Source organism: Lontra canadensis, unplaced genomic scaffold (genome assembly GCF_010015895.1).
Source record: "Lontra canadensis isolate GAN:19392208 unplaced genomic scaffold, GSC_riverotter_1.0 scaffold141, whole genome shotgun sequence".
Lineage (NCBI taxonomy): Eukaryota > Metazoa > Chordata > Mammalia > Carnivora > Mustelidae > Lontra > Lontra canadensis.
The window spans coordinates 2435664-2507752 of NW_022631135.1; the positions used below are offsets into that span (position 1 = coordinate 2435664).

A 72089-nucleotide genomic window follows, 5' to 3' on the forward strand; every position below is an offset into this window, starting at 1 on the left:
ATTTCTACCATGTTTTAGGAAGCATTTCTGTATCATAGACTATTAAAAGCCATACGATAAGAGCTATGACCCAAATTCTGAGAAAGATGTAAAATAGTTATTGGGATGTACAAAGCTGTGTACAATTTCTGAAAGTTTTCCCTGTTCTTGACCTTAGTACCTTCCTTCATCCTTCTAAACCTGGCCCTAAATTTATATTCTCAGTGAATTCTATTTATTCATCTTACTTATATTATTTGTTGATATCATTTCTCACTTTACACTTTTTAATTGTGTTAATTTTAGCTTTAGGCACTGTGAATTATTATGTTGTTTTATGTCTGTCTCTCATATTAACATGGAAACTCCCCCTAAGGGAGGAAGATATTTTGTGTTTATTCTTGTATGTTGAAGACCTTGCACAAATAGGTGCTTAATAAACAAACAAATATAAATAATGCATACATGAATGATTGGACTGCAGGCGGATCTATAGGCATCTTATGGCCCCTGAATCTTTTACTAAAGCGTCTATGGCTTTTTACTTATTTTGAAGAGAATACTCTCAAATATCATTATTGATCTACATATACTATGTAATAGGCCCTTTTTGTCTAGACCTCTCTAGGTACAAGAGATCTTATTTTTTTAGTTGACTAAGAATTTTTCTTTTTAGTAATGAATAAATTTTGAAATTTATCAAATGCCTTTCTTCATTTCATCAGATGATTGTAAATTTTTAATCTTTTATGAAGGTGAGTTACAATAATTGATTTTCTAACTTTAAAACAAACTTTCATTCTTGGTATAGACTCTAATCATGGTATATCATCCTTTTATATTTGGGTTTAGTTTGTAAAAGTTTGTTTAGGGTTTTTGCATCTTTGTTTATGAATGAGGGTATTTTTACCTTTCTCCTTTTTGAAATCATCTATGTGGGTTTTGGTATAGAAGCTACATCAAAATACAAATCTCAAGTGGAGATAATTAAATATGTTTCTTGTCCTGTTCATACTGTACACTACAGAGATTCCATTTTAGATGATTTGGGGTATGGCATTTGCTGTGCTTCCTAGGGATTTTATCATTAGTCCTCAGACGGTCTAGGGGAGGTGTAATAAAAGGTAACTGATAAAGAACAAATCACACACATCTCACTCACTTCGACAAAGAGGAATAACCCTGTATCAAGACCAGGTGATGAAAGATTATTGATAATTTGTAAGGCAAGGAGACATCTTTGGCACTAGCGAATTTTCAAAAGATTTACTTGAAATTAAATGACTGGATTTAGAAAATTGTTTCCAGTGTATTCTAAAGTATAAGAAAAATAATGGTAATAATTAATTAGAGCTAAGATTTGTTTAGCATTTAAATGGAATATATTACCCCCTATGTTCAGAGATTAAAATTAATATATGTGACAGGCCATGGAGATATAACTATAACAAAGGTAGGCAGTTGTAAATGACCTTTCCTCTGCCTTCAGGAAATAGGAAACTGCTCTATTTGTGTGATAGAGCGAGGGCACAACTTCTCTATGTTTACCTGCTGTTTGGGGCAGCACCGTGAGCACCAACTCGTGCCTCCCGCCCAGCTGAACAGCTCTGCTACCAGAACGTGACCCCATCCTGCCTGAAAGTTCTCTGCTCGCCTGGATCCTGGCTGGTGCTCTACACACTGTTTGGCTCTGGGCTGTGCTGGTTGTGTTTGGAAACCTCCTGGTGCTGATTTCCATCCTGCATTTCAAACCAAGGTTCTCCTCACCCTCTGGCTGGTGCTGAATTCCAGATGGGGGTGACCATCACGCCCTTAAGCACGGTCATGTCCGTGCAGAGCTGCTGGTACTTCGGGCCAAGTTTCTGTCCCTTCCACACATACTGTGATGTGGCATTTGGTTACTCTGTGAGGAAACTAACAAGAAGATCCAAGTGCAGGTGAAGTTCTTTCTCCTTTCCCTGGATAGAACTCAGTGGGCATGAAGACCACAGGGCAGAAATGGCAGCATAGGTTTTCTGAGCCCATAGCCTGAGACAGCCTCACAGAGCATATTTGGTTATTCTTCTCTCTTCCACTTGTGCTTCCCTCTCCATCGACAGGTGCATTGCTATTACTGACCCTCTGGTCTATCCTAGCAAGTTCACGGTGTCTGGGTCAGAGATGTGCGTCAGCATCTTCTGGACCCTGCCCCTTGTCTACAGCAGGGCCGTGTTCTACACAGGTGTCTATGATGATGGGCTAGAGGGACTCTCTAGTGCCCTCAACTGTGTAGGGAGTTGTTGGCCTGTTATAAATCAATTTTGGATTCTGATAAATTTGCTATTGTTTTTCACACTTACGTTTGTTATGATGATTCTGTATAGTAATATTTTTCTTGTGGCTAGAAACAGCTTATAAAGATTGAAAACATTAGTAGCCAAGCGGAAGCCTCAGGGACATACAAAACCAGGGTGAGTAAGAGAGAAAAGTTGCTAAAACCCTGGTTATCACAGCATTTTTGATCTTGTAGTTACCGTGTATCATTGACTCATTCATTCGTTCCTTTGGGGGTTTTGTAACACCTTCATCCATGTTGAGCAGATGAGATATTTTGCTGGTTTGGTTATTATAACTTTGCTGTAAATACTTTGATTTATGCTTTATTTTACTCTTGGTCTAGGAGAGCAATAAAACTCATTATGAGTGGTAAGTGTTAAAAGCTAGTTAATCAACTATACATTTATTTTCTAAAAAAACCTAAATTTCAAGTTGAAGAATTTGGAGATATAGTGGGAATTTCTCAATGCGTGTGACATGAATCACAGTACATGGTAATGATCCATAAAACTGAGGAGGAACAATGGTTCCTCAATTTCAGAGGCATGATTTTTATGCTCTTATTTTCTTAGTGTGGTAAACATCTTTAAGCATTTGATAGAAATGTACTTACTACACAATGGTTGACACAAAGTTTATATTTTCTAGTTTCCCCAAATCTGCACACTTTCCTGCTGTGTCAGTTAATTATTTCTTGTCTCCAAGTCTCCCTTTCAAGCTTATCTTTGTGTCACCTTCAAAGGCTTCCTGGTTCTGTATTCCCTGGGAAGTCTCATAGTCCCTGTCCTCTTGGGATGGGTGTACTTGGCTTCCATTTTAAGCAGCTGTTTCTTGGGGTCTGGTCTTTCTGGAGCTCCTAAGAGGTCTCTGAACCATACGCAACAGCCACTTCAGGCTCAGAACCAGACCCCTATTTTATGTCTTTGGAGATATTTCTGGAGTAATTATGAGGCAATGGTGTAATTTCCACACTAGTGCTTGTATTTTTATGCAATGATTTTGTCCTCCTATGAGGTGTGTTGTGTTACTTTCCAGCCTTTGTGGAAGGAGATCTTCTGTCATTTTTATTTTCTTTATTAACACTATCCAAAGTAGTGTATTGTTGGTGACTTAAAAAAGTGCATTATGGGTTTGTTTAAAGGATGGATTATTCAAGAAATAGTGATAGGTTATATAGCTCTTTGGAAGATGTTGTTAAACATCTTGTCTCATCTCATTCACAGAATCAAAACTTATTTCTTTCAGATGTTAGAAAACTCGAAGAAAATATTTTACAATTTTTCAGTGAAGAAATCCTGAAGGAAAACCCCTATAGATTTGTGCACATAATTTAAATTTTAAAATTTCAAAAGAAAACAAAATCAAATGTAGGGAGGCGGGAAAGCCAATTTGGGAAAACTATTGGCAGCACACATGGTGAAGGAAAGGTTAAGGATTTAAAAAATCAAGGCCTTTTACAGAAGGTAAGGCATAGCATAACTCTTCTTTACACAAATAAACAGGCAATTTTATGGGGGAAAAAAAGTGTGACTAACAAATTCACTAAAATGCCAAATGTACAAAAAAACTCAAAAATGCTAATAAAAGTATGGCAGTGTTTCATATAGCAAGTGGGCAAATATTAGAAGGATAAAAAATACCTAATAACAATTAGAGTATGAGAATGTTTTGAAGCCCTTAAAAAGCACTATCGAGTTCTGTTTAAATAGATATATGTCTTCATACATGGATATACTTCTATATGCTTTCACAAAATGTAACTTTATATATAATGGACAGCGTGTATGTGGTGTGGGGTGTGAGGAATTTGCTTTGTAATTTATTTTTATTGTTTTAATGTTTGAAAGGAAATAAATATGTTAAAGTAGATATTATAAAAATAAATAAAAACGTTTGGAAGTCAAGCCAACTGAAGCAATTCCGGCGAGGGTGTATAGGTAGGGCACTGGCAGCTTATGTTACCCAAGGCAAGGGGACTAAGTAATCTAATGGACCATATTGAGATTCTGTCAACAAAAGGGGATGCAGAGCATGACAGTGCAGGGCACCAGAAGACAGAAAGGCAGAATTTCATAATGGCCCCCGGGGATGAGCAGTATTGGAATTAGGGGCCTTGCAAATTCCTATCCTGTGGATCCATTAGGCTTCACTAGGTTTTCTACAAGCTAGCCTTCTAGAACCAATCTTTTCCCTTGTCTGGTTCTATTTTTAACAAGCAAGCTTCTTGTTAGCTTGCTTACCAGTTATTTTTTTTGTGGTCAGGAATATTTGAGGAAATATAAAACAGAATCTGTTGTGTTTGTCTATTTTCTCCTGTGGAAGGAGATGGGAGGGAAGGGCAAAGGGACATCTCTGTCTCACTATTAGTCCTCAGACACTGAGGCTGGAAAAAGAAGACAGTGACTCTCGGCTCAGAGTGAAGAGTGATGTGTGGAAGAGATACGATCTGAACAGAACCATGACCTGATCTGTGTAGGACAGAGCTAAAAGAAAAGTTTGAAAGTGCTAGGCCCAATGCAGTAAACACACATTAAGGACTAGATTTAAATGGAAGGGATTAAGAGTAGGAAACCTTTTCAGTTTTAGGATCTCTGAAGAAACAGTATATTAGGGCTATGGTATCTGGAAAACTTCCATATTTTAAGCCTTATTAAATGGAAATTATGGACAATGATCTGAAGACTTCAAAAAAACTATAGGTAAATGATACCACAATAAAATTAGGAATTAGGATGCTTCCTGGATTTTTTATTTCTTTAGTCAACTGATAGGATTGTTCTCAAATACAATATGATGACTTTGGCACCTAGAAGTTATCTTTACCTGGCCAATATTCATCAATGTTAGCTCTGAATTTAACATTTATTAGGAAATTGCATGCTTTTGGAAAAATGACAAGGAAGCGCACATCTTTTTTTTTTTTTTTTAAGATTTTATTTATTTATTTGACACAGACAGAGATCACAAGTAGGCGGAGAGGCAGGCAGAGAGAGAGGGGGAAACAGACACCCTGCTGAGCAGAGACCCGATACGGGGCTTGATCCCAGGATCCTGAAATCAAGACCTAAGCTAAAGGCAGAGGCTTAACCCACTGAGCCATCCAGGAGCCCCAGAAGCGCACATCTTAACATGACTGGAAACACGATGATCTACCCTTTTAAATTTGAAGAGTAATTTGTTTTCTCCTCATGAAAAGTCCTAGTTGATTTTTAAAATTCATTTCATTTGGAAATTGTAAAGATTTCTTTAACTTCTTCAGTCCAACTGCTTACATTTGTTTGGACAACACAGTTATGGTGGCTGAACTGTCCTTGAAAACCCAACCACTCACAATAACTTTGGTGGCTTTCCTGAACCTGGGTAAAATAAAGCATAAATCAAAGTGTTCGTGGCTGAATGATAATAAGCACACCAACAGCAAATCTCATAAATACAGGCAGGGGTTATGAAGCCCATATAGGCATCAATTAATGAGTCAGTACTATATGGTACCCATGAAATCATAAATGCTATCACCATGATACCCAGGGTTTTAGTGACTTACTCTCTCTTATCCACTTGGGATTTGTAACCGTCTGTGGATGATTGTGTCTTGCCTCCAGTATGTTCAATCTTTTTAAGCCTGTCGTCTAGCCACAAGAAAAAGATAGCTAGAGAGAATTACCATAATAAGGGTAGGTATAAAGAAGGCTAGAAAGTCTATCAACACACAGTTTTGGCTTACAACTCTCTGACACCATCCTACACAGTTGAGGGTACTAGAGAGTTCCTCCAGCCCATCATCACAGACACCCGCGTAGAACACGGCCCCGCTGTAGACAAGGGGCAGGGTCCAGGAGATGGGGACGCACATCCCTGACCCAGACACCATGAATGTGCTAGGATAGACCAGAGGGTCAGTAACAACAATGCATCTGTCCATGGAGAGGAAGCACAAGTGGAAGATAGAAGAGTAACCAAATATCACATTGCAACACGTGTGGAAGGGACAGAAACTTGGCCCAAAGCACCAGCAGCTCTGCACGGACCTGACGGTACTGAAGGGTGTGATGGTCACCCCCACCAGGAAGTCAGCACAGGCCAGAGAGGCGAGGAGAACCTTGGTTTGAAATGCAGGAAGGAAATCAGCACCAGGAGGATTCCAAACACAGCCAGGACAGACCAGAGCCTAACTGTGTGTAGAGCACCAGCCGGGATCCATGCGAGCAGGGAGCTTTCAGGCAGGATGGGGTCATGTTCTGGTTGCAGAGCTGCTGGACTGCAGGGTGAGATGAGTCGGCGTTCACGGTGCATGTAGAGATTTCTGTCCTTCTTGATTTTCACAAGAGATGTAGGATTCTACTTTTTAATACTCCTGAGGAGAAAAACATAAACACACTAGGATGCCTAAAGAAATGATCAAATATATTACTAATGTTTTTCAGTTTTCCATTTATTATTACAAATCTCAAATGTGTTCTATAACAAAATAAACTTGAACAAAAATTATATCGTATAAGATTACTGGGGGTTAATTTCAAATAACCAATGCGTGGTTCCTTTAAAATTTGACAAAATTCTGTTTTAGTCATAAATAAATGTTTTTATTTTTACCTCTTGTGTTCCTCTTCACAACAGCCTCAGATATGGGATATAACTGTGGGGTTTAGGGATCACCTCTTCTTTATCTCTATGTTGTCTGACCTGTATTACTGACTAAGACATAAATAAATGCCATTAATGGGAGAATCCCTGCACGGAATCCTGTAGTGCAAGGTGTGAACTTGGAATATTATTTTCAACAGTGATTATTAGGAAAAAGTCTTTTACAAAACAACCCTTTACATTAAATTCGCTTAGCCATTATGTTTCTTGGGTCAAAGATTTCTTTTTTCTTAGACTTGAGTGTTTCCCCTGTTCTCAGTCCTGGTGAAAGCACCTCACTGGATTTTTGTACAGAAGTTCAATAGGGTGTAAACAGTGAAAGTTAATACTTGGCTTTTCCCTCTCTTATTAGGCGTCATTTTTGCATCTGCACTGGCTACCAGCAAACAGAAATGGGAACATGCATTAAGGATGGTTTGAGATTGGTGAAATACATTGAGATTGGTGAAATACACAGGCACTAAAAGACAACATGCTATTTTGGACACTAGTATTTCTGAAGTAGTATGACTGTCAGTGCTGGTAGGAAGGAGATCAGCTCTCCTCTCAGCCATTATCTCTGGAAGGAGATCAGGGATGCTTCTCTGTCCACATAAGAAATGGGCTATGAACCCCCTGATTACACACGCTTGTGGGTCTAGCTGATAGAATTTCTGTTTGCAGTGCTAAAAGAATTCAGATAAGGAATAATGAACAGAAAGCTGGAAAATGGGAACACGATTCCTGAGTCATTTCCCAGCCCTGGAATGTTGAATGTTGCAGAGAAAGGAACAGCAAGGTTCAAACTTCTTGAAGGTTCAAGACTCTTGCCACTGCAGGGCTGTGACCTTGGAGGTATGGGTGAATTTGTGCTTCAAGTTTTAAAGTGCCATAGGTATCATCATTAATCCATCCTGCCATCTGATTTCTCATTAAAAAAATGGATTCTTTTTAATATTATTTCTAATATTTTCTGAGAATCTGGTTTTGTTAAATAATAATAATTTCTTACATAGATAAAAGTCTAGGCCAGACATTCTCAGCTTCAGCACTGCTGACATTTGAGATCAGATAACCCCGATGTGGGGATCTGTTGTCTGCCTTGAAGGGTGTTTAACAGCTTCCCTGCTACTAGATGCTGGTAGACGTCAGTAAAGTTTCCCCAACTGTGTAAACCAAAAATGTCTCCAGACATTGACAAATGTTTTCTGGAGGAGAAATGTTCAATGACCTACCCATTGAGAACCAATTTTCTAGAGGGGGGAAAAAGTATCACATGATACTCGCCACCTAGGATAAAGAAATAACTTTATATCTCCCTCTATTACTCTGAGGTTAATTAATTAATTAATTAATCCATTCAATATGTATTTATTGAGTGCCAGGAGCTGGGTACAAAGAAATGAACAAAAAACCTGGGTACACAAGATCCCTATCATCAGGAAATTTGCAGTCTTGAGAGGGAAACAAACCTTAAGCAAGTAAACAAATAGGTACATGAATACAAATGAAAAGTATTAAAAAAACAAAAGACAGTAACTTATGATTCAGAGAGCACATAGGCAGGCAGGTGTAGACAAAGGGGTTCCTTCAAACAGGGTGAGACAAAAACGCTTCAAATATTTGTAGAATTTTAATATGATATATACGAGGAAAAAGAAAGTGAGAATAGGGTGGAACAATAGCTGGGGTTTTTAGACTTAAATAGTCTGAGGGCGAATTAATGAGAGAGAAATATTATGCCCAAAAAACAAAGGCAGAGAGGAGAAAGAGAGAGAGAGAGAAAGAGCGATGAAAGCCTGCTGTGGTCTGGAAACAGGAATGGGTGGGAGACCTGGAGTTTTTTCTACGAAGAACTTGGACACAATCCACTTCTCTATAAATTAGCTTTTAAAACAAAGATCTAGACATCTTCCATTTTTCTACCAGTTCTAATTTCCAATTATTCTATCTTAGCTAATTCTTAGGATATTCAGTTAGGATTTATATTCTTCCCCCTTTTCATGTGTCCCCTACAACTTTCAGGGCCCAATATATAAAGAGAAATTTAGAAAATGCTTCCAAAACCCACAAGATCAAAACAAATTGAGAGTGATACGTTTTTTGAGCCAAGGCATAACAGAGGAAGATCTTAAACTAGGTGCCCAACCCCACCCCTCCAGTTCTATTAGGTGGACCCAACAATCTCTAAAATATACTCAAGGGACCAAAGAACATCCCAAATTGATTCAAGTAATTAGAATTTATCTTTGGGAAAAAATAAGCCTTCTAAACAATTGCATTACAAACTATCAAACTGAGGATTTCATATATTAATTGCAAAGAGTTTAATTAATGAGAGGTAGAGAAAAGAGGACAACAAAGCAGAATTTGTTTGCATAGCTAGGGATTCCACTGCTCAGACTCAACCAAAAAATGAACACAATGTAGCAAAATATTCCATAGAAAAGAGGCAGGTAGAAAGGAATAGAAAGGAAATTGAAAATAGTACCTTGTTTCCAATGGAGGAATGAGAAGGAACAATGAATATCATGGTCTAAGAATCCTAAATCTTGGATATGACACCCAGGATCTGTGACCTTGGGCAAGTTGTTTATATTCTCTGGATTTACTGTCAATGAGTAATATACAAATATGCCTAGAGTAGATTATCAGCAAATAGTCAACTATAGTTGACGCTTGAACAACATAAGTTTGAACTATACAGGTCTATTTATATGCAAATTTTTACAGTACAGTAATATAATTTTCCTTTTTCTTAGTGTTTTCTTAATAACATTTTCTTTTTTCTAACTTACGTTATTATAAGAATATAGTATATAATACATATACAAAACATGTTTTAATCGACTTTATGTTATTGGTGGGGCTTCCAGTCAACAGCAGGCTATAAGTACTTAAGTTTTGGAGATCAAAAGTTATACTTGAGTTTTCAACTGTGCAAATGGTTGGCATCCCAAACCCCCGTGTTGTTCAAAGGTCAACTGTCTTTGAGTAGAAAAATCAACAGATATCTGTTGGTTTTCATGGAAGTCAAAGTGTCCCCTTTATCAAAATTTCTGGAACAAGATCCCCTGCAATCTTAGTTTGGAAACCTAAACTAACAATGGGTTTGTGCTTTCTTTATTGAGACTGTAATCAATGAATTTAAAAAAAAAATTTTTTTATTTATTTGACAGATCATGAGTAGGCAGAGAGGCAGGCAGAGAGAGAGAGAGGAGGAGGAGGCAGGCTCCCTGCTGAGCAGAGAGCCCGATGTGAGGCTCAATCCCAGGACCCCGGGATCATGACCTGAGCCGAAGGCAGAGGCTTTAACCACTGAGCCACCCAGGCGCCCCATCAATGAATTTTTTTAAAAAGATTTTATTTATTTGACAATAAATAAATACAAGCAGGTAGAGAGGCAGGCAGAGAGAGAGGGGGAAGCAGGCTCCCTGCTGTGCAGATAGTCCAATGTGGGGCTTGATTCCAGGACCCTGAGATCATGACCTGAGCCAAAGGCAGAGGCTTAATCCACTGAGCCACCCAGGTGCCACTGTAATCAGTGAATTTAAAGACACTTTTCTTTTTGTGTTGGCTGTTAGAAATGAGTGGCCAAATTTCTTGCTCCCGTTAGCAAGCGTGTGTGTGTGTGTGTGTGTGTGTGTGTGTGTGTGTGTATTTGCGATTGACGTATATATTTTAGGTCCATTTATGCCTCCATTGATCACCACCCACCCACCCGATTTCTGTGCTTCTTTCTTCTATTGCTTACAATTTTAGTGTACACTGTTTGCTTGAATTTTACATTTCTCTGTAAGTTGCTTTAAATTTATTCTGGATCAAGGCATATAAATTCATAAACTAGAAACAACTATATTTCAAAACAAAATAATTCTTTCTTTCTTTCTTTCTTTCTTTCTTTCTTTCTTTCTTTCTTTCTTTCTTTCTTTCTTTAAAGAGAGTGAGCGCACAAGCAGGGAGAGCAGAATGAAGAGGGCAGATGCTTGAATGACTGTGCCACCCAGGCATCCCCATAAATTATTTTTAACAATACTCATTTGGTGTTAAAGAAAGCTACTTCCATTTATTCTATATCCACTTAAACTGAAAGTTTTTCTATATTTTGGTCTTTTGTGTAGAAGATACTCTTTAATCAAATTACTGAATTAAATTATATAAAATTGCAGGATATCCTAAGGCTATAAATTATTGAATAAATGTGACAGTTGACAAATAAGGTTTTTATGACATCAGTTAGTGTTAATCAGTCATTCAGGATGTAGATAAAATTTCTCTGCCTGAAAACTGATCATCCAGGCCCTCAACCATCACAGCCCAGCTGCTTATCTGTGAGAACCTCACAACAAAAGAGCTCTCATTCCCTTCTGTAATATGTTGAATTGTAACCCTCCAGCCCCACACACATACACACAAAAAGCTATGTCCTCATTCTAGCCTCCAGAACCAGACCTTATTTGGAAAGAGTCCTTACAGACTTAGCTAAGACGAGTTCATCCTGTGATGTTCTCGTTACCTGAATGAGCCCTAAATCCAAGACCAGGGTCTTTTTTTTTTTTTTTTAAGATTTTTTTTTTTATTTATTTATTTGACAGACAGATCACAAGTAGGCAGAGAGGCAGGCAGAGAGAGACAGGAGGAGGAGGCAGGCTCCCTGCTGAGCAGAAAGCCTGATGCAGGACTGGATTCCAGGACCCTGAGATCATGACCTGAGCCGAAGGCAGAGGATTTAACCACTGAGCCACCCAGGCGCCCCCAAGACCAGGGTCTTGTATGAGACACCAGAGGAGTGGGGTGCCTGGGTGGCTCAGTTGGTTAAGCAACTGCCTTCAGCTCAGGTCATGATCCTGGAGTCCCAGGATCGAGTCCCACATTGGGCTCTCTGCTCAGCTGGGAGTCTGCTTCTCCCTCTGACATTTCCACTCTCACCCTCTCTCTCTCTTTCTCAAATAAATAAGATAAAATAGACACTAGAGGAGAAACAGAGAAAGAAGAGAAGATCATGTGAAGATTGAGGCAGAGATTTGAGTATGCTGTCACAAGCCAGGAACACCCAGAGTCACCAGAGGCTGGAAAAGGCAGAGGAAGACTCTATCCTGGAGTTTTGGGAGGGAGCATAGTCATGTCAACACTTTGATTTCAGATTTCTGGCATCCAGGATTGTGAGAGAATACATTTCTGTCAGAAAATAAAACCAACAGTTTTGTGGGAATTTGTGATGGCAGTCCAAGGAAACTAAACCACTCTTCCATTCAGTGACAAAATGGTTGACAAAGAAGAAATTGGGGCAAAGGGCTGAAGAAAGAAAAATCAACATGACTTTTCAAAAAACCTGATTTTCTTTGAAAGAAAATTGCAAGGAACGAGAACTATTATTCTCAGACATCTAACAGGCACTAACCTTATACATTAAGTGTGATTAAACTCATTTAAGAAAAGTAGACTTTATTTCTTAGAGAAGTTTTGGGTATACAGAAACATTGACAGAGAGGTACAGAGATTTCCTATGGACTCCCTGTTCGTACAGCCTCTCCCACATCCAGCTTATTTTGAAGCTATACAAAAGACAGGGAGTTTCAGTCATAGAGATGAGAGAGAAGTTCAGGCCTGATTCCATACCTAACGCTCTTTTCACTCTCCTCATTGTACTGCTTAGTGCCCAGGTACACCCACCAATAAGCCCACTGAGGCCAGACAGGTGATGAGAAAATTAGTTGGGGAGTACAGCTGCTTGAAATGAGACCAGTAGGGAGGCCAGCACTGTGGAGAGCTTGAATTATCAACTGCACTATTACTTTGATGAGATCTTTTGTTATTCTTCTAAGGGCCATTTGGTTTTTATTTCTGTTCTTCATATCATTTCTTGAAAAGAGATAGCAACGACAGTAAATGTGTTGAGCATAAGCCAAAGAGAGCCTATTTTCTATGACAGGAAAGCAGAGTCCTAGAGAATCATTGCACAGGGCTGTGAAACAGAAATCTCGGAGAACAAATCCTGGCCATTGATCTTGGAAAACTTACCTAACCTCTCCCAGCTTCAGATCACTCCTCTCTAAATATGGAAGCAATATTACCTACCATATGGAGCTGTAAGTAAAGATAAGGAAGGAAAAGAACTAATTTATGGTTAGAACTCAGTAGCATATAATAACCAATAATAAAAAATGACAGATAGATGGGTAGAGTAACCATTAACAAAAATAATAAGAACAAGTGCATGATTTTTCTTCCAACTTCAACTTCACGTCTAAGAAGTGATTAGAATCATCGGTGCCGGCATTTAAGCTGGGTGAGGAGGACAGTGAAGAATCCCAGCGTGTGAGAAGTGAGAAACTACATGCTGTTGGTTTTCTAGAACAAGTGACCCTGAAAGGCAGGAGTCAGTGATCAGATATATCAAGATTTTAGTACAAGTCCAGATTCTGACGTTCCAAAAACTAGAACCCTAGAGGTTTGTGTCTAATTAATCTGGTGACAAACACTGACATGAGGTCATCATTTCATGTCTATTTCTTACCACTCTGTCTGAATATTCATGCTTTGGTGCAGAGAAGGATTGTGTTGATCACAAGTGCTTCACATGTCTATTCCAAATTTATAATGGATCTGCCTTTTCAAATTAAAAAAATCTGATTCCCAAGGGTTTCAGATAAGAGACTGGCCCTATAGATGACAAGTCCTAGGCTAAAACCCCGTGAGTGAGAGACTGAGTTGGGGTGGAGAGGGTTCCCAGGACCCGGGAGGTAGCTCGGCTCATGGTCCAGGGCATGGACTCTGGGTCCAGTCTGCCTCAGCTAGAATCCAACTCTCCTGAACTTTTCAGCCTCCTGAAGCCTCAGTATTCTCTGCTGTGAAATGGGGATACTAATATTACCTTCTTCATGGAGTTATTCTGATGATGGTAGGAATGAATATTTCTAAAGCATTTAATAGAGCAAGTGTTTATGTTTTATGTACTGTGTATCTGGCTAGTAGTCCTGGCGAGTGTGATGGAGTACTGGGGAGTAAAATTCACATGAAAGAAGGGAGGAGACCGCTGGAGTCTCTGTTTAGCAGTACTGAGGAGGGCAGGGTTTATGCAATCCGACAGCCTTAGGGTTTTAAGGAGGGTGGAGGGAGAATGCTATCATATCACGAGGGGGAATAAGGAAGATGCCTGCCTCATTCTCTGCCCAGTCACCAGGGAAAGGCCAGGTTTTAAAAGGTACAGGGAACCACACAGAAGGAAACATGTGTCTAATGTTATTTCTCAATATTTATGCATTTTGGTATTATCTTGTTTGGAGACACTAGATTGTGGCAAACCTCTCACTATGAGAAAAATAAGAAAAGTGGGACACATGTCTCATGATGGAAAGTTTATTCAATTTACAGGACTGTCCTTTTATTGTTAGATTATATTCTTCTTCAACTTTTGATATTAAAACACACTCATATGAAATTACGGCAAAGTACCTAAAGGTTGTCCCTGGTGCTGTTGCTGCTTTTTAAATCATGTCCTTGGTCGGCAGAGTTAAAATTTATCCATTAAATTGTTTAGTTCTGGGGCGCCTGGGTGACTCTGAGTTAAGCATCTGCCTTCAGCTCAGGTCATGATCTCAGGGTCCTGGGATTAAGCCCTACAACAGGGTCTCTACTCAGCGGGGAGTCTGCCCCCACCCAGCCCTGCCTGCCTCTCTGCCTACTTGTGATCTCTGTCTGTCAAATAAATAAAATCTTAAAGGAAAAAAATTGTTTAGTTCCCCCAATTTTTAAGCTAATTTATGATTTCTGATCCAAATTTCTAGAAACCATTATCTTGATCCATTAGTATTTTTAATAGCAAAGGTGGTATTTTCAGCAAGTAAGACTTTTATTATACCCTCAAAACAAACCTGGGCAGCATCTGGTCAACTCTAAGCTTATTAGAGAAGTGAAGTAATAATGACTGATAATAAACCTAACATGATCCAATGGAAACACATGCCCAAGGAATCAACCTTCTAGAGAAAGCAATAGGAAATGTCTACTAAGAAAAAGAATTATTTTGTTATTTTGCAATTTTTCTTTTTCTTTTCTTTCTTTTTTTTTTCTGGATCTTTGAATGCTGTTAGCAGAATCTAGGTTATTTTATACATTCATATTTGGGGTTAGTCTAGAAAAAACAACTAGCCCGGAGCTGAGATGCCATGTAAACGGGACACTCTTCCTAAAGCCTCTAGAATTCTTGCACATGTATAAGTCTTCCTATCTTGCTCATAAGGATATCTTGAGTAAAGGTATTTGCATCAGATAAAGATCATGGTTTTCAGGAGCAGCAATCATGTTTTTCAGGAGTTATGTTTTCTAGCACCAAGGGCAGGACTTGGAGGCAAACTTTTGATTGTCTTGCATCATCCAAAAGTTTTCAGTCTCTTATTTGCACTTGACAATCAGTTTGCAAGTTTTGAACTTCTCAGACATTCCTAAAAATAAAAGTTCATTAAGTAAACCATCTCTCCAGTGACTCAAAGTGTGAGACATTTCTCATTATCAGGGAAAAAGATGTGTTAATGATCCCTGTGTCCTTCCAGGGCCCAAACTCAGACATTTGTTAATGAGAGGAAAGGGAGAAAAATGTTTTGTTCTCTTGTCTCTTCGATTAGAGGCTAAAGCTAACCAAACACAAATCAGAGTATTAAACTAAATGAACAGCAGTTGGCATTGATAATACAATCAATATATGTAACTGACAGTCCAAGCAATGCATGAAGTTACTTATAACTGAATCAGTTCTCATTTTGATTCACTGCCTAATTAATTTGTATTTAACAAGTATCTCTAGAAATGTGCATTAACTGCTTATGGAAAACTTTGGGGTGAGAAACAACATGAAATTAATTTTTCCCCAATCATAGCCTCTAAATGTGCTCCAGCAAATCTTCCTTCTTCATTCTTCCATTAGATCTGAGACATATCTATACAATCACTCTTGAGTGTTAAAAGTTCAATTTAATTGAATTCAGTCTTAAAAACTAAATAATTCCATTTTTAAACTCATGTTTAAAACTACAAGCTACATCTAACTGAGTATCCCTGACCTCATTATTTCTAGTGCTAACCAAGTCTGGACTTAAAAATCTTGTATTTAGAGATAGGGCATATCTGATTTTTCATTCTTTATCCCATCTTCCTTTTCTGCTCTATGCCCTAGGGAGCAGTAGAGAACAGAAGAAAGGAGCGCAATAGTTTTCTACTGAATTTAGTCTCCTCATAACCTTTGCTTAACCCTTTGATGACCCCTGTGTTGCCATCAAATACTGTCTCTCTCCTGCAGTGCGTATGTGGGTCCTTTGGGCATCCCTGCAGGAGACATTCCCATCCCCAGTTCCCTGGTCTTGTGGTCAGTGCCCAGTGGACTTTTCCCAACATCCTCCTCCAGTGGATGTGTCCCCAACTCTCAGTGTGCCTTGAAATGGGAGACCCACAGGAGAGGCCACACCTAACTGGCTTCCACAAGTCCTCTAGGCCACACAGAACTAATGCGTTGGTGTTTCCTGAATAGGTGATAGGACAGGCTTCTCTTCACTCTGGTCTGTTTCTCCTCCCAGCCATCTTACTCCAAATCTGCTTTCTTCTGCTCATGATGGAGACAGGAAAGGTCAGCAGGACTCCTGAATAAAGAGATCTAAACAGGGAATCAGTTTGAAGCATCTTGCCAGCACCTTCTTCAATGGAGAGGTTCCCCAGATGAAGGAACCCCAGAACAAAGGTCTATAAGGTTTCCCTTCATGGACAGACTCTAAGGAAGAGTTGGAAGGTCAACTAGAATAGCTCACCTCTATCAGGGGACCAGACAGTGGGGAGGCTCCCCCACGAAAGGAGTCATGCATGTACCTCATCACAGAGCCTCCACTAGGGTACCTGGTGCCTTCAGGGCATTGTCCATCAAGACTCTGATACTACCAAATCTGAGGACAACTTTGTCCTATTAGTAATATTCTCCTTATTCCTTTGCTGCTCCACTCTGGAGACCGGCTGGACCCCGTAGGCAAGAAAGGAGAGTGGAAGAAATAGTGAAGAGCATATTTCTACTCCTCCCCACTCTAGGGCCCGGGGGTCTGGGCCTGGACACCACAGAAAGACAAGAGTGCTGAACTGGGTGTGATTTCAAAGCTTTAATATGAATTAGGAAGAATTCATTATGGGCTTATAAATATTGGAAATTTGAGTGGAAAGCAATAATATCTGCTTAGAGTGTTATTAAAAGATGGGGAAGGGAGAGTCAGTTGAGCATTTTCCTACTGCAGTAGATAAAATTGTAAAGCCATTTTAAATTTGTGGTGCACCAAGCTCAGACTGTTTCAAATCTAGTGACGTATTCCATGAGTCCGGCTTCCAAATAGACCAACAGAAAGGATGAATCTGATGACTATAGTTCCATTCCTTCATGGTTTTTTCTGAATAATTTGAAGACTACTTCCCACTGCCCTACCATACATTTTGAGAGATATCATTCATTTCTTAGAAAGCAAATGATAATTAAACAATCATTCAGCAATTCTGAATACATCCTTCAATTCCCCCTATTTAAGCTTTTATGAATGAAATAAATTTATCATTGGTAAAATTTGCTTCAGAATGTGACCACTTGATTTATAGCTCAATACTCAGGGTTGATCTTTCAAAACACTAAAAATAGCAGGACGGAGGCCATGATGGGTCAGAATGCATGCTATTCTGAGAGGCAGAGCCAGCCCTGGAGATGTCCTCCTTTGCCTTGTATTGATATTTTAGCTGCTGGATCATGAGGAGCCTTTGGAGTCTGGGGAGGAGTTTCTAGGGAAAGTAAACAGGGGATTATGGGGCTTCAGGGAAATAGATATTTACCAACCAGTATAAAACATTTCAGTATTTTCACAATTGGGATGGTTGAGCTGGCACATGCCATCAGAAGATCAGCCCTACCAAGATAGTTGAGCACTGTACCTTAATCCTAAAGTCCCAGTGAAATATTCCAAAAAACATTTTTGAAAGACGAAAATCAGATGGGATCAAATTGATTGAAAAACAACCCCAAAATACACAGAGTAAAACGCTGCCTGAGGAGTAAGGGCTGTTCTTTCCAACAGAGCCTGGGAGAAATTCTAAGTCCCAGGAAGAGCAATCTTGAAGAGTGAATGGAAGCAAATCTTAAAAGCCATTGTAGGAGAAGTTTCTTCTGGGTGGAAGAAAGGTCTGAGGCTTCAAACTGGAAGTACGAAGAGAACAACTGAACAATAACAACAACAAAAAACAGGCAACAAATTCAGACAAGTAGAAAAATAAAATCTTAATAACTCCTAAACAGGGACCACAAGGAATTAGTAGCTTCAATTAAGGAATGGCCATATACTGGCCAAACACTGCTCCTCAGTGTACTTGTCCTAGAAGGCAATGGAGAAATTCATTTAAAGTGCTCATGGATTTTTGTTCTTGAACCAGAATTCTAATTCTAGTTCATATTATGATTGTAATTGAAGTCCTATAGAGTTCTTCAAAGATAATAGAGAACCTTGAATGTGTATGTGTGTGTATATATAGGAGCAGACCATGGTCCAAGGCGGGGGAGAGTTGAGGCAACCTTCAGAAAGGAGGGGTTGTGCTGGGACCACAGGTTGGAGGAGAGGAGAAGCATCAGTTCGGGCCCTGGGCACAGCTGGCTGGTGCTAGGTGCGGCCAGCCCTCTACAGGGATTCACGAGATGCCAGCCGTCTGACCTTGAGCAGGTTACCTAAGTCACAGCCTGCATGTAATAAAGGATGGCTTAACTTAGATTATTTTAAAGGTAACTTTCAGTTCTTCACAGTCTAAGTTCTGGGTGGTAAGGGGAATATGGAAAAATACATTTCTGGTTGGGAATTTTTCTTTCCCTTGAATTCCATGACCAAAGCCCTAGAGTTAGAGAATGAGATCCTTTTCAGGGGACAGTTCAAATAAAATTATTTTTCATGACAGGTCACACTCTGTGCCAAATTAACACATGTACATCCTCAGCATTGATAATGATAAGCACTATGAGATCCATATGGAATTTGGAATAAAAATTAGATACAATCAAATTGACTGAAAAATCAGAGTCGAGAAAAACACAACCCAAAATGCACTTAATATAAGATTGTTAAAGAGACAAGAGCCATTCTTACTAACAGAGCTTAAGAGAAACTCTAAGACTATTTTTTTCTTAATGGGACCATGCACATTCCATATAAACTCAATAAAATATTTCTATATTTAAAGGAATACATATTATTTTTTCAAAAAAGATTTATTGATGATCCATTCTTTCCAAGTATAGTGTAAGGCTCAGTTGGAGACATAAAGATGAATAAGAGGGACATTCTCCTTAGTAAAATAGGCTTTTTGGTTTTTTTTTGAATGAACAAATATGCACAGCAGATCATTAGAAAGCAGAAAGTAATGTCATAGACAGATTGAACATAGTGCTTCTTAAGAAAGCAGGACATATAGAAATGTTTGTATGATCTCTATTGTTTTAATCTTTGCACATGGAAAAAAAAGAGAAACTTTACAAGGTACTGTTAAATACTTGAGCTATTAAAGGTGCATAAAATTGGCAAACATAATCATATTGTTATTCATAATAATGAACGAATGACAACTGTAGAAAAAAGAAGATGAAATTTCCAACCTCAATGATGTTTACGTGAGATGAAGTGATTTGTGTGGCGAAAAGATGCAAAGGGATCAAATGAAGTCATAGTATAAAACAAGATTGTGATTATGCATGGTATGTAGGTCAATCCTGCCTTAGTAGTTAAGATAGGGTATATCTGAATAACCCTCCGTTCAGCCTCAGGGGGAAAAAACCTTGTACAGCAAAATACTATTTCCACAATGAAGAAGTATAGAGGGTGCCTGGGTGGATCAGTGGGTTAAGTGTCTGCCTTCGGCTCAGGTCATGATCCCAGGGTCCTGGGATTGATTCCTGCATCAGGTGCCCTGCTCAGCTGGGAGCCTGCTTCTCCCACTCCTACTCTCCCTACTTGTGTTTCCTCTCTCTCTCTCTGTCAAATAAATACATATAATCTTGAAAAAAAAAGAAGAAGAAGAAGTATAGATCAGTGGAAAACTATGGATGAAATTGTTACATCAAGGGAGTGCCTGGGTGGCTCAGTTGGTTAAGCGTCTGCCTTCAGCTCAGGTCATGATCTCAGGGTGCAGGAATCAAGTCCCGTGCTGGTCTCCCTGCTCAGAGGAGAGTCTGCTTCTCCCTTTCCCGCTGCTGCTCCTCTCTTCACACATGTTCTCTCTCTCTCAAATAAATAAATAAAATCTTAAAATGTTACATCATAGCAGATCAATTACTTCCTCCAATGTCCCCATCTCCCCAAAGAACTTGACCCTTTTCTTTATGATGCTCCTATTTTCCTTTGGTAGAAATTGGTATAAAAAACTTGTGTTCCAAATCGCTCCCAAGGACTTGGATGCACAGAGGCTGGGCCACATTCTCCTCTGTGAGGGAGGAATAGTTGGGGGACAGCTGTGCTTACCCTCTGACTGCCTGGCTATGGGTCATGTTCTACTGTTTAACAAATATGCCACCTTGGCATGTGACTCACCTTCTTATGCTTCAGGCTCCTCAGTTACGAAACAGGAGTCATAATATTCTCCCTCTTACAGGGTCGTTGCAGAGATGAAGGGAGGTAGGGCAGGGAAGGGGTCTCATGCACAGAATGAGGGTGCCCTGACCTAGATGAATCATTATTAGGTTGAAATGGGCTTTCTCATTACATCCTCCCAGTTCCAGAGCTCACGTATTGCATGCCAGAAGCACTCAGTACGTGTTCATGGAAACAAAGGCTGATAGCAGAGGCCCCAACACAACCAGAATAAGGTCACAGAAAAGAATAATGGGGGAAGGAACTAGTTTCTTTAAGGTGGAAGTTTCACACACATATTAAAGTCCAATAGTTTGTCGGTCTAGGGAATTAACGGTAAACATTAAATGGTTTGTCTACTTTTGAAAGGCTACTTAAAAAAGAAAAGACAGGGTGCCTGGGTGGCTCAGTTGGTTAAGCGACTGCCTTCGGCTCAGGTCATGATCTTGGAGTCCCAGGATTGAGTCCCGCATTGAGCTCCCTGCTCATTGAGGAGTCTGCTTCTCCCTCCGACCCTCTCCCTTCTCATGCTCTCTCTCTCTCTCTCTCTCAAGTAAATGAATAAAATCTTTAAAGAAAACAGTGTAAATGTATTAAAGTAGACATTGAAAGTATTTATTTGAATCCAGATGCTTTATGCTATTCCCCAGATTTCTCAAACACTTTGATTTTAGCTTCTTTATCTTTAAAATGACACCGGGGTGCTTGGGTGGATCAGTCAGTTAAGGGGCTGGCTTCGGCTCAGGTCATGATCTCAGAGTCCTGGGATCGAGTCCCACATTGTGCTCCCAGCTCCGTGGGGTGTCTGCTTCTCCCTCTCCTACTGTCTCCCTGCCCTGCCCACGCCCCCCCGCTTATGTTCTGTCTCTCTCAAATAAATAAAATCTTTAAAAAAATTAATTAATTAAATGAAGCAGTGTAATGATTCTATGGCTTGCAGAACAGGATCAGAGCCAGTTGCTATATTGAAACCATTGGAATCAAAAGAAATTGATGATATATAGTTGGTACTAAAGAGTTGTAGGTAAAACAATATTGAACATTCTAGGGTGCCTTTAATCATCCATAAAATCCAATAAAGACAAGAGAGTGTCTCACAAGCACAGTATAATCAGAAATAATACGCTATTTCAAGAAAGGTTTACCACATCATACCATTTGTGTATTAATAGAAATGATGTGCTAGAGGACAACGCTGATTGACATCGTTGATTGACATTTGAAAAAATAGTGCAAGATTATTGTGATAGAAATTCACTCCTGATCCAAAGATTTGATACCTGATTTTAAAATCTCAGTGTGTGATTGCAATAAAACTGGGGCTAGAGCAGAATCAGTGATTTATTCACGTCGTGCACGAGACATTCAGCCCCCCTTCAGTGTTAGTAGCAAGAAAAGACTGAACTGGCTGGGGTTGCTTGATCCACTGTGAATTGCATAACTAGCTCCGTTTCCCTTTTTCAACTTTGAACCAAGTTTGTAGGTCATATGAAGTGCATTTTGCAGGTTCTGTCTTGGCTTTTTATGCCTTACATTTCAGTTTTCTTTCTTCTTTTGAACACGTTTTTAACTTACATTTTCCCATATATCCTTGAAAGCCCCTATAAGTAATTTGTGGAATAAAGCTCAATTATGTGACTAAAAAAAGAAATGAATTTTAAAATAAAGTAGCATGATGAATGACCATCTTAAAATCCTTTCTTAAAACATATGGTAACTGGTCAAATTTCTGAACCCTAATGTAATTCTACAAGCAGACTTAACAGGGAGAAGCTTACTGAATAAATGTTTTTCTATGGTGCCAACTATCTTTCCAATTGCAAATAATGATATTGAGTTAGGAGATGTGTCTCTTGATTGATTTTTTCTGACTCTGAAATCACATTTTTGGACTCACAGATCTGAACACCAGACAGTGCGGACTCATTCCTTTACCCTGTCAGAGCAAAGAGTTACCACCTCTGTAAGTATTTCTAGCTGTATTTGCACTTTATTAAAAAAATATTGCAAAAGGACAAAGAGAATATATAGTCAGGAATTGATCATATAAAGTAACAAAAGGCAGGATTTAGAATAACAAAACTATACTAGGCTCATTATATATATTGTCCTAATCTTTCTGAAAAATACCACAAGGGAGTGATTATTAAGCAGAGAAATACAGTAGAGCTCAGTGTAAACTAAGCTGCTTTAAATGGCAAAGTTGGTACTGTAGTCTGGGTGTTTCTGGCTCCAAGGCCATGCCATTTCCTTCACCAATGGGTTTTAATGTTGCATTTATCAAAGAACTATGAACCTGAATTTAAGTGTCTGTATCAAAAGCATAATTCAATTATTCTACATTGAATTATGCTTTTGATCATGATTTCAGTGTTTTGGGATTGAGTCCTGCATCGGCTCCCTGCTCAGCGTCGAGTCTGCTTCTTTGTCTTCCCTCTGTCATCTCACTTTTACTCTCTCTCAAATAAACAAAAATCTTTAAAAAAAAGTCTTGCACAATTATGATTAATTTTTTTCTTCCCAATGCCATGCTCATTGCGAGTCTATTTTCAATCTAAAATCTACACTTAACTCAGAAAATAAATTGATCGTTGAGGAATTCTCTCAAGACCTTGCCAGTGACAATTAGTCTGATGGCTCTTCAAAACCAAGGATAAAAGAAAGCGTAAATCAAGGGGTTCATTGCTGAGTTATAGTAAGCAATCCAAACCAATATTTCATAGATATACGTGGGTGTGATGAAACCCAGGAAGGCATCAATGATTGAATCAATGAAGTAGGGCAACCATGAAATCAGGAAGGCTAGCACTGCGATTCCCAGGGTTTTTGCTGCTTTCCTCTCCCTCTTGGCCACTCTGTCTCTGTAGCTATCTGCCGATCTCACAGTCTTACTGCTCATACTCTCAATTCTTCTAGCCTGTTTTTGAGCGATGAGGAAAATCTTGGAGTAGACAATTATCATCACAATCGTGGGTATGAAAAATAATAGAAAATTCACCAATACCCACCTTTGATTCACTGCAATTTGGCAACCTCCCACACAAGTGAGAGCACTTACCAGATCTTCCAGCCCAGCTTCACTGGCACCCGTGCCAATAAGGGAAAGACTATAACTAATAGAAAGGAGCCAGGAGAAGGCAATACATAGGCCAGACAGAGACGCTGTGAACCTGGTTGGATAGACCAGAGGGTCAGTGACAGCAATGTATCTATCGAGGGAAATAAAACCCAAGTGGTAGATAGAAGCATAGCAGAAGGACCCTTCAAAGCAAGAGTGAAATTTACAGTAACTGTCCCCGAAGTACCAACAGCTCTCCACAGACCTCACCGTGCTGAAGGGCATGACGGTCACCCCCACCAGGAAGTCAGCGCAGGCCAGGGACGCAATCAGAAAGTTCGTAGGGGTGTGCAGCTGTTGGAAATGAAGGATTGAAATCATCACCAAGAGGTTTCCAAATACAGTCAGCACAACTCCGAAGCCAAACACTGCATAGAGAATCACGTGGGGGCCTGGTGAGTAGGGAGTTTTGACGCAGGATCCATTCAGGTTCTCAAAGCACATTTGTGCAGTCACAGGAGGGAGAAAAATCACTGCTCATGATAATCGGTTTTGAGACCCAGAAAAATGGTCGTCTTCCCTGGCTAAGACGTCATTCCAGTCTTCAAAGATTCTTTAAAAAAAAAAAAAAAGATATGTACAATATGTCAGTAATTGTCAGTACATTCTTCCCCTATTTCTTTGTAAATACAAATCCTTATTTTCATGTTTAAAAAGTGATTCATATCCTCATCTCATAAGATATTTCACTTCGTAATGAATAAGCAGTTAATTTTCATCATCACATAAGATGTTATTTGAATTAAAAACATAGTTTCTCTGTATCACCTACTAGTTCACATCTGAGACACGCTGGTGAACAAAGAGCTGTTCCATGATGCACACATGAATGCAGCTTTCCCCCCAGCTTACCAGAGCTATATTAATGTTCAAATGACTCTATCCCCTCAGGAAAGTAGCCAAATAATTCCAAATACCTAGAGCCCTTAAGATTGAATCCCCATAGTGCAAGGTGTGGAAAGAAAAAAAATCTAAATAATGATCCTCTTTATGCTAAATATAAATTTATATCCTCCTAATTTCCAGGTGACATCTGACTTTTTCATGAAAAAGGAATGGAAATAGTGCCTGTCCTTAAAAAACCTTTGTTTAGAATTTGAAACCATATCGTTCATTCTCACTGATTATTGGAGATTACATTTTCATTTTTGTAAGAACCATTTATTTGTAATTCTTGTTTGTCCCTAAAGCTTTCATATAAGCTCTTTATTCTTTCCATTAATGGTTTGTGTTACAGAAATTAAATGCAGAATCATTTATTAAAGTCTAGGATGTCTCAGGTTGAGTTTTAATAATTCTAATTTGAGAAAATAGGGGTGTGGAAATACAGTGTTTTCCTTGTGAAAATACACAAAGGAAGTGTATGGACACCTAAAAAGCATGTTCCTGCTAAGGTTTTTTTGGTTTTGTTTGTTCGGTAGTTTGTTTGTTTCTAAATGGAACTGTTGGGAAGATATTAAAGAAATAATATGAAAAAAATTTTTGGAACATGGATATTCCTATCTTATACTTTAGATTTTACCATTGACAAATTTCTTTTTCTTCTTAGCTCTCTAGAACAGATCTCAGCTTAGGTTTTGAAAAAGATTTTTCTAATAAATGAATTCTGGTCACTTTTTAAAATCAGTCTTTATATTGAGGCATAATTGATGAATCTGTTCATGTTATATTGGCTATTAATGTATCCACTTTGGTGAATTCTTCATTAACGTTTTTGCCCATTTTTAACTGAGTTTTAAGTTTTCTAATTACTTAGTTGACTGGGTACAAGTTCTTTCTAAAGATATATTATGAACATTGGACTTTTCAATTTCTTGAGAGGTTTTTTTATGAATAAAAGATTTTAATTTTGATGAAATTCAGCTTTTTTTATTGTTGGCAACTTTGTTTATTGTCTAAGAAGCTGTTGCCTACCTCAATGTCACAAGTATTTTCTTCTATGTTCCTTCCAAAATTCTTACAATTTTACTCCTAAGGTTTACTTTTTTAATATGTTGTGAAGAATTTTATTATTATTATCATTTGAGGTTCAGTAGCGATGGTAGGAGTATATGGATATTTAGCAATTCCAACTGCATTTCTTGAAGTGACTATTCTTTTCCCAGTGAATGACGTTTGTTCTTTTGTCAAAAACCAATTAACCAGGATGCCTGGGTGGGCCCACCGGTTAAGTGACTGCCTTTGGCTCAGGTCATGATCTCAGTGTCCTGGGATCGAGTTCCTCATCTCCCTCTGCCTACCCCTCCCCCTCTCCCGGCCTGTGCTTGAGCTCTCTCTCTCTGTCAAATAAATAAATAAAATCTTTTAAAAAACCAAACAAACCAATTAACCTTGTACACGTGGACCTATTTCTGGACTCTATTATAGTTTTTCGATCTGTATTTCCTGTATTGTTCTATGTTGAGGTTAATACTTTATTGTCTTAACTGAAACATGATAGTAAGTATTTTTTTTTAAGATTTTATTTATTTGAGAGAGAGAGAAAGCAGGAGCAGGGGGAGAGGCAAAGAGAAGGACAGAAGCAGGCTCCCAGCTTGGTGGGGTTTGATCCCAGGACCCTGAGATCATGAACTGAGCCAAAGGCAGCTGGGTATATGACTGAGGCAACCCAGGCACTGTATAGTGAGTATTAAAGTCAGGTTATGCTGTGTGTTCCACTCTGCTGTTCTTTCCAAAGTTGCTTTGGTTATTCTGTTTGTCTTTATGTTTCATATAAATTTGAGATTCACCTTGTCAGTTTCTAGGAAAAAAAAAAAAAAAACAACCCTGTGGGTTTTTACTGGTGTAAAGTTGAATCTATTATAAAAGTTAGAGAGAGAGGTACTGAAATGCCTGATCAGGACAGTAAAGTAGCTCATTTCCCCTTTTAGTCTTGTCATTTGTGGTTTATGGGTGTAGATGGTTTGCCATTAACTCTATACATATTTAGGATTGCTATATTTTCCTAGTAACGTTTAAGAATTGGACATCCTAATAGTATTGAATATTATATCTCTCTATAAAAGCCAATATAAGAAAATAATGGTAACTAAATGTGTCATTTTAGCAAAAACTAAAGCAAGAAAGGAGTAACAGAGAAACAAAATATAAAAGGAACAAATGAGAAACAAATATCAAGATAATAGAATTAAGTATATAAAATTTACACAGCATGTCAGTGGATTTAACTCTCCAATTAATAGACAGAAATTGTCAAGCTGCATGGAAGAAAGCAAATCTCAACTATTTCTGCCTACAGGAGACACACTGTAAGTATAAAGACACAGTCTGAAGGAAAAAGGGATAGAAAAATAGATACTATTCAAATAATAAGCATAAGAATGCTGTTGTGGCTATATGAATATCAGACAACGTTAAACTCACAACAAATAGTACTTTCAGAAATAAAGACAGATTCCATATAATGATAAAAGAACTATGTTCCAGAGGCATTGAGTCTTAAGATGAGTTCTCTGAATAGGTTGTGGGTTTCCTGGAATTGCTTCTTAGATATAACTCTGTGTGGTGCATTCATGACCCCATTTCCTGTGGTAAAGGGGGAGTTGATAGCCCACAGCCTACAGTGGCGATACATTTATTCTGATTATTATCCGTAGATACTGTATTCAAATTCTGACAGAAGACAAGGCTCTAGTGATGAAGGATTTGCTGCCATACTGTATTTTAGTTAAAATACAAAAATGATGAGCTTGAGAGCCTTTAAATTCCTGCTCAAGGGTCACCTGGGTGGCTCAGTTGGTGAGGCGACTGCCTTTGGCTCAGGTCATGATCCTGGAGTCCTGGGATCGAGTCCCACATCAGGCTTCCAGCTCCATGGGGAGTCTGCTTCTCCCTCTGACCTTCCCTCTCATGTTCTCTCACTCTGTCTCTCTGTCTCTCTCTAAAAAATAAATAAAATTAAAAAAAAAAAATTCCTGCTCAAGACCCATATGAAGGACCTGAAAGCTTCCATGAATGCCTTGAAAGAATCCCCTATCTGCCACAGCCACAGGGTTGAGTTTCTGAGAACCAAACCCAAACCAAATTAGAATGTTGACCTATAGCAGGTCCTGATAAACTGATTACCTCTAATCTCTAATTCTTTCAAACTTACTCCTAGAGGAGGTACCTGCTCTACTCCTGCCTGAGGTCAGTTTCCCTTTTTTTAAAGAAGTCTACAATGGTCTTCCCTGGCGTTGTTGCTTTACAAAACACCTCCCCTAACACCTTTTCTTGCCTCCAGACCTGTAATTACACTCAAATCCAGGAGGGCCCAAGGAACAAGGTACAAAGGGTGACCTATGAGGTTGTACATCTCAAAACCTTATGTAAAATATTTTAATGACATTAATATGTAATTCTTAAGATACTTTAACTACTTTTAAGAGGTAGTTCCTAAAACAAACCAATGTGCTACAATTTAGTTTCCTTAGGTAAGGCAAAATATACTAGGGATACATACTTAAAGAATATCCTCATTAAATTAAAACAACCAAACAGACAAACCTAACTCTGTACCCAAGTAAAACAGAGATTGTGAAATACTAATGTCAATTATGGTACACTAATTTCATCACAACACTAAAATGATAAAGATAAATGACAAAATAAACCCCCATATATACACACATTGTCCATTAGATAAAAAGCTAGACTTTGTAAAAGCATGTAGAAATATACATAGATGGGGACCAGGTTTCATATACTGTTGTATAATTTCAGTCTGGGTTTTGGGGTTTTGTTTCAATTTTAATAAAAAATAGTATTGTGATTGTCCTTCCATGTCAATTTATACAGAACTCATTTGTGCTTTTTAATGACTTCATAACCCTCCACTACATAGATGGGACATAATTTATTTAATATATCCTGTATGGATCTAGGCTTTTTCCAGTTGATAATTAAAAATTAATTATACAGTGAATGTTATTGTCATCTTTGCTTCCTTGGCTGACTCTAATCCCGGGATTACTTACTAGAAATAAGAGCTGCAGGGCCAAGTGACAAGTGTGTTTTAAATTTTCAGTTCCTCTCGAAAAAGAGATAATAAATTCTGTTCTCCCAAGTTGTAATGTGAGCATGTTCTATTTGTACAGGTGTCCAATTTCCTATGCTCTAATGCTTCTAAAACTTCTAATATTTGCCAATTTGATATATGATACTCTATCACATTCTCATTAGCATTTAAAAATTATTTTTAAATTTACATTTTCATGTATTTATTAGGCATTGTGTATTTTTCTCTGTGAAATCCTATTCATATGTCTAGTCAGGTGTTAATCTTTGTTTTACTATTTTGTAAGAGGCCTTTCTATTTTTAAATCTACTAACCCTCCTTTCACCATGTATGTTGCCAATACTTTTCCAAGTTAACGTTTTTGTTTTTCCTTAACTAGGCTTTGTTTCCTTTGAATTTAGAAAAAAAAATTAAGTTGAGTGCATGAATTTATAATAGATTTTTGGTCATAATTCTTCCACTGAAAAATTCTGAAGTTATTGGTTTTTTAACATGTAGAAATATGAGTTTTGTTTTCGCTTATGATATGAGGAATGCTTAACAATACTTTTCCAGAAAGCTGTATGCCACACCAACACTTCTTGAGTGAGCCATCCTTTCTCCATAACTTGCAATGCATTGTTATTTTTGTCATCAACAATGTACACACTTTGAATAGTGTTTATAGAAAAGAAAATGACAGAAAATTGCCCCCCATAATGGCTGGAAGGTGAAACCACACACTTGGGAGGATGAAAAAACAATCACATAGAAGGACAATCACTGGTGTGGAAATTGTACCATCTGCTCATAGTTATTCAACAAAATATCCCCCAAAATATAAAATATGAATCCAGTTCTGAGCCTGAAATCAGCCTTAGAGAACTTCAAGAGCTGCAGAAAGATTGGACTCCAAGAAACAAGCTGCTTAAAATGGAAGTCAAGTACACAGAGTCCAGAAAGACAGGAGCCATGAAACTTCACAGATCCACACAACCTTTGAAGGTGACCCAAAGAAAAGCCTAAAGGGAGGCCTGAAAAAGGAAAATAATTAACAATTAACAAAGTCAGGAAGCACACGGATTTGAGGAAACTAGAAAATATGACTTATGTCAGCCATTTTTTAATAAACATATTCCCTTCAAGTGCTTAGAGATGTTCACTTTACCTAAAAACATAAAGGTTGTACTACTGAAGTTGAGGTCCCATTTCTCATCCCTAAGTGAATGGATCATTTTCATGCCTGTGGTTCATGCCACAGTTTTAGGAAATTCTTAATATAGCAATAAATTCCTCAATTTGAAATTTTGCTTCATTAAGAAAACAAACTTATGGTTGATGAACTGTCTATTAATACTTGGCCACTTATAATGAGTTTTATTGCTCCCCTAAACCAAGGGTAAGGTGAAGCTTAAATCAAAGGATTTACAGCAGAGTGATAATAAAAAAGTATCTCATAAACGTATGAAGGTGTTATGACTCTCTCAAGAGAATCAATAAATGAGTCAATGATACACGGTAACTAGGAGATCAAAAAGGCTATCACTGTGATACCCAGGATTTTAGTGGCTTTTCTCTCTCTCTCTCTTACTCACTCTGGCTTTGTATGTCCCTGAGGCTTCCGCTTTGCTACTAATGTTTTCAATCTTTATAGCCTGTTTTCTGGCCCCAAGAAAAATACTACTGTACAGAATCATCATAACAAACGTAGGTGTGAAAAAAAAAAGCAAATATATCAGAATCCAAAATTGACTTACAACTGTCTGACACCCTCCTACACAGTTGAGGGCACTAGAGAGTCCGTCCAGCTCATCATCGCAGACACCTGCGTAGAACACGGCCCCACTGTAGACAAGGGGCAGGGTCCAGGACGCTGACGCACATCCCTGACCCAGACACCGTGAATTTGCTAGGATTGACCAGACAGCTATGCACCTGTTGATGGAGAGGAGACACAAGTGGAAGAGAGAAGAGTAACCAAATGCCACAATGCAGCACGTGTGGAAGGGACAGAAACTTGGCCCGAAGTAACAGCAGCTCTTGCACGGACCTGACCGCGCTGAAGGGTGTGATGGTCACCCCCACCCGGAAGTCGGCAGCAGCCAGAGAGGTGAGGAGAACCTTGGTTTGAAATGCAGGATGGAAATCAGCACCAGGAGGTTTCCAAACACAACCAGCACAGCCCAGAGCCAAACAGTGTGTAGAGCAGCCGGGATCCAGGCGAGCAGAGAACTTTCAGGCAGGATGGGGTCACGTTCTGGTAGCAGAGCTGCTGCGCTGCAGCGGGGACGAGTCTGTGCCCCCACTGCTGCCGCAAACAGCAGGTAAACATAGAGAGGTTGTGCCCTCGGTCAATCACACCAAATAGAGCAGTCTCCTATTTCTGAAGGCAGAGGAAAGGTCGTTTACAACTGCCTACCTTTGTTACAGTTACCAGATAATATCTCCATGACCTGTCACATATTCATATTATCTCTGAACATATGAAGTAATATATTTGATTTAAATGCTCAAGAAATCCTAGCTGTTATTAATCATTATCATTTTTATTTTTACTCTTTAGTGTGTAACTGAACCAATTTCTCTAAATCCAGTAAGAATCTTACTTCGAGTAAGTCTGTCCAGATTTGCTTTTGCCAGAGAAGACTTTCTGGCTTGCAACTTATCAAACATCTTTTATTACCTAGTCTTGATACACGGGATATGCCTCTTTGCCAGTTAGTCCTAAGTGTGTGATTTGTTTTTTATTAGTTACTTTTTACTACCGCCCCCCGCCAAGACTGTTTGTGATGTTAATGGTGAAACTCCCAAGAAGCAGAGCCAGATCCCTTCTCTCAAGTCATCCTAAATCAAGTGTGGTCCCTGTAGTGCCAAGTGTGAACAGAGAGAAGAAATTTATGTTTCATAATCTCCACTTAAAATTCATATTTTGACTTAGAGTAGCCACGATTCTAAAACCTAACAGTGACCATGTGGAAAACATGAAGAAAAGGACACCTCACTTATATTAAAAAATGCAAAAATTCTAAACAAAAGGTCAACAAACCAAACCTAGAAATATATAAAAAGATAATATATCACGATTGGAGTCTATGCAAAAAGAGTACTTTTGCTTTAACGTAAGAAAGTAAAATAACATAACTCACCATTTTAACGTATCTGAGGAATGCAAAAAAATTACATAAAATTCAACAATTATACACTACTAAAAATTTTTTAACAAAATAAAAATCAAGAAATGTTCTGTATGTATAAAGGTCTCTGCAGAAACACTCGTATTCACATATGCCTTATTTATGTTTATTTATTAAGCATTAATTTGTATTAGGGTCTTGAAGATACAAAAATAAACAAGAAATATCTCTTGCCTTCAAGGGAGTATCCATGTTAATATGACAGGCAGACATAAAACAGTAATAATTCATTGGGCTCCAAGTTAAAATTAACACACGTAAAAAGTGCTAAGTGAAAAATGACATCAATACTAATATAACTGGGATGAATAAATAGAATTCACTGAGGATATAAATTTAGGGCCAGGTTTAGAAGGATGAATGTAAGGTATTAAGGTCAAGAACAGGGAGAATTTCAAAAATTGTACACAGTTTCGGACAGCCCAATAATTATTGTAGATTTTATGCTATGACTCATGCATGGAGATAGAGAAAACATACTTATTAGCAGGTAAAGATCTCAACTACCACAGAAGGCAATTTTCTTGATCTTTCTGTAACTGACCATTAAATCTCCCATGAGCCCCCTCTCATGGGGTACAATAGACATAAGTTCAGTCAGTGTGGGGTTCCCACTCTTCTCTCCCAGGGTTGCATCTAAATTCCAAGGGACTATGTAGTCTGCCCCACTTCCACAAGAATAGATTGGGATTGTCTTCGCAAGTGTCTTCTAGAATGAAATGGCCATCTATCTCATTACAGAAAAAAAGGCTTTTCACAGGACCCTAAACTCTGAATGACATGTTTACCAATCCCCCATCTAATACATGCACCTGGCAGTCACTCACAGGTGCTCCAGCTCATTCCCATGGGGCTCAGTAGGGGGCATGCTGCTCTGCCCTCTTCAGATTCACAGCCAGTGCACCCTTGTCAGTCTCTCCTGTACCTCCAAGAAAATGTTCCATTTTTATTGAAATTAGGAGAGCGTCTGGGGGTCTTAGTTCTATGTATCAATCCCCTTCTTCTCCAGTGTCCTCAGCTAAGACACAGAGATTTGAGTCCTGTCAGAGTAGGCTCTCATGTTCTCCTAGTTTTCTTTTCCTTCCTCCATTCCTCCCCTCACCTTAGCCTCAGCTGATTACCCTGTGTCTGCCCAGGAAACTGGAAGCATTCTGAAGTGTCCTCTCACACTCTGTCTCATCAGAGTCACCAGTTACTTCTCAACTAGTGAACCGCGGAACCCCTACCGGATATTTTTAATGCAAATTTTCTTAGAATTTGGGTCATAGCTTTATGTTACGGGTTTTTTTTTTTAATGCTATGGCTTTTAATAGTTTGTTTTGTAGAAATGCTTCCTAAAACATTAGAGAAATTTCAGAAATATCTTCTGTGAGTTACGGGGCATGGATTCAGTTGCCTTATCGTTAAGGCAACTATCATTTTAACAGTAGCAAACAACTTTTGAGCACCTGCTCTATCTAGGTGTTTTATATATATTAAATCATTAAATCATCACAGGCAAGAAAAACCCACAAAGTCGGCATGATTATTATCCCTATTTTACTAACACATTAGAAGTTAATCACTTGGCTAGGATTATTTAACATCTAGTAAAGGATGAACTGGGGGTTTGCATCCCAGCAATTTAGCTCCAGATCTTGTGTGCTATTCCTCTATGTTCTCCAGATATAAATGAATTTGATGTCTGGGTCATGCCCTTTACCTCCAGTGATAGAAACTTCCTCTCTGTTTATCTGGGTTTTCTCGACCTTCCCCCTCTGAGTTAACCAGGCATCAACAGTGACTCTATGGAGTAGTGATCTGGTCTGGGTGACCAGCCTCCCTCACTGATGTCCAGTGAGATGGCCTGCTGGGTCTCTGGACCCTGGAAGAATGACTGAACAGTCATCCCTCGTACCTGCCAGTAAGGCTCCTTTGGCTCTTACTTTTTTTTTTTTTTTAAAGATTTTATTCATAAGTAAACTCTACACAGGGCTCAAACTCACAACCCCAGGATCAAGAGTTACATGCTCCCCCAACTGTAGCTCTTACTTTTATCAGTCAGTTCCAGTGGGCTCCTCAGAAGAATCTAGCTATACTGTGGCATCACAGGCCGTGGAACATTTGGTGGGGTTCAGCAACCTATGGCGCCTCTCTGCCCTGTGAGTTCTGCACAGGGGAAGGAGAATGTATTTCCCTTACAGGTCCCTTGAAGGTCCCCTTCAACCTATCTGACTATATTAGAATCTTAGGGCCACAGTCACAAATTACCACAGACTTGATGGGTTAACACAACACAGATTTATTCCCTTAAAATTCTGGAGGCCAGAAATACAGAATCCATTCTCCTGAACCAAAATCAAGGTGCCTACATGGTCTCACTCCCTCTGGAGGTCTAGGGGAGAATGCATCCTAGCCTCTTCTAGTTTCTGGTCCCATTGTTCCAACCTCTGCCTGTGTGATCCCACTGCCTTCTCCTTTGCATGTGTGTGTCATCTCCCTGTGCCTCTTTCTTATAAGGATACTTGGCACAGCATTTAGAGCCCATCCAGATAATCCTGGATAATTCCTTAATCTCAAGAGTCTTAATTTAATCACATCTGCAAAGACGTATTTTTCCAAAGAGGATTAACAGTGATAGGTTCCAAGTATTAGGATGTGGATCTCTTTCAAGCGGCCATTATTCAACCAACCACACTGGCGTATCGGTTACTTTTCTTCCTTCAACCCAGAGCAGAGAGAGGGAGAGAAGGTGTGCTCCTGCCTCAGAGATCCTCACTATTTTCTCAATTATTTTGGTCTTTTCTACCTTTATTCTGGAAAAAGGGAAGTTTTGATACTGCCCATAACTTTCCCAAATCTAGTGACTATTGGCTCTTTCTTTTCTGAATAGGGCCTGGGCTTTGGAGGCTCAAGCGCTTGGGGAAAAAAAAAAAAAAAAAGAAAAGAAAATCCTTTTCGTCCTCATTTCACCTAAATCAATTAGAACACACTAGATGTTCTAAAGAGTTTTTTTTCAAGTTTACCTTTTCTGAACTTTTTTATTATAGGGAAATTAAAAATTTATATTAGTCTACCAATATTTTCTATGAGAAACTATGAAAATATTGAATGGTTTCTTTTAAATTTTTATGGTTTTGTTTTACACTCAGATCTGCCCCAGTGGAATATGTATATCCAGTCACTTGTGTTTGCAGTAGAAGAATACAACACTTTTTTTTTTCCTAAATAGATAGCTAAGGGTCCAAACATGACTTTTGGAATATATCATCTTCCCCCATAAATATGTGACATTGTAAGTTTGCATTATAATCTACAGTGATAATATTTATATGTCATGGCAGGCAACTGTTCTCACTTCTTCACTTGAAGAAGCGAAGTGACATAGCACATGAAAGGAATCACGTTGAAAAGATAGTTATTGTTATAAATATATCATTTTGTCATGATCAGTTCCACAGTGGAGAAATGCCCAAAGGAGACTATCCCCTAAACATCAGACTTGAGGCTTGGGCCAGATCTGCATTTAACATCTGATTCCCTCGCTGTTGGAAGAGCCCTGGTGAACAAGAGAAACGGATCTCCTTGCGAGAGCATGAAGCAGAGGGCATGAGGAGCCTGAAGAAAGGAACTCCAGCAAAAGGAGATGTTGGAATGAAAGTGAAGAAAACAGGGATCTAGGGGAAGACCAACAGCATGTGACATTATGAGAGAATAGGAAGAAGAAAATGAGCAATGAAAGTAACAGAGAGGTGAGCATGAAAGGTGAAAACACCAAGAAATTCCTCTCAGAAGATGGAACAATAGAAAAGTAACAAAGCAGAGAAGTGGGCAGAATCAGCAGTAGAAATGGGATCTCGCTTTACCATGTCAGCAAGTGTTTGTAGCAGGAGCTTGGAGAAGCTCACTCTAAGCAATGTTGGATTGAATCTGAGCAATGCCTTTTTTCAAACTTGATGTATTCACACACCCCATTCCACATCTTAATATGTGGAAAACTCCCAGTGTCTCACAAATACCTTAATTTTAAGTTGAGGCTTATCCTGAAAATACATTTATGTTAATCAACTGTCCTTTAGTTCTTGAGCAGTTGTATTGTTTGAAGCCTCTTCCAAAGAGAGCGGGTAAAATTAAGCAAGGATTTTATAGCTGAATTTTAAAATCTAGTCCAATAAGTTTATTACCAACTTGAATGAGTATTCTTACATATTTGATACAATTGTTGATGCATTTCGGTTTAAATCAACTATCTTAGTATTTTTTTCATTTTTTTAATATTAACATGTAATGTTTTATTTTCCCCAGGGGTACAGGTGTGTGAATCATCAGTCTTACACACTTCACAGCACTCACCATAGCACATACCCTCCCCAGTGTCCATAACCCCACCCCCCTCTCCCTACCTGCCCCCACCCCTCGCAACCCTCAGTTTGATTTGTGAGATTAAGAGTCTCTTATGGTTTGTCTCTCTCCTGAGCCCATCTTTTTTTTTTTATTCTTTACATTTGCTCTTTTACCTCTTTTGACTAATTTTAGATGTTTTTTATTATTCACTTTTTCTCCCATGAAATTATAAATTGGACTTAATTACATTATTCTGTTGGAATCCTAGAGTTTTAATATGTATCCCTCATTCATTAAATTCTCCAATAAATTAAGAATTTTACCAATTCAAGGCAATGAAAAAGTTTACCTGGAATTTTATACTCCATCTACCTTTGCCAACTTTTTTGATACCGCTATCACTTATTTTAATTCTGCATACAATTTAAGTAAAAAAGATGTTCATTTTTACATTTAGCCTTCCTTTTATTTTTCCGATATTGACACTGTGGCACACCACATTACTTCCTACACTGCCGTGTTTCCTCTGGGATTAGATTTTTCTGCCTTGAGAACTCTCTGAAGTTTTCCTTTTGGTGTGGCTATGCTGGCAATGAAGATTCTAAGTTTTTGTTTATCTAAAGATATTTTTGTTTCACTTTTCAATTTTGAAAGGCATTTTTGTTGACTTCAGAATTCAAGGTTGTCAGTTATTTGTTTTAAAGGCGTTAATGATAATGATATTGAGTTTTATCCAAGTGTGTTTGGGCTAAATTCACCAAGAAGATGGACTTAAAATGCATCGAGTAGGTTAAGGAGAGAAACTTACTGTAAAAACAGAATATCCAGGCAGAGAGTGCTAAGGCGTAGAGACGGGGAGGGCAGGGAGCCGGTAGGGATCTGGAGCGTGGTTGTGGGACAGGTGCTGTGTGGGGAGCAGCATGAGATATGGGAGAAATGCACACAAGGTTAAGATGATTTTGCCACGTGGTATGGATTTGTGCAGAGGTCAGTGTGTGGGAGGGGAGAGGACATAATATATATATATACGGTGACGAGCACAAATTTTAGCTACCGCTTACTCAGGCATGCTACAAAGCAATTTATTTTTCTGCAGTATTCTTAAATCTTGCTTAGAGGCTCATATCCCACCAGGAACAAGACATAGATCTCAGTAAATTTAGGGATTCTGCTCCTTTTCCTCCAGGGTGGCATCCAAACTCCAGCAACCTCCACAACAGCATCTGTGGGTGTTCTTGGAAGTCTATGATTCCCATCCTCTAAGGTGCAGACTCCATAACATCCCCCTCCAGGAAGGAAAGTGCTCCTTCCAGCCCTGCTGGGAAGTTCAGTCTTTCAAAACAGGTGCCCCAGCCAGAGGTCTCTGTGTGCCCTGGTTGGTGCTTAGGTGCCCAACTCAGCCTTCTTTTTCTTGCTAGGGAAACATTAAATTAAAAAAAAAAAATCCAACCCGAGATTGGGGATGTTTAAAATCACCTTCCTTGCTTCTCCTCTTTCTAAGTCATCTCCTGGCCGTCAACACAATCTAAAAGCCCATTTTGGTTTTTGTTTGTTTGTTTCTTTTGTTTTCCTGCTGATTACTCTGCATTGCCCATTTATTTATTTAAAGATTTTATTTATTTATTTGATAGAGAGTGGCACAAACAGGGGGAGTGGCATTCAGAGGGAGAGGGAGAAGCAGGCTTCCCGCTGAGTAGCACCCTGGGATCATGACCTGACCTGAAGGCAGATGTTTAACTGACTGGGCCACCCAGGCATTCCTTTATCTGCCTACTTAATGAAAAATATTATGTAGAACTTTTCTGAACATATTTCATCACAGTCTTTTGGTATTTCTGAAATCAACAGTGACTTCTGAGACTCCTTTTCAACTCTTTAATCAATACTCTTACAGGGTCATGGTCATGACTCTAAATACCATGTTGTTTTTTAATACTTTCTTGTAATATATTTCATCAATCTCAAAATGTCCTCAAGGTATGTGACATTTTCTACTTGTTGGTAGCCAGGGCAGATGCAAAAATAATTCTTGACGGGACAAAAAAAAAAAGCTGCACTCTTTTGTGTTTCTGTAACAGAAACCTAATAAGGTGGCCAAATCAGGATTGAGAATAGGGGAAGATTTAAGTCTATACACCAAGAAATCTTTGGCCCCAAAACCACAATGGCTAAGGTAATTTAATATAAAGAATTGTTTTGTAGAATGACTTTCCTAAAAACCACTGCTAAAAATAATCTTCCAAGTTCACACCTTACTATAGGGATTCCAAAGGAATTTTCCCATTGATGGCATTTATTTCTCCGGAAGGACTGCATGTCTTAGTGAGCAATGTAGGTCAGACAATATAGAGATAAAGATGAGAAAAAGTGATCCTTGAACCCCACAGTTATATCCCATATTGGAGTCTTTGTGAAGAGAAATGCTAAAGACAAAAAATAAAGGTGTTTATGATTAAAGGGAAATTTTTTTATTAAAAGGAAATTTTATCAAATTAAGGGAGCCAGCTCTTTGTTAACTGAAATCAACCCCTCAGTAATCTTGCATTGTATAATTTTTTAATTTTGCTATAGAAATCATTGAAGATTTATAATGAAAATGGAAAATTGAAAAATATAATAGAGATTTTCTCTGATAATTTTCTTAGACATCCTTATAGATCTTTTTCTCAGATGTATTGAAAAGTAGAATCCTACATCTTTGTGAAAATCAAGGACAGAATTTTCTACATGCATCGTGAGCACCGACTCATCCCTCTCTGCAGCCGAGCAGCTCGAGACCAGAATGTGACCCCATCCTGCCTGAAAGCTTCCTGCTCGCCTGGATCCCGGCTGGTGCTCTACACACTGTTAGGCTCTGGGGCTGTGCTGGCTGTGTTTGGAAACCTCCTGGTGCTGATTTCCATCCTGCATATAAAACCAAGGTTCTCCTCGCCTCTCTGGCCTGTGCCGACTTCCGGGTGGGGGTGACCATCACACCCTTCAGCGCGGTCAGGTCCGTGCAAGAGCTGCTGTTACTTCGGGCCAAGGTTCTGTCCCTTCCACACGTGCTGCGTTGTGGCATTTGGTTACTCTTCTCTCTTCCACTTGGGCTTCCTCTCCATGGACAGGCGCATTGCTGTTACTGACTCTCTGGTCTATCCTAGCACATTCATGGTGTCTGGGTCAGGGATGTGCGTCCCGGTCTCCTGGACCCTGCCCCTTGTCTACAGCGGGGCCGTGTTCTACACGGGTGTGTGTGATGATGGGCTGGAGGGACTCTCTAGTGCCCTCAAGTGTGTAGGAGGGTGTCAGACAGTTGTAAATCAAAACTGGGTGTTGATAGATTTTCTAGCCTTCTTCATACCTACCCTTATTATGGCGATTCTTTCTAGCGATCTTTTTCTTGTGGCTAGATGACAGGCTAAAAAGATTGAACATACTTGGAGGCAAGACAATAGTTATAAATCCAGAGTGGCTAAGAGAGAGAGAAAAGCTGCTATAAACCTGCGTATCACGGTGATAGCATTTATGATTTCATGGTTACCATATAGTATTGACTTATTAATTGATGCCTATATGGGCTTCATGACCCCTGCCTGTATTTATGAGATTTGCTGTTGGTGTGCTTATTATCATTCAGCCACGAACCCTTTGATTTATGCTTTATTTTACCCATGGTTCAGGAAAGCCATCAAAGTTATTGTGAGTGGTTGGGTTTTCAAGGACAGTTCAGCCACCATAAATGTGTTGTCCAAACAAATGTAAGCGGTTGGACTGAAGAAGTTAAAGAAATCTTTACAATTTCCAAATGAAATGAATTTTAAAAATCAAATAGGACTATTCATGAGGAGAAAACAAATTACTCTTCAAATTTAAAAGGGTAGATCAACGTGTTTCCAGTCATGTTAAGATGTGCACTTCCTTGTCATTTTTCCAAAAGCATGCAATTTCCTAATAAATGTTAAATTTTTATTTGCTAATTATTTCAGAGCTCAGCATATCCCACTTCCTAAAAATACTTTCCTCCCTCATTTCTTTTAATTCATGGACTCTTCCCTTTGTTATGGAATGTTACCTGAAAACATCTTTGTTCTTTGGTTCTCTTTCCTCTTGTCTTACAAAGTTTTTCATGCTCTCAAAACCTTGCCTTCAGAAGGTTCTTGCTTTCTTTTGCTTTGGTTAATTTCCTAAGGGAGACTTTTGGGGAACAAAAGGCTTTTTTGAGGGGGAGCAGTTAAATGTATTGTGTTTAATGTCGGAGGAGAGAGATCTGAAGTATTTATCTATAAATTATGTGTAGAGTAACACAGGCACCTTGTCTGATTCAGAATCAGGAGAGATCTCTTGGGGGTTGGAGGGCATCCACAAACATAGACTCCATCCTGACGGGGCTGCTGTGATTGCCAAATGAATTACTCTTATCCTGTGTAATTATTTCCTCCTGCAGTGCAGGAAGCAGAAGCCATTGTACCTCCCCAAATGATGCTAGGGTGATTATTTGTCTGCTCTTTTTGCTGCTGCTATTACCACGCAAACTGTGTAAATGGTTGGTATGCAGGGCACTCTATGCTATGCTATTCTGTTCAAACATATTAAATACAACTTTTCATGGGGGGAGACTCTCTTCTGAAAGCAATCTCTTGTTCTTTTTTCTGTAGCAAAACTTAATTTCAACAAAAAGTTTGCTAGTTTTAGGAGATAAGTGAAATATACATCAATAAAAACATTCACATACTCATCTTTTTTTTTCATGTATGAATTATGAACCTCATGCCCACATTGCACCAAATCAGTGCTGGATTACACAGGAACAGGCAATGGGATCCTACCTTTATCTTTAAGAATCTGGAACTCTGGCAAGAAGCAATGTTGTTAACTGCAGAAAATTTTAGAAGGACAAACACTAGCTCAGCTAGTTTAAGGTCAGCATCAACACTGACAAGTCATGTTGATAGCAGAGTGTCCTTGTCATGATGTGTTGAGAATGGCATGTTATTTCTATGGTCTTTTTCCCAAAGAAAACCCGTATAACCCCTATGTAATTAGGAGAAAGACATCACAAAAATCCTCACTGAGGACTGTCCTACAAAATATCTGACCAGGTCTCCTCAAAACCATCAAGGTCATCAAAGAGAGGGGGAGTAAAAGAAACTGTCAGGGTCTAGAGGAGCCCAAGGAGACATAACAACTAAATGTAGAGTCATAAATGGGAAACTGGAACAAAGGAAGGACAGCAGGGAAACCTGAAGAAATCTGAATCATGTATGGAATTTTTATTGATACATTAAAAATAACACAACAATGTTGGTTCATTAATCGTAAGACATGTATGATACTAATTTAAAATGTTAATAATAAGAGAAATGGGGTACAGGATATAGGAACTATCTGTACTATCTCTGCAACTTTCTTATGAATTTAAAACTATTCTAAAATAATAAAAAGTTTATTTTTAAAATATAGGGTAAACAGTTATGTGAGGACAATGGGCATTAATCCTTATACTGACTCATTCACTGATCCATTTCACTAATATCTTTGAAGACCTAGTGTTCTGGGTTCTGGGTTCACTAATATCTTTGAAGACCTAGTGTTCTGGGTTCAGTTTTTCAGGAATACTGAACAAAAACCTTAGAAAATCTTGTAAAGAAAAAACTGATCTACTGACAATTATGACTTGGAATTCATAAAGGTTTAAATGATAAAAGATGTGTTTGAGGGGTGCCTGGGTGGCTCAGATGGTTAAGTGTCTGCCTTCATCTCAGGGTCCTGGGATCAAGCCCCACATTGGCCTCCCTGGTCAGCCAGGAGTCTGGTTCTCTTTCCCCACTCCTGCTCTCTCTTTCTCAATCTCACTCTCTCTCTTTCAAATAAATAAATAAAAATCTAAAAAAAAAATAAAAGATGTATTCGAGGAACACAGAAGAAAGGAGAATTGACATCTCGCTGGAAGAACAGGGAGACGTATTAAAAAAGTAGCATTTAAGCTGGGCCTTAAGAGATTAAGAAGAGTTTTTGCAGGAGGCAAATGATGGAAAAGGATTTTCAGGCTGAAGGAATAGCATGACCAAAGAAACGGAGAAGGTACAGAGTGTTCAGGAAATATGGAGATTAAACAACTAAACAACTACCAAGGGAATAGTCACCCTTTTGACCTTCCTGAGGTTGGCATTCAAGATCTTCCACCTTTCCCTCTGCCGACATCCCCCCAGAACCTTCCATTTCAATGTGGAGACATTCTTACCCCTCTGCTCAGGATTTGACTCTAATTCTCACTGTCTTCTGAGCCAACATTTCCCAAATGAGGCTTTATCAGACAGTCATCCTATAAAGTTCTCCAGGGAAAAAAATTTTCTGCATCAACAATGTTTTGGAATTACTGCATACTGTATCCTGCTCTTGGAGAATAACATAAGGCACGACATATTAAAGACTCTGAGAGGTCCTGTTTCAACAAAAACCTGTCTATCATTGTTTAAATCTGCATTTAAAAAATTTATGTGCAGGGCTCCTGGATGGCTCAGTGAGTTAAGCCTCTGCCTTTTGCTCAGGTCATGATCTCAGGGTCCTGGGGTCGAGCCCTGCATCAGGATCTCTGCTCAGCAGGAAGCCTGCTTCTCTTCCTCTCTCTCTCTGCCTGTCTCTCTGCCAACTTATGATCTCTGTCAAATAAATAAATAAAACCTTAAAAAAATTTATGTGGAGTTGCACCTTACGATATAGCTGAGTGTTCTTCTAGGACATATAGTGCCATGTTCAGTGGATTGGGAAGAAGTGTGGATTTATTTCTAGGCAGAGGAAACTATGTTTTTAAAAGTAATAACTGATTTATCCTTTTCAATTACATTTATTCCTATATCTAAGACACTGTGTTCCTTAATGTCTCAAAATTATGTATATTACGATGAGTTTTAATTTAGATTTCTGTTTTCATTTAGCTATGTGATAATACTTTAGTTAATTGGAAAGGAAAGAATAATTACTTCCAAAGGAAAATTAGGCTTTAAAAATATGTTTACAATAAATAATTTTTAATTATAAGGACAATAAAGTCAATAGAAGTTATCTTTTTATCCAGAAAGAAAGAAATTAAGTAAAATAAACTCATTTCAGCTAACTTCAAGGACAAACTAAAACATTACTTCTTTATTTATGGAGATTGATTGGCTTATGTTTATATCTCTGTTATATCTATCCATATTATTTGTACTTCAGAGACCTCAAATTAATTTACAAATAAGTTTTCCAAACAAGCAATTATTAATTTGAAAAACATTCAGTAAGAAATGTGGGAATTACTAGAGACCTGTTGGAAAAGATTTAGGAAGAAGACAGAAACAAAATGTACATAAAAGATGTCAGTGCCTTTACTAGTAACAGCTTGTAAGAAACACTTGGTTCAATGCTGAACACGCATGTGGGATAGATACTTGTTTTTCCAAAGAAAATCATATACTGGTGTCCCTGGAAAGATAGTAGGCCTAACTTAGGTGATTTTTTAAAAGGAAGAAATATTACAATGGCGAGATGTGGATCATTATCACTTTACAAAATAGTCCACTATTTCCAAGTTTCAATTATTAAAGGAAAAGGAGGAGATTTCCATTTAAGAATATAATACGTTTACTCAGTAATCATTGAAATGGACGAATCCGGCTTACAATCCTGCTTAGTGGTGGGGTTCCACAAAGACAGGGATTCTAAAGGGCACATTATGAAAAAGAAACAGTCCAAACACTTAACTATGACTATGAAAAGTGATGTGAATTAGGATGCAACTAACATTGCTGAAAAGTAAATTACACAATATTTGAGCTTCAGGAGACATTAAAGAACAAACAGTATGAAACCCTAATTTTCTAGCTGAAACTCTGTGAGATACAAAGGAATTCAAAGATTGCCAAAATAGTCTCACCTGGCACTGGCAGATGGCAGGACCAGGAGAGGATTCAGAAATCCCAGCTTCTGTGCTCTTTTCCTTCCACCTCTGTATCTCCTCTGTCTCAATGAAGTAACAAACAAGGAGCCTAATATTTTCACAGAATTTTAACTTACCCAAGGAATATTCGGTTGACTTCATTCTCTCCTTTCCTACACTCTCCTATAGAAACACTGAATAAAGAAGGACTTTATTTCTTTTTGAATTAAGAAGGATTTTGTTTTCCCTACCCTCAAACTGTGGTGCCCTAAGAAGCATGTCCACAATCTCATGACACCACACAGCCCACTGTCACAGCACCATTCATCCTTCCTACCCCTTGCCTGCATTCAGCCAAAGAAGTCATTCTTGGTACAAATCAATAGTGTGTGTCCGAGATGAGAAGATCTCCCGACTCAGGCAGAGTTTCAGTGCCTTTCTGAACCATCGGTAGGAAAAAACATAGATGATAGGGTTGCAGGCTGAGTTGAAGTATTCAAACCAGATAATGATGTCAAAGATCAGTGGTGGTGTGATGAAGTTAAGAAGGCTGTCAACCAGCGTGTCAATGATGAAGGGAAGCCAACACAAGAGGAATATCCCCACAGCGATGCCCAGAGTCTTGGCAGCTTTTCTTTCACGTTTGGAAGCCCCAACCAGGTTTTTGCTCAAGGTGTTGATCTGTTGGGCCTGCCTTGTGGCAACCACAAAAATCTTCACATACAAGCTGATCATGATGAGGCAGGGGAAAAAGAACATAGGAAAGTTTAGCCAGCCCCAAAACTTATTGAATAGCAGTTGGCAACTGCCAACACAAGGCATCTCTTCCAGCCACTGACTGAGTGCATTCTCTACCACATCTGTGTAGAGGAAGAAGGCAGTGTAAACTGCTGGGATCCCCCACCCTGCCAGGATGTACCTGACGGCCACCCTGACCGTGAACTTGGAGGGATAGGTCAGGGGCTCGCAGATGGCACAGTGGCGGTCAATGGAAATGAAACAGAGATGGAAGATGGAGGTGAGGCAGAAGAGGGTGTCCAAGTAGGTATGCAGGCGGCAGAGGAAGTCTCCAAAGTACCAGCAGCTCTCTACTGAGCGAACGAGGCTGAGGGGCATCACTAGTAGACCCAGAAACATGTCTGCCAGGGCCAGGGAAAGCAGCAAGAAGTTGGTGGGAGAGTGAAGCACTTTGAAGTAGGACACAGCAAACACCACAAACAAATTTCCTAGGACCGTAATCACCATGCCTAATGCACAAGCCAGGTAGATGGCCAGCTGAATGTCCAGAGGATGGATTGTCCTGGGGCAAGACCCGTTCACCTGGTAGCAGAATGTTGTGGAGTGTTCTTCAGCACCTTGGATGAGGACAGCGCTCATTTGTGATTTCTTCTTTTCCTCTCTCTCTGGGAAATGGCCACCTGTCCCACCCCCCAAAATAAGATATAGAGGAGAAACTGAAGAGCGGTTTGGAACCTAGTACAATTTCCTCAGGTACTGAATAAAATGTGCTCCAAAAATCAAAGCAACATGGGATTTAAGATCTCTCAAGAGTCACTTCTCTGCTAACTCTGTTTTGTCTGACTGGGCGCTTTTGAAATTAGTGTAGACTATATCTTTAAGGAAAAAGAAGAGGAATGTAAGTTAAATGTTCCCACAAAGACAAAACAGGCAATGTCACAGTAGGCGTTATACAATTATTGAGAGGGTGCCTCTGCCATTTTGATAAGTTCACCCATTGTCAAGTGTAAAGTGAGACTTTAAGTTATACGTCTGAACCAAAGGAAGAATTCATTCTTTGTAACAAATCATCACTTGGGGAAGGAGTAACTTCTGGCTCCTCCCTTCAAGACTTCAATAAAATGACAGTAATCAGCAGCTTAAGCTTTTTAATTACATGTCAACTTTCCCAAGAAAATAATTCAAAATGCAAATAATTAAAAGAATAGAGAATGACCTGATTTCAGTTCTGCTGCTGCACAATTCTTAAAGAGAACACACATTGTTTATACATCTCTAAAGAGCTATGTGGTTTGAAAAAGTATTTCTTCTATCTTAACACTAGCCTGTGAAATTTTAAACAAGTTTTAATAAAATGAATTCAACGTTTCTAAGCTGCTTACATAGGTAGGAATCAGAATCACTTCATCAGAAGAAGCCCTTCTTGTAGCAGGTGAACATAGGTATGTAGAATTCTCTCCCAGCAGCAAAGATGACAGATGTGCAATCAGGATATGATTTTATACTCCAAATAGAAACTAGTCCTCAGTGTGTATGTCACACAAATGAGGGTTAGAGGAGCACCAAGGGACCTAGTTTGCACTATTCACAAGTCTCAGTAGTTTGAGGCTCGTACTCGGGACAGGATCACTTATCCTGCCAATTAATTAGAGATCATTGAAGACACTGGTTTTATATGTTCTTTAGTTTTATTTTTGCTAAGTTTCATATATCCCTTCTGCTTTAGGATTATTCGTGTACACTTTTTTCAACAAAATAGTTGAGAATAATTGATCATAATCCCTTTGGTTTTTGACCTCCACAGTGGATTCATCATGATTTTTTTTTTTTTTTTAGCTCTTATGTTTTATCTTCGTTAAAGAAATCACAGTAGATGAAACAGTGCCCTGAACACAGCAGTGAGATTCTGGTTCTGTTACTGTCTAAGTCATGATTTATACCCTTCATCCCTCTGTCTCCTAATTGGTAAGAATACCTATAATTCAACTTACATGTCCCTACTTCACATGGATATGGAAAATAATATATTCAACCATATTCTGTGCTCTCTGATTCTTGGTACCAAACCTCCAGAGGACGAAATGCCTCTTTATGGCCTTAGAGAGATCATTACACAATATAAGTCAAAATGATGTTGCAAAAATGACATAATGCTAAAGGTGACAAGAGATTACATCTGCCAGCAGAGCCTTTCATAGAAGGTGTAGAGGTCAAAAAGAATGAAGGAAAGAAAATGGAGAAAAAAAAAGAAGGAAGCTGGCAGGCATCTCTACCTTCTCTATAAAGCCTGGGCTAACCCCAGTAGTGATTGCTGGAAATTTGCCTTGTACCAGCTCCATGTGCACGGGAACAGATTTCTGACTCCAGAACTTGATAATCAGACCAGGAAGGATCCTGCGTTACCACAAACCATGACACCCTTCAGTTTATAAGACATAGTCCATCTGCGATCAGCCAGGAAGTCCTACAGCTCTAAGTTTAATGTGACCAAGAGTGTGTGAAAAATAGGAACAAATCCCTTACAAATAAAATAAGGCCTGAAGGAGGAAATTCTCTCTTAAAAAATGTTTTGTGTTTTTTTTTTTATTTGGGGGGATATATTACATCAAACCTGAAATGCAATATGCAATCACAAGTCTATCTGGAGATACAGAATTTAAAAAGACGATTTCTAGTTTTGTGACCCCTAGATCAGAGATTACCTAATTCTCTGCACCCAGTATTCTCATCCATTAATTGAGTATAATACACTACCTACACCAGAGTTTTATCATGACGATGAATGAAAGTTAAGAACAGTTCCTGTCACAGAGTAAGCAGAATTGGACAGACAAGAGTGTGAGTGGATATTATTTCAGACCCTGTGTCAACCCTCCCAAGTTAGGGCTCTTGTCCCCTCTTTCACTCACTTTCAGAAATACATTCCCGTTACATAACAGCTAGGAGCAAAAGTCATTGGAGTCTAGAGCCTCTAGGTTTTCTTGCTTATCTCAGGATTCAGTGATGCTCATTTCCCCCAGCTTTCCTCAAAGTGGCTATTTATTTTAAGAAATAGGAAATAAGTGTAAGTGAAATGTTTATGAGATAGTCAAAGTGTTGTTTAGATTTAGGATTTTAACAATTAGTCTTGCTATTTTAATATCGCTAAAGCCACTATTCTAGGCCACAAGACAGGAATATTAGTGTTTTCCTGCCTAAGCAATGTCAGACTCCCTTGAAATAAACTATGAGTTTTGGTCCAGCAGAGAGAAAGGTGACTAGGCAATATTCTAAAAAAAAAAAAAAAAAAAAAAATCTAACCAATGATCTCCAAGGAATGCGTAAATCTTCAGCAATGTTAGGGACAAGCAATTAGTAAGTGTTTAAGAATTGCCTCTGCTCGTAGTCTAAAACAGCAATCACTGTTGATGACTAATGTCTGAGGAAGTGAGGGCTTTCTTCTATTTCCTTTTCCTTTCCTTTCTTTTCTTTTTTTTAACAGAAAGAATTGTAAACAAAATTCCCTTGAAGATAAATAAATAAATAAATAAATAAATAAGCAATTATTTTAAGGAGTATAAATTTTCCAGTTTTTCGTAGCCCCTCTGTAATCCATAGACCAATTAAATGCATATGAAAGGAAAAACGTAGGTTAGCGGTAGATGAGGTAAAAACCATGGGATTTATCAAGAGATAGACCTGGCTTTGAATCTTATAATATTGGAGAAGTTGCATAATCTCTTAAAGGAACTGGGGTTTGAGCTAGAGGTTATAGGAAATGCTAAGATTAGATATTTCAGTGGTTGGAAATGGCTCCTTTGTTCAATCTGATGACACATTGCTTTGACAGTTTTCCCTATACCCCAAGCTGGGCAAAAATTTCCTCCTCCATATTCCCATAGCTTATTGTGCCTGGCTCTATCACAGAACATATTACCATGTTGTGTAATTAAGTGCCTATGTCTCTCCTATTAGACCGTAACTCCCTTGAAGCCAGGATTTCAGTTTTATTCATCTCTGAACCACAAACACTCAAAGTAGCCCTTGGCACATAGTGGATGCTCAGTACATGTTTATTGAACTGAGTGGTTTTCAATACAGAGAGCACGGTGTCCATGGCAGCCATCGTCCTCCTGAGATAATGGCTGCTCTAGTCAACCTAGATACCTTCTGGAAAGAACATTGGATTTGGAATAATAATGGAATGAGTCACTTTTCCTAGGACTAGACACCTCCCACTTGGGAAGAGCTTGTGGTGGTGTTTTGAGTAATAATTGAGCTGATGTTCACGGGCATCTTCTGTACATGACCAAAGGTCTTTATGAAGGTAAGGAGTGATTATGACTGCAACAGAAGCTTCCACTTGCTCTTTCATTTCTCCTCTTTTTAGCTATGCTTTTAGTGGGCAAAAGAAAATGCTGGCCTGCAAAAAGGACCTGTGGCCTCAGATCCAAGTTCCTTGATATTGTCACATGTTGTATGCTATTCTGAGATCAAACGACAAACTGAGTCATGTCCTGAGTGAAGGGCTGCCCTTCCTGTTCAGTCCCTAGGTTCTAGCAGTTCAACCACCTTGCTGAATCTCTAAAGAGGAAGGAAGTCTCATCACGGAAAGCCGATGGTAAAACGTTCCTGCCATCCTGCAGTGCTCCGTTACCCCATCAGATGCAGGACGGAGGTCTCGCTCAGCCTAAAGCCTGAGGAGCTCCTCCTGCTGCTTTGATTCTTCAAACAGAAGGAGTACCCTAGCCTCTGGCATGTTGCCTTCAGGATTAGGGGCAGAGGATATAGCCTCCTGCGGGACTGTATTCCTGCAACCATTGAAGAATAAACCAGTACTCCACTAAGCATCTCAAAACCTAATTTTGATTTCAAATCCTGTCCTTGGATGATAATAATAATTTGCTGAAACATCTCAAGACCTAAATATGCTATATTCAAATGGCCAAATAATAAATACAGTCCTCAGGAGACACTTTTAAAAAAATATATCTATTTATTTGAGAGAGAGTGAGAAAGAGAGCACACAAGCAGGGAGAAGGGCAGAGACAGGGGGAAGCAGACTCCCCGCTGAGCAGGGAACCCGATGTGGGGCTCCATCCCAGGATCCGGGGACCATGACCCAAGCCCAAGGCAGATGCCCAGTCAACTGAACCACCCAGGTGCCCCACTGGAGCTTCTTAATATTCAACAGAACATGTAGATCCAGAGAGTATTGGAAGTGCCCAACCTGATAGAGATATTATTAAATGTGTTTTGGAGTAATGAGTCACTCCCAATAAATAGTTTACAGTGAGGATAGAGTCAAAAAAGCAAAAACGTTCACAATAGCATTTAAGATTTACATATTTGTGTGTATATATATGTATACATGTATATATTATATTACATATATTTATTATGTACTATGATTATATTAATATATTTATATAATTATGCATAATTATACAAAGTTATATAAACAATTTTATACAAATTAAAGTGTATAAATTATATAATTACATGTAATTAGATGATTATATGTATTATGTGATCATATTATGTATAATTATGTTAAAATTTATATAAATATATATATATAAACATTAGAAACCTCTAGGGTTAAGATGTCCTGCCTGGATGTGTGATGTCATTTGGCCAGATCATAGAATGGAGGGGTTTGCTTAACCAAATATTCTGATATTACTATAAGAATTATTGTAATAAAATGCACTTAACATTAAAACCTCTGCTAACAAGTTTTCTCTTTTCAACTTATCAGTGTCTGAAGGTTATCATTCTGAAAAGCAACCTTCCTTCCTGCAAAAGTAGGCCAAGGTATAAATAAAATGCATCAGCTGCATATAAACAGTTCTAAGTTTGCAGATATATTCTACTTGGCTGGAAGAGTCCTTCTGTTGAATATCTGCATTTGAGAAATCTCCCAATCTGCCATTACAAGATAGTGAGCAATATTTCTATATGACCAAATGGTTCTATGAAGCACTTCCACTAGTGAGTCACTAGGAAAGGGAAGGGAAGATCTTATTTCTATTCTCAGGAAGCTCACTCTGTGAGCATGAAAGCTTCATTTTAAAGGTTGCAAATGTTTCTGAGTCAGTAAGTCATTTTCCTCTAAGCACCTCTGTTGGCCCTGTCCCCACGTTCCCTAATAGAATATTGTGCACATATGACCAAAGAGAACAGGAATTAAATTCAGATCCATTTCTTCTTTGTAAATAGGCTCTTTCTTCCATCTTCTCTCCCAAGAGAAGGCGCCCCCACTTGTCTAACCTTATAATTATTTATTTCTGTGAATTTGAGTAATTCTCATTTTCTTCAGAGTTTCTATGTTTCTGTTATCCAGTGAACATGTTCAAAGATTTTTATGGAAACGGAACCATATCAGACACTGTGGGATACAAAAAATGGAAAATAGAAAGGTACAGCGTCATACAAAAGAAGCTTCTAGTCTAGCGGGGAACCAACACACCTGTGTACATTCAACTCTGATACAAAGCTGGAATCCGAGAAACAGGTTTGGGGTGAGGTAGGGTGCCCATAGAGGGAGGATGCTGGATACGTTGAGTTTGAGATCTTGATGGAGCATTCAGAAAGATACTTCATTGGTCATAAGAAATGAGGGACTCAAGTTTGGAAGAAATGATATAGCTGGAAATAAATCTATTTGAAAGAAGTCTACATAGATGTGAATATTGAGGCTGTGCGCTTAGCTAAGGTTAAAGCGGGACTTCTCAACCACAGAACTCTTGAAGTTTGGGGCCAGATAACCTTTTTTGGTGGGGGCTGCTCTGTGCATTGTAGACAGCTGAGCCGTATTCCTCAGCTCTACCTTCTAGATGTCAGTAGCACTTCCTCCCTGACTGTGAAAACCAAAAACGTCTCCTGACATTGCCAAAGGTCCACAAGGGGCAAATCTGTCCCTGGTGGAGAAGAACCACCAAATTAGAGAGACAGGGTGATGGTGTGAAGGGGGAAAAGAAGATTGTAGAGGATAAAATAAGTTTATGGCGTAGAAAGAAGAGAAAGACAGAAAGAGAGGTGAAAAGACATTTGAGGCAGTAAGTATTATCCTAGAACTCTGGGGTAGGGCAGGAACTTTAGTTTGTGAATGAAGATCAAGCTTGGTGAATAATTAGTATACACATACAGACACTCAAAGAGGTGGAAATACCACCTATATGTTTATACCCATGTTCTCTCTCCACATATATGAGTATATATTTACATTATATATTGGGAGAATGAAAAAAATATATTCCTAAACTCTGTCTTTATTCATTCTTCTTATTCAAAAAGACTTTAATCAAAATATCACAAACTTCACATCAATCCTTTTGGAAAGAGGTTTAAGTCAGAACCACCACCAACAACCACCCAAAAAAAAAAAAAAAAAAAAAGAAAGAAAGAAAGAAAGTAGCTGAGCCTGTCTGCTTCCCTCTCCCCTTCACATTCACATCACTCACATGCTCAATAATCTAGGTTCCCAGTGTACTCAAGCTCGCTCTCCCACTCCTCTAAAATATAACAATAATCTTAAGAAAGACTTAGATTAACCCAGCGTGGCTGCCAGTGAGTGTGAAGATCAAGTAACTGTGTCTCCTTCTCTGATGTTTACAAGAAAAAAAAAAAAAAGATTTAAAACAAAGGGATGAAATTCCAAATCCTTTGTAAATTCAGGAATCAGCAAACCATGGGACAGAGTTTCTTTTTATTGGAGATGCCTTCCCCAGAACCCCAGAAATTGACCAATCTGGTAGCTCTGGTACACCCAGAAAGCTAGATCTATTCCTCCTGTTTAGGTGTCCAACACCAACACGAAGACTATCTTTATCCAGCAAGTCCATGGCCCTACCTTTGGGGGAAAGAGCATCCAAGATTCCCTGACCGAAAAATAATCTTGGAGAATGGAGAACATTGCCTAAGCATCTGCAGGAAATAGGTTTAGGGTGGAAGAGTCAGGCTGGAAGATGGTTCCCGTGACAATCATCCTCAAAGCCTTGCGAAACCAGGGATAAAACATACCGTATATAATGGGATTGAAAGTGGAATTGAAATAACCCAGCCAGAGGAAGGCATTGTATAAATCTTCAGGAGTTGTAAAATTAATGAAAGGGTCTGCGATCGTCAAGACAAAAAAGGGCAGCCAGCACAGCACAAACACTCCCATGACTATGCTTAAAGTCTTGGTGGCCTTGCTTTCTTTCTTGGATGATACTTTCATTTTGCTTTCTGACCCTGCCTGTTTCCTGGTAGGACCCATGCCAATTTGCCTAGCATGCTTCCTAGCTACTGTGAAAATGTGTACGTAAATCCCCACCATTACAGTCCCAGGGAGAAGAAAGGCTATAAAGGAGGCCAGCACCCCCCAGAGCTTGTTAAATATCAATACACACAAACCTGTACAGTCAATGGCTGCAACAAAGTCTTCTGCACCAATTATGTTGAACTCTGAGAATACCAGGCCAAAGGCAAAAAAGATGGGGATGGACCAACTGATGAACAGAAAGACCTCTATTACAGGGATGGTAATTTTGGTGACATAATGCAAAGGGTCACAGACAGCATAGTAGCGGTCCACAGAGATGAAGCAGAGGTGAAAAATAGACGTGGTACAGAGCATGATGTCACAGCAGCTGTGGACTTTGCAAAAGAGGTCTCCAAAATACCAGCAGGACTCGATGGACCTGACCATACTGAAAGGCATGACCACACAGCTCAACAAAAAGTCTGTGGTGGCCATGGAGAGGATCAGGAAGTTGGTTGGGGACTGGAGCTGCTTGAAGTGGGCGATGGAAATGATCACAGCCAGGTTGCCCATCATGGTCATCACTATAGCACCAATCATGACAATGTACATGGTACACACACTCAACACAGACCTCACATTTCTAGGGCATGAGTTGTTGACCAAAGCGAAGCAAAACTGTACTTCTGGAGGGTTCCAAAGATCAGGTGAATTCATCGTCTTTGTCCTGTGGATACTATTAGTCTTTTCCAAAAGTACTATGTTTCTCTCCATTCTATAAAAGAAAGAGGAAAAATAATGAAAATTGTTGGTGGACAAATTTTCTGAAAGGCCCAGCTAGCTGCAATTCTAATCCCCAGTTGAACTCCCTATCTACCAGGAGCATTGCTTCCTAAATTTTAATGTACGCAGGAATCCCCTAGGGATCGTTTTAAAACATAGATTCTGATTCTGGGACGGAGGTTGAGAGTCTGCATTTCTCACTGGCTCTCTGGAGATGCCCCTCCTATTAGTCTAAAGACTGTCCCTTAACTAGGAAGGAACTAAAGACAACGGAATGAATATTGTCACCCAACATCGAAGTAATCCAGTTATAACCACCTAAGCAACCTAGGTAAATGCCCATGTTCTGGTTGCACTACTATGCAGCCCTTACTCGGGATTCTAAATCTAGAGACAGATCAAGAATCCCCTCAGGAGTAACCAGGACTTATGGAACTGTTATTCAGTGTTTAGCTCAAACAATAATTACAGTCTAAAGATTGTGCTTTTTTTCATTCCTTAATTTCTCTTGTGGGTATTTGCATATGCTTTGGATCCTGTTGCTTGTTATGTCCTATTCAATTTAAGAAACATTTCTCTTTCCAGTGTGAACAATATGGTTTTTTGCATTTAGGGCAATTAATGATAAACTGAAAATGTGCTAAAGCCTACAAAATTATATGCATGAGTAATCTCAGAAAAAAGGAGGAGGAAATACTGAAATGAAAGATTCTGTAAATCTCATGGGTTATCTCCTTTCATCTAGCAACTGCATCCATGAATTCAAATTTAAGTTGAGGTCTCCCGGCCACAGATTGCAAGGCTTCTATTGGTAACAAATTTGACACACAAAGGTGCTCATGGTTTAAACTGTCACTTTACATAATTTATGCTGTTGCCCTGAAAATGGAGAATAATGAGACTGACTTACTCAGAGTAGGACTGAGGTTTGATTTGTTTTTCCAGGGACAAGACTGGATGGATGACTCTGATGACCAACGACAAGCATTACTGAGCTCTAAAGCCAGGTTGGAGAAAAGGACTTTGGCCTGAGAAGAAAACATTAAATGAGAATATAAGTACCTTTGAAAATAATTTACCATATTTGCTACTATAGCTCAGCAATTTTTTCTATTGTGTATTATTTGACATTTTAACATTATGGCACATTTTATTTGGATATAATAATTTAACTTCTCAGATTAGCATTTTTCTTTACATGGGTTTTAATTGTGTCAATCAAATATTATGCAATGGAGTTGAACTTGAGAAACCAAAACACAGAGAAGTAAGAGGTAAAAAGGATGAAGACTTATTCCAGTCCTTTTTAGACTAGATTATCAACTTTGGAACAAACAGCACAAATTATCTGATCACTTATCACTTAAGCCATAAAATACTAAATATTTTGAAGTCTTTTTTTTTTATTAAGATGGTGTCTTTTTTTTTTTTTTAACAAATTTATTTATTTATTTGACAGAGATCACAAGTAGGCAGAGAGGCAGGCAGGGGGGTGGGGCGGGTGTGGGAAGCAGGCTCTCCGCTGAGCAGAGAGCCCGAGGCAGGGCTCAATCCCAGGACCCTGAGATCATGACCTGAGCCAAAGGCAGAGGCTTAGCCCACTGAGCCACCCAGGTGTCCCTGAATATATTGAAGTCTTAAATACCAAATTAACTTCTTTTTAAATTAACTTTATTCTGCTTTTTATTTTCTTTGTTTTTGTGAATTTAAAATTTTTTCTTTAATTCCTTTAAAATTATCTTTATAGGTAGCTAACAAGTACCAGAAAATTAATCATTTGTCACTGCCTTTCCATAAACACAGCATTCCTTGTACAAAATGTATACTCTTCAGTAGTTCATGGTATAATTTGGGGAGTTTGAAGTTTTATTTTTGAAATCTTAATGCTTGAAAGAATTGCTATAACTTAAACTCTTGGGTTTGTAAAGTGAATGTCGTTTATTTCCTCTTACTTATCTTGTGTGGGAGGAAAGAAGGTATGAAACAGCTTCCTGAACTTAATCTCAAGTTTCTGACCCAAGGTTATCTCAATCAGGGAAGCCTTTAAACATTTAAGTGTTAGAGCAAGACAAAAAGAGTAAGACATACACATTTACTTAAAATGTTATTACATGAGGGGTGGCTCAGTGGGTTAAGCCTCTGCCTTCAGCTCAGGTCATGATCTCAGGGTCCTGGGATCGAGTCCCACATCGGGCTCTCTGCTGGGCAGGGAGCCTGCTTCCTCCTCCTCCCCTCTCTCTCTCTCTCTCTCTCTCTACTTGTGATCTCTTTCTCTGTCAAATAAATAAAATCTTTAAAAAATGTTATTACATGAATGAATTGTGAAGGTAATGTCAAAGGTAATAATACTTTAAACCTCTACCTGTAAGTTCTTGGCCCCAAATTACAAAAGCAAATGTGGCTGCTGGTCTCCTGCTTCCTTAAACAAGGAAAGTGTCATGAAATCAAGTGCAATGAGGGTTTTGTTTTTTATTTAAGAACATAGCAGAATAGGTTCCTTTACTTTGAAGATGCACTTCCAAAAAAGATACAATAATTTTAATAAAGTAATTTTAAACAAAGTTAAACCCACTATGACATCTCACTTTTATCAGAGAATATTATTGTTATACCTTTTATTTTTTTTATTATTATTTTTTAACCAATAACATTTCCAGGGGCCAAATGAACGACAACATTGTAAACAATCACAGGAGGCAAGCATAGGAAATTATTAGTCATTTTTGCTGGGAGGTAATAAGGAACACTTGCAAAGAACTCTGGAGAGGAGGAAGAATTGCATGGTCTTTAATCTCAAACTTAATTCTTAAAGGGGAAAGATAACATAAACAGACACAAAGGACTCTGAAAGAATGATTTCCTTAGAATTGCAAAGAAAAAATGAAAAAGGACTCACGTAGTAATTTCTGTTAAACATTAAATACCTAAAATTCTATTAATATATATGTATTTCCCCCAAATAAGGACAATATCCATCAAGCTCAATAATGTATTATAAATAAAGCGGAAATTTTAGCAAAGGACATATCATACCTGCTTCATCAGGCATGATTTTTCTTCCCTTTGTTGGTGACAAGCTCAGCCGTTTTACCTCTGAGACTATTTCTGTGGGGGGAAAAAGATATTATCTTCTTTTGATGTATCTCACTCATAAAATAGTTTCTTAGGTAAGGGAACTTCCTTGTGAAGTAGATTTCAGAAAGAACTGCTATGGCTCCTCCTATCATTGCCTCTTTAGAATTTCCATGATTTTAAAAAAATGATCTAGATTTATTTTTTAGATCAGTATTTTAAGGTTGCTTCCTTTCAACATGCAAAAACAAAACAAAACAAAACAAAACCCCAAAAAACCAAGGATAAATGCGTCTGATCTTTTTCTTCTTTTAATATATTCTTCCCTGGCTCACCAGAATTTGTCTAAAGAGGTAATTTGGAGCTGAAATCTTTGAGAGATGAATGGTCTGTTGTGCTAAGGTTTCTTACCATGCAACTGGGCATTGCGCCTCACCGGCTCTCCTCTTTGCTGATATTCGACCAGAAAAGGCACGAAGGCCCAAGGTCTTACAAAGACTCTTGGCAGATTAGCTGTCGTCAGGACATATACACAGAGTATGCCTCCTGAGGCTGCATTACCTACTTGGTCCTACTTTGGACAGGTGTGTCCTGTAACAACATTCAGTGTGCTGCCTGAGAAGTGATTACAGCAGGTCACCGGAGAATTGGCTCTGGGAGGGTGAATCCGTTCGTGTGACTATTTCTTTGACCTCACAGAAGGCCAGAGTGGAGAAAAATGAAAGGAAGGGAGGAAAGGGGCAAGTGAGGATAAGGAAAGAAGGAAGAGTAAGGAAGGAGAAAACTTAGTTAAAATTCAAAAAGTGCTCACTTCATTTTTTACCAAATGGTAGACATTTTAAAACACTTTAATCCCGGGGCCCCTGGGTGGCAGTCGGATAAGCCCCCGACTCATGGTTTCAGCTAAGGTCATGATCTTAGGGTCCTGGGATTGAGCCCTGCTTGGGCTCTGTGCTCAGCGGGAAGCCTGCTTGAGAGTCTCTCTCTCCCTCTCCCTGCCCCTCCCACTCATGCTCGCTGCTCTCTCTCTAAAATAAATCAACAAAATCTTTAGAGAAATAAATCAGTAAAATAAAATGCACAACGGACCACATCACTTAAAAAGAAAATAAAAATTAAATACTTTAATCCCTAGTGAGAATTTGATTTATTTGTATCTTTTCCTTTTGCTGCCCTGCAGTTAGTGATATACACACTGCAGCAAAGTCCATCAATTTCCAAATGAAGGTCTCAGCCAGACAAAAAGCACTAAGAACCATGTTTAAACCAACCAAATGGAAAGTGAAAACTGCTGTCACCACGTGGGTGTTTTCATGAACCCTGAGGGAAAGTGTTTCTATTAGTGTACTACAGTTCTAAACAGCAAGCTTCCAGTTGTTTACATTGATAACTTTGTCATCCATCAAGGACACAAACCTGTTATATTTCAATACTCAATGCTTTAGACAACATCAGAGAGTCAGTATTTATAAAAAAAAATAGAATCAAATTATTTAAAATCAAAGTATAAGCTAACTAGTAAAATCCAACTTTATTTTGTCCTCTGAGGATTTTTCTTTATACAGTGAAAAGCCTCAGTGAATGGGAATGGTTAGAAGATATTGGGTTTTCTTTTTATGCTCATCTGGGTTTACAAAACTTTTCCTTCCAAACTTCTTCCTAGACAGAGCACTAGTAACATCATAGTATATTTTTATGATTTTTTGTTGCACCAGGCAGGGTCTAGTCAGAAAAGTAAAAAGGGAAATTATTATTTTAACTGAAAGAAATTCGTTATGAAACTGTTTTAAGAGATACTGGAGGACTTACGACCCATTAAATGGCTTTGTTTGTCCTGGCTTTGTTTGTCCAGGCCCAAGCTGAGGCTCAAATGTATGAAAATAACTCCTCAGGGAGCTTCTGAGATGATAGCAGAGAGAGAGAGACTTGGCTGCTGCAGTCAGCTTCTGAGCTGTCTGACCCATCATCACAGCTCTCCGGGGGCTCCGCTGGGGCCAAGAAGACGACTGGAACACCAGGACTTGGTTTTTACGGAGAGAACTTAGTTTGCCAAAGGAAAAACAATGGCATCCTTTTGATCCTAGGAAGATCTTTTCTGTCTTTGGCATTCATTTACCAGAGAACCCCTCTCAGCCGCTCATCCCCAAGATGAGTGAAGTAGCATAGGATAAAGTATAAATAAGAATAAAGTCAAATAAGAATAAAGTGATATAGAATAAAATAAAGATCACACAATAAGTAAAAAAGAAAGGACGAGAGGAGAGAAGGAAGGAAGAAAGGAGAGAAGGAAGGAAGGAGAAACAAACCAGCTCAATAGGTACTTGAAACTGCATATTTGAATTTTCAATAGGATTTTCTTCATTCACCAAAGAACTAATAGATCTAAATTAAACGAAAAATAGCTTCAGGTTAGGTATATTATACTTGAAAAGCTTTGCAAAATATCTGGTCATCTCTTCTTATGTTTCCTTTTCCCCACTAGGGTTCAAAGTTCTAGAGGACAGGGTTTAATTCCAGTTTATCACTGTGTTCTGTTCTGTACCTCTCCGGGTAGGCATGGGTCACTATGCCCCGTACTCAATCACAGAAGGAGAAGTGAAGGGATACAACGGAATCACTGTGATGCAGTAAAATGAATATCAAAAAGCAAACAACTGAAGTATTTACTGATATATGGCAATGAATGTACATGTGCTGGCATGGATATTTAAGTTATGATATTTCCAAATAATGGGTATTTTACAGACTTTTTGAAAAATTATGCAAACCTTTTTCCTGATATAGAATGAACCCCTAAGAGGTGTATTAAGTGAAATAACCAAGAGGCAGAACAACATTAATAGGTATTTTGCCATTTTTTTTTAAAGTGTGAGAGAACAGAATGTGCATATATGATTGTTTGTGTATGTCTAGAAAGACATGTAGGAAAGTGGTTGCCTCTAAAATGGACGTGTATAAGACAAAAGAATGAAGACGAGAGGGAAATTTATTTTATAGTCTATAGACCTTGATTCCTTTTGCTTTTTTTCATATGCACACCCTCCTTTAAAAAATTAAAAATATTCTTAAATAAGTTTTCATTATCTTATTTTTCTTTATGCTATCCAAACGTATTAATTAAAAATTTAGCCAGCTATAGCAGAATTTAAAAACCGTTATAACTCAGGCTCATGAAGGCTCTGAATTAGAGAAATGCAGTTGTTCAAATAGATAGTATTAACATAGTTTATGTTCACTTTAAAGGAATCATTGTATATTTGTCATTTTCAGTATTTGTCGTATTTAAGTGATTAGCAAATTAAGGCACTTATCACCATAGCTTTGTGATTCCCACTTAAAATATGTTATTAATTTTCTTTCTGTTTTACAATTCTTTTTTTTTTAAGGATTTATTTATTTTTTTTAATTTTATTTTTTATAAACATATATTTTTTTCCCCAGGGGTACAGGTCTGTGAATCGCCAGGTTTACACACTTCACAGCACTCACCATAGCACATACCCTCCCCAATGTCCATAATAACCCCACCCCCCGTCTCGCAACCTCCCTCCCCCCAGCAACCCTTAGTTTGTTTTGTGAGATTAAGAGTGACTTATGGTTTGTCTCCCTCCCAATCCCATCTTGCTTCATTTACTCTTCTCCTACCCACTTAACCCCCATGTTACATCTCCACTTCCTCATATCAGGGAGATCGTATGATAGTTGTCTTTCTCCAATTGACTTATTTCACTAAGCATGATACCGTCTAGTTCCATCCATGTCGTTGTAAATGGCAAGATTTCATTTCTTTTGATCACTGCATAGTATTCCATTGTGTATATATACCACATCTTCTTTATCCATTCATCTGTTGATGGACATCTAGGTTCTTTCCATAGTTTGGCTATTGTAGACATTGCTGCTATAAACATTCGGGTGCACGTGCCCCTTCAGATCACTACGTTTGTATCTTTAGAGTAAATACCCAGTAGTGCAATTGCTGGGTCATCGGGTAGTTCTATTTTCAACTTTTTGAGGAACCTCCATGATGTTTTCCAGAGTGGTTGCACCAGCTTGCATTCCCACCAACAGTGTAGGAAGGTTCCCCTTTCTCCGCATCCTCGCCAGCATCTGTCATTTCCTGACTTGTTAATTTTAGCCATTCTGACTGGTGTGAGGTGATATCTCATTGTGGTTTTGATTTGTATTTCCCTGATGCCGAGTGATATGGAGCACTTTTTCATGTGTCTGTTGGCCATCTGGATGTCTTCTTTGCAGAAATGTCTGTTCATGTCTTCTGCCCATTTCTTGATTGGATTATTTGTTCTTTGGGTGTTGAGTTTGCTAAGTTCTTTATACATTTTGGACACTAGCCCTTTATCTGATATGTTGTTTGCAAATATCTTCTCCCATTCTGTTAGTTGTCTTTGGTTTTGTTAACTGTTTCCTTTGCTGTGCAAAAGCTTTTGATCTTGATGAAATCCTAATAGTTCATTTTTGCCCTTGCTTCCCTTGTGTTTGGCAATGTTCCTAGGAAGACGTTGCTGCAGCTGAGGTCAAAGAGGTTGCTGCCTGTGTTCTCCTCAAGGATTTTGATGGATTCCTTTCTCACATTGAGGTCCTTCATCCATTTTGAGTCTATTTTCGTGTGTGGTGTAAGGAAATGATCCAATTTCATTTTTCTGCATGTGGCTGTCCAATTTTCCCAACACCGTTTATTGAAGAGGCAATCTTTTTTCCATTGGACATTCTTTCCTGCTTTGTCGAAAATTAGTTGACCATAGAGTTGAGGGTCTATTTCTGGGCTCTCTATTCTGTTCCATTGATCTATGTGTCTGTTTTTGTGCCAGTACCATGCTGTCTTGATGATGACAGCTTTGTAATAGACCTTGAAGTCTGGAATTGTGATGCCATCAACTTTGGCTTTCTTTTTCAGTATTCCTTTGGCTATTCGAGATCTTTTCTGGTTCCATATAAATTTTAGGATTATTTATTCCATTTCTTTGAAAAAAATGTGTGAGATTTTGATAGGGATTGCATTAAATGTGTAGATTGCTTTAGGTAGCATAGACATTTTCACAATATTTATTCTTCCAATCCATGAGCATGGAATATTTTTCCATTTCTTTGTGTCTTCCTCAATTTCTTTCATGAGTACTTTATAGTTTTGAGTATAGATTTTTAGCCTCTTTGTAGGTTTATTCCTAGGTATCTTATGATTTTTGGTGCCATTGTAAATGGGATTGACTCCTTAATTTCTCTTTATTCTGTCTTGTTGGTGTAGAGAAATGCAACTGATTTCTGTGCATTGATTTTATATCCTGACACTTTGCTGAATTCCTGTATAAGTTCTAGCAGTTTTGGAGTGGAGTCTTTTGGGTTTTCCACATATAGTATCATATCATCTGCGAAGAGTGATAGTTTGACTTCTTCTTTGACGATTTGGATGCCTTTAATTTCTTTTTGTTGTCTTATCGCTGAGGCTAGGACTTCTAGTACTATGTTGAATAGCAGTGGTGATAATGGACATCCCTGCCATGTTCCTGACCTTAGTGGAAAAGCTTTCAGTTTTTCTCCATTGAGAATGATATTTGCAGTGGGTTTTTCATGGATGTCTTTGATAATATTGAGGTATGTGCCCTCTATCCCTACACTTTGAAGAGTTCTGATCAGGAAAGGATGTTGTACTTTGTCAAATGCTTTTTAAGCATCTATTGAGTATATATGGTTCTTGTGCTTTCTTTTGTTAATGTGTTGTATCACATTGATTGATTTGTAGATGTTGAACCAACCTTGCAGCCCTGGAATAAATCCCACTTGGTCATGGTGAATAATGTACTGTTGAGTCATATTGGCTAGAATTTGGTAAGAATTTTTGCATCTGTGTTCATCAAGGATATTGGTCTGTAATTCTCTTTTTTGATGGGATCTTTGTCTGGTTTTGGGATCAAGGTGATGCTGGCCTCATTAAATGAGTTTGGAAGTTTTCCTTCCATTTCTATTTTTTGGAACAGTTTCAGGAGAATAGGAATTAGTTCTTCTTTAAATGTTTGGTAGAATTCCCCTGGGAAGCTGTCTGGCCCTTGTCTCTGTTCCTTTCCGGGCTTTTGTTTGTTTGGAGATTTTTGATGATTGTTTTAATCTCCTTACTGGTTATGGGTCTATTCAGGTTTTCTATATCTTCCTGGTTCAGTTGTGGTAGTTTATATTTCTCTAGGAATGCATCCATTTCTTCCAGATTGTCAAATTTGTTGGTGTAGAGTTGCTCATAGTGTGTTCTTATAATTGTTTGTATTTCTTTGGCGTTAGATGTGATCTCTCCTCTTTCATTCATGATTTTATTTATTTAGGTCCTTTCTCTTTTCTTTTTGATAACTCTAGCCAGGGGTTTGTCAATCTTATTAATTCTTTCAAAGAACCAGCTCCTAGTTTCGTTGATTTGTTCTATTGTCTTTTTGGTTTCTATTTCATTGATTTCTGCTCTGATCTTTATGATTTCTCTTCTCCTGCTGGGTTTAGGGTTTCTTTCTTGTTCTTTCTCCAGCTCCTTTAGTTGTAGGGTTAGGTTGTGTATTTGAAACCTTTCTTGTTTCTTGCGAAATGCTTATAGCACTATATATTTTCCTCTCAGGACTGCCTTTGTTGTGTCCCACAGATTTTGAACAGTTGTGTTTTCATTATCATTTGTTTCCATTATTTTTTTCAATTCTTCTTTAATTTCCTGGTTGACCCATTCATTCTTTAGAAGAATGATGTTTAGTCTCCATGCATTTGTGTTCTTTCCAAATTTCCTCTTGTGATTGAGTTCTAGCTTCAGAGCATTTTGGTATGAAAATATGCAGGGAATGATCCCAATCTTTTGATACCAGTTGAGACCTGATTTAGGACCCAGGATGTGATCTATTCTGGAGAATGTTCCATGTGCACTAGAGCAGAATGTGTATTCTGTTGCTTTGGAATGAAATGTTCTGAATATATCTGTGATGTCCATCTGGTCCAGTGTGTCATTTAAGGCCTTTATTTCCTTGTTGATCTTTTGCTTGGATGATCTGTCCATTTCAGTGAGGGGAGTGTTAAAGTCCCCTACTATTATTGTATTATTGTTGATATGTTTCTTTGATTTTGTTATTAATTGGTTTATATAGTTGGTTGCTCCCACATTAGGGGCATAGATATTTAAAATTGTTAGATCTTCTTGTTGGACAGATCCTTTGAGTATGATATAATGTTCTTCCTCATCTCTTATTATAGTCTTTGGCTTAAAATCTAATTGATCTGATATAAGGATTGCCACCCCAGCTTTCTTCTGATGTCCATTAGCATGGTACATTGTTTTCCACCCCCTCACTTTAAATCTGGAGGTGCCTTCAGGTCTAAAATGAGTTTCTTGTAGGCAACATATTGATGGGTTTTGTTTTTTTATCCATTCTGATACCCTGTGTCTTTTGATTGGGGCATTTAGCCCATTAACATTCAGGGTAACTATTGAGAGATATGAAGTTAGTGCCATTGTATTGCCTGTAATTGACTGTTACTGTATATTGTTCTGTTCCTTCCTGATCTACTACTTTTAGGCTCTCTCTTTGCTTAGAGGACCTCTTTCAATGTCTCCAGTAGAGCTGGTTTGGTGTTTGCAAATTCTTTCAGTTTCTGTTTGTCCTGGAAGCTTTATATCTCTCCTTCTATTTTCAGTGATAACCTAGCTGGATATAGTATTCTTGGCCTCATGTTTTTCTCGTTTAGTGCTCTGAATATATCATGCCAGTTCTTCTGGCCTGCCAGGTCTCTGTGGATAAGTCTGCTGCCAATCTAATATTTTTACCATTGTATCTTACAAACTTCTTTTCCCGGGCTGCTTTCAGGATTTTCTCTTTGTCACTAAGACTTGTAAATTTTACTATTAGGTGACGGAGTGTGGACCTATTCTTGTGGATTTTGAGGGGGGTTCTCTGTGCCTCCTGGATTTTGATGCTTGTTCTCTTTGCCATATTAGGAAAATTCTGTCCAAAAATTCTCTCCAATATACGTTCTGCTCCCCTCTTTCTTTCTTCTTCTTCTGGAATCCCAATTATTCTAATGTTGTTTCATCTTACAGTGTCACTTATCTCTCGAATTCTCCCCTTGTGATCCCGTAGCTGTTTGTCCCTCTTCTGCTCAGCTTCTTTATTCTCTGTCATTTGGTCTTCTATATCACTAATTCTTTCTTCTGCCTCATTTATCCTAGCAGTAGGAGCCTCCATTTTTTATTGCACTTCATTAATAGCTTTTTTTGTTTCAACGTGGTTAGATTTTAGTTCTTTTATTTCTCCAGAAAGGGTTTTTATCTCTCCAGAGAGGGTTTCTCTAATATCTTCCATGCCTTTTTTGAGCCTGGCTAGAACGTTAAAAAAGAAGAGGGTAAAAGTTAAAAAAAAATTTAGCAGAAGAAAAAAATTAAATAAAAAAAAATAAAATTAACTGCAAGACTTAAGAATCATGGGGAGAAACCCATGAGTTCCATGCTTTGCTTTCTCCTCCTCTGGAATTCTGCTTGCTCTCCTCTGCTGAACTTGGTCTTTGCTGGATTTCTTGTTGATCTTCTGGGGGAGGGGCCTGTAGTAGTGCGTCTCCAGTGTCTTTGCCTGAGGCTGAATTGCACTGCCCTTACCAGGGGCCGGTCTAAGTAATCCGCTCTGGTTCGCTTTCGGGAGCTTTTGTTCCCTGAACGCTTTCCATAGAGTTCCGGAGGACGGGAATGAAAATGGCGGCCTCCCAGTCTCTGGCCTGGAGGAACCAAGAGCTCAGGGCGCCACTCCTCAGTGCACCCTCAGAGAAAAGAGCCCAATCACTCCCGTCTCCCTGGCCTCTGGCCGTGCTCCAAGCTCACCCAGCCTGCGACCAGTTCAAGGTAACCCCGAGCTGAGAGCTCACTCCTCAGCTCTGTCTCTGTAGCTGGCTTCCCCAGTCTAATACCTGCAAGATCTGCAACACTCAGACACCCCCGATCCTTTTGTGACCCTGCGGGACCTGGGGCCATGCTGACCCTGCATGGGCTTCACCCCAGTTTGGCCTCTGGAGCGATGTCCCTTAGTGGAGCAGTCTTTTAAAAGTCCTGATTTAGTGCTCCATTGCTCCGCCGCTTGCCAGGAGCTGCCCCCCCCCCCCCGCAATCTATCTTTCCATCCCTTTGGATTCACCCCTCCGCCGGTCCTACCTTTCAGAAAGTGGTCGATTTTCTGCATCTAGAATTGCTGTTCTTCTTCTCTTCAATCTCCCATTGGATTTGTAGGTGTTTGCAATGGTTTGATAAGCTATCTAGCTGATCTCCTGCTACCTGATGAAGTCTCAGCCTGCTAGTTTTCTGCCATCTTGACTCCATCCCCCGAAATCCCTTAATTCTAATCCTAATCTGTGCTCCCTTCTAGGGAAAACAGAGGGAATCTAGTATAGAAACCATGGGAGATATTTGAGAGGACAGTCATTAACTTAAGATTAACTGCAGAGTGGATTGGAAAGCTGTGAAACCTCCAGCAAGAACACAAATTAACATGAATGGGAGGAGAGGCCTATTTACAGATGACTATGTATGTCCTTCATTGAGTAAATTAATGTCTATATCAATAAATAGAGACAATTTGCCCATACCCTAATAGCTATATATTTCATGCAGCCAGCTAGCTAAATCTATCCAAATAGATGATTCCATTTCTATTCAGATAGGTTTATATCTACAGACAGTCCTAGTCTAACAACCACATGCCATTGTCCCACATACTAAAGCTGGCCATCCCTGTAGTGATGAACTCTCCCTCCTTGGGAAACCCCTGATGCTGTATCCATGATAAGCATACAGAGGTGGGGAAGGACACATAACCAAGGCTCTCTCCTTTGACCAAATTTTAATCAGGCTCCTTTAATCCCTGTACTTAGCTAGACCAGATCCTGGGCTTCCCTCTCTGCCTTTGTAAAATCCAGTTTGAACAAGAATCCTGCTCAGTCAGTTCCACAAAAATCCCCCACCCTTGGTATCTAACCAGATTCAACCTCTTATCATTCTGGCCCACCTTCAGCAAAAATTCTGATGAGTCGGGCGCCTGGGTGGCTCAGTAGGTTAAGCCTCTGCCTTCAGCTCAGGTCATGATCCCAGGGTCCTGGGATTGAGTCCCGCATCGGGTTCTCTGCTCTGCAGGGAGCTTGCTTTCTCCTCTCTCTCTCTGCCTGCCTCTCTGCCTACTTGTGACCTCTGTCTGTCAGAAAAATAAATAAAATCTTAAAAAAAATAAATTCTGATGAGTCAGTCTAGCAAGAAGTTCCTTTAACCCTGGTGTTTCCTCTTAGTAATTTTCCACCCACTGTCCCACACCCTGTTCTTTGGGTGTAGATCCCCACTGGAGTTTGTGGGAGTCAGAGTTGAGTCCAATCTACCCTACAATACAAACCATGCTGTAGTAGCCTCCCTTGAATAAAGTCTGTCTCACTACCTTTAATGAGGGAATGAATAATTTATTCTTAGCACACACACCATGCAGTGATTTTTTTTTAAAGATTTTATTTTATTTATTTGACAGACAGAGATTACAAGTAGGCAGAGATGCAGGCAGAGAGAGGGGGGGTGGAAACAGGCTCCCTGCTGAGCAGAGAGCCCAATCTCTGAGATCCCTGAGAGCAGAGAGCCTGATCCTGATCAGGGTCAATCCCAGGACCCTGAGATCATGACCCAAGCCGAAGGCAGAAGCCCAACCCACCGAGCCACCCAGGTGCCCCCGTGATGTTTTTAAAATAGAGAAATAGTTCAGAAGTAGAGAAACAAATGAGACCTTTTAAAAATATTTTATTTATTTTTGAGAGAGAGAGCAAGAAGATGGGTAGAGGGGGAGGGAGAGAAAAGGAGAGAATCCCAAGCAGACTGCTGAGCACAGAGCCTGGAATGGGGCCCAATCTCACAACTCTGGGTTCATGACCCGAGCTGAAACTAAGAGTCTGACACTTAATTTCCTGAGCCAACCAGGCACCCCCAAATGAGACTTTTAAAAGCAAGAACTGAGAGGAAGTCAAAAGTGGTACAACTATCACTGATAGGAAATATCTGTCACTACTGAAGAGGGGCAAGTCTGTTTTAAGGTCTTCATCTGTGGTAATCATTTTTTTTTTAAATAGTCTTTACACTCAATGTGGGCTCAAACTCAGGAACCCAAGATCAAGAGTCTCATGTTCTATCAACTGAGTCAGCTGGGCACACTGGTCCTCAACTGTGGGTCCACATGGCAGTATCCATCATCTTTTAGGATTCTCAGGAAAAAGGACGTGGGCAGTTCTACTCACACCTAATATCTCTCCCTGGAGACAGCCTAAAACGTTTTCTCAAGACCAGCAGTTATACTGCATTAGTAAATATCCTTTGGTAGACATGAGAGTACTTCAATTATGCATTTATTATGCACCTTTGCTTTTCTACCAACAAATACAGGGAATGAAAACTGTAATGATGGTGAAGAGGAGTCATCTTTATGGAATCATATTGTCCTTCAAGGCACATGTTGAGTCTGGCTAATTGTGTACAGTTGGATCTAGGACATGGTGTGTCAGGGAATGTGGAGAGAAGAACTTAGAAGAAAGTCAGAAAAAGCCAAAACTAAAATTTCCTATTCTAAATTATCTAAATAACTAAATTATCCTGTTCCTGTTCTCAGGAACAGTCTGCCCTCTTTCCGCTCCTCTTCTTTTCCCTCCTACAGTGTAATCCCATGTAGGAGAGGAATAGGATATGGTTGTTACATGTATTCATGTATTTTCCAATCTGTCAGGTAAAGCAAAGTTTCTGTTTTTTTCTTAATGTTTTACAGAAGAATCACTAGAAGGATTTTCACTAAACATTAATGATCCAACTTATATCATAGACATTGTAGTGTGGATGAAATTTATTTGGCAGGACTCTAGGGAAACTTTTAGAAAAAGTGATTAAAACAAGTACAGGGAGAAGCCCTGTGATTGCTGGCTGTTAGTGTAGACACATTGTGCAGAGGAAGAAAGTAGAGACAAGGAAATAGGAAATAATTTCAAATATAAACCACAAAGTGAAAAATCACAAGAATAAAAGCACATATTGCATATGATGATTTGTAATCAACGGCTTCTCCTATGGTTAGCTCTTTATAATAAGCTTCAGGGTGTCAGGAAATGACTAAGTAATTTATATAATGATGGTTATAATTCTCCCAAGCCAAATGATAAAGTGGACTTCTAGTTCATAGTAAAGTCCAACCTTCTGTCCCGCTTCTCCCATGGGTCCACAGCCCACAACAATCTTCTCTTCTCTGAATTTTAGAGTGGAATCAACAGCCAAAACCATTAAAACTTGACTTTTGTTATTTCTTATATTGGTTTATAATTGTCTTGTGTGTGTAAATAGAGGCCAACCTATTCTGAAATGTTTTATATTTCTTTTGTATATTTCCCCCCAGTCAAATGGGAGTGTTGATTGACAGAGTTCACAATTAATAAGTGATTGATTGATTGATTGGTCAAAGATACTGAATGTAATTCTTGTGCAGATTACAAAACACTTATCTAGATTACTGAAATTTAATAAAATAATTAATGTGAAGTATGAGGCCAAAATAATAAGTCTCATTTTCAATACTCTCTTCACTTTTATCATAGTTTTTTTTTATTATTATTAATGTGCTTCAGGAAACAGATTTGCAGTTTCTGAGTGAGAGTTAAATATTTTGCCTGACAATATGTACTTAAGAGCATTCTGAAACCATGGATAAAAAAAACCATGAATAAGGGGATTGCAGGTAGAGTTGAAGTATCCAAGCCACACTAAAAGATCAAGTACTATTATGGGAGTGGAATAGTCTAAATATGGGTCTATCAAAACAGCAAGAAAGCAAGGCAGCCAGCAAGCTAGAAAGACCCCCATTACTATACCTAAGGTCTTAGCTGCTTTCCTGTCCTTTTTCTTAGATATGTTTTTTTTCACTTCCCCCTTTGCGTTTTCAGGCATGTTGCTGATAACTCGAGCATGTCGTTTGGAAACAATAAAAATTTTGCCATAAATACCAACCATGATGGAGCCTGGAGTAAAGAAACAAGTAGTGAACAATATTGTCCCCCAAAATTTGTTGAAAGTAAGTGCACAGAAATGGAAACAAGCAACAAGAATCTCATAACTCTGCATACCAGCAACGTTGGCCTCAGACAGAACTAAACTGAAAGAGAAAAGAGCAGGGGCTGACCAGCAAAATGCCAACAGTCGCTTTATCATAGAGGTTGTCATGGTGGCCGAGTAATGCAAAGGGTAACACACGGCATAAAAACGATCAATAGCAATGGAACACAGGTGGAAAATGGAGGTTAGGCTTAGCATCATGTCAAAGCTTGCATGGAATTTACAAAAGCCATCCCCAAAATACCAGCAACTCTCCACTGATCGTACCATGCTATATGGCATAATGACAAAACCCAGCAGGAAGTCAGTGGTTGCCATGGAGAGGATCAGAAAATTTGTGGGAGAGTGAAGCTGCTTGAAATGTGATATGGAGATCATTATAACCAAGTTTCCAAAGATAGTGATAAACATGGCTGCGGTCATAATAGAATACATTATCACTCGGACATGCAAAGAACGGCTGATGGGAGGGCAAGATTTATTTCCAAATTTTGGACAACTGGATAAGTCTTCAGGAATATAAGTTAGATCCATGGTGCTTTATCATTTCTAATTCCGTTCTCTGGAAAGATGATTCAATGTTTCTTCTCTTCTTAAAATGATTACAGAAATTTCAGCTCCTAAAAGTGCAATAAGGTTCAAAGTCATCTGTTATTAATTCATTTCCACATTTATTTAAATATTTAAAATTATACAATTGTGGTGGTTTTCTGAGTTATTTGTTGCAGTAGGAAAGGAAAAGTTTCAACTGCTTTTTCTTTCCTTTTCTGTTTTATTCTATTCCACCCATCTGTTTGTTTATCCAACATGAGTTTATCTAGAGTGCTCTGTTCTTTTTAATGTATTGGAAGCTTCTCAAGAGTTTATTCCACTTCTATAGGTATCTATAAATAGCCAAGCTCATGAAGCAGAGAATACAATACTGGTTACCAGAATGGGGAGGGAGAAATTACTGTGCCATGGGCATAAACTTTCAATTATGCTGGATGAATAAACTTCTAGAGATCTGCTATACAACATAGTCCCTCTGGTTAATAATATGGTATTGTGTACTTTAAAATATGTTAAGATGGTAAATCTCACGTAAGTGTTCCTAACAGACACATATACAAACAACTAAAACTAAAAAAGAAAACAAAAAGGCAGGGGGACAGAAGGTTTTGGCTATGTCCATTACCTTGATTATGGTGATGGTATCACAGGTTTTGTATATGTCCAAACTAATGAAATTGTCCAGCTTGTATATCAATTTTACCTCAGTAAAGCTGTTTTTAAAAAAAGAATTTATGGTTAACTTTTACCTTGAGCAATGACATTTCTAGAGACTCTTTTGAACTACAACAAGTTAACATCCCTCATCATAAAAATACTTAATTCATGAAAGCTAAGTGAAATCACAATGTTTTTCTTTACACATTCTTTCAATAATTTCACATTTTCTCTTTAAAGAGTCTGCAGGTGTTGTAAGAGTTATAAATGGCATATGGCAGTTGAAATATAAGGAAAATCAGGTACATATGGGTCAAACCTGGGTCAATTCTTCATAGTTTCTCTACTCTCTACTCTCTTCACACCCTCCTCTCTGTCCTTTACTGCCCTCTCCTCTTTGTTCCCCTTCCCTATGTTTCTTGAGTTTTGTCACTCTTCTGCAATTCTAACTACTGGAACCATGTCATAAGCGCCATCCCTGAGTGATCCATAAGGTTCACAAATTTCATGTTCATAGACTTAGGCCAGTCAAATCTCATGTGATTCTTACTGGTTACAGTGGGCTGAATAAGAGATAATGGATAAATGGGCATAAATCCAAACTCTTAGTAAGTTATTGCACCTTCTTTGTTATTTACTTTGGGATATAGGCTATCATGAAAAGTCATTTCAAGGGCTGGTTCTGGAGGTGTTTAATACTGTGCGGAGTTGGGGATTTTCTTCCAGCTGAAACTCACATAATCATAAATTTAATACTCTATGGAAAGCACAGACTCACAAAATTGTACAGTATGTAAGTTCATGATGCTATATACACTTAAAGTATATTATTGCCCAAGAAACTCCCTGTCATACCTCAATTACACATATGAACTTAATGATGA

The 72089-nt window shown here is 38.8% G+C and overlaps 4 protein-coding genes and 4 pseudogenes across 4 annotated transcripts; 2 read left to right on the forward strand and 6 right to left on the reverse strand.

Moving 5' to 3' along the window:
- Positions 1–682: 682 nt before the first annotated feature.
- On the forward strand, positions 683–2719 carry LOC116858653 (annotated as a pseudogene).
- Positions 2720–5563: 2844 nt separating this feature from the next.
- LOC116858654 lies at positions 5564–12749 on the reverse strand (annotated as a pseudogene).
- Positions 12750–23178: 10429 nt separating this feature from the next.
- LOC116858637 (trace amine-associated receptor 7a) lies at positions 23179–24158 on the reverse strand. Its single transcript, XM_032843495.1, has one exon. The coding sequence runs from the start codon at positions 24097–24099 to the stop codon at positions 23179–23181; it is 921 nt and encodes a 306-aa protein (XP_032699386.1). The 5' UTR covers positions 24100–24158.
- Positions 24159–29945: 5787 nt separating this feature from the next.
- Positions 29946–30962, reverse strand: LOC116858656 (annotated as a pseudogene).
- A 7912-nt stretch (positions 30963–38874) lies between these two features.
- On the forward strand, positions 38875–39891 carry LOC116858657 (annotated as a pseudogene).
- Positions 39892–44407: 4516 nt separating this feature from the next.
- Positions 44408–45421, reverse strand: TAAR5 (trace amine associated receptor 5). Its single transcript, XM_032843512.1, has one exon. It carries the CDS (start codon positions 45419–45421, stop codon positions 44408–44410), a length of 1014 nt encoding a protein of 337 aa, XP_032699403.1.
- Positions 45422–52682: 7261 nt separating this feature from the next.
- Positions 52683–53726, reverse strand: LOC116858612 (trace amine-associated receptor 4). Its single transcript, XM_032843455.1, has one exon. It carries the CDS (start codon positions 53724–53726, stop codon positions 52683–52685), a length of 1044 nt encoding a protein of 347 aa, XP_032699346.1.
- A 15772-nt stretch (positions 53727–69498) lies between these two features.
- LOC116858644 (trace amine-associated receptor 3) lies at positions 69499–70575 on the reverse strand. Its single transcript, XM_032843504.1, has one exon. The coding sequence runs from the start codon at positions 70528–70530 to the stop codon at positions 69499–69501; it is 1032 nt and encodes a 343-aa protein (XP_032699395.1). The 5' UTR covers positions 70531–70575.
- Positions 70576–72089: the final 1514 nt, after the last annotated feature.

Coding starts and splice junctions, on each gene's coding strand:
- LOC116858644 (XM_032843504.1), bottom strand. CDS start 70,530: ATGGATCTAACTTATATTCCTGAAGACTTATCCAGTTGTCCAAAATTT.
- LOC116858637 (XM_032843495.1), bottom strand. CDS start 24,099: ATGTGCTTTGAGAACCTGAATGGATCCTGCGTCAAAACTCCCTACTCA.
- TAAR5 (XM_032843512.1), bottom strand. CDS start 45,421: ATGAGCGCTGTCCTCATCCAAGGTGCTGAAGAACACTCCACAACATTC.
- LOC116858612 (XM_032843455.1), bottom strand. CDS start 53,726: ATGAATTCACCTGATCTTTGGAACCCTCCAGAAGTACAGTTTTGCTTC.